The sequence below is a fragment of the Chenopodium album genome, chromosome 14 (genome assembly GCF_948465745.1).
Source record: "Chenopodium album chromosome 14, dcCheAlbu1.1, whole genome shotgun sequence".
In the NCBI taxonomy this organism is placed as follows: Eukaryota; Viridiplantae; Streptophyta; class Magnoliopsida; order Caryophyllales; family Amaranthaceae; genus Chenopodium; species Chenopodium album.
In genome coordinates this window covers 46741692-46813780 of record NC_137847.1, presented here as the reverse complement: position 1 = coordinate 46813780, position 72089 = coordinate 46741692, and the positions used below count along the sequence as shown (strand labels likewise).

Here is a 72089-nt window from a genome sequence, read left to right as displayed (position 1 = left end):
ATATGAGTGACAGTACAGAAGTGTGAAAAAATTATCATTGTCAATTGCTAAACGTACACTTCAATTTCGCCTTACAGGTATAAGTCAAATTCTCAATGCTCAAATTGATGATGTATATTTTATATACTTCCTCCGTTTTTCTTTTAGTGCACCATAAGGACTTTTACACTATTTACTTAATCTTCTTTGACCATCTTTTGTGATTTATCTATTAGGAAAAACATAGTCAATCATGTAGGATCTAATTAGATTCGTCTTGAAATCTACTTTTCAAATATCAATTTTTTATAATTTTTACAAAAGTATAATTAAAGATATTAATAGCCAAAGTAATGCATTGACAAGCGTGAAACGCCGTAGGTGCAATAAAAAAAGAACGGAGGAAGTATATTAAAAAAATAATAAAAAAAAAATCTTGTCTTCATGGTAAAGTGCGTGGTTGTAGAAAAAATTATGTCTTCAAAGCTTCTTATTCTCATGGCAAAATGTGGGGTTGGAGAAGAAATAGTTGTGCTTCAAGATATTTTATTTTATTTTATTTTATTTTTTTTTAGGAAGAAGAATATTATCATTAATAAATAGCCCTATGACATCTACAGTAATAATAAAGATTTGTATGTAAACCATAGATCTAGTGAAAATAACATAACTTTTACAATCAAAATCATTACTAATTTGCATATCGGACATAGCTCACACTCCACCACTTCAAATTGACACGAGCAGTGATTTTCGATGTCTTTGCATCTTTTGAAGTAGAGATTTTCGCAATCTGCGCTGATGTGTTGATTGTAGAGTTGATGACGAATCCTAAAACAATATGAATCCAAATCACCTTCTCAATTATTATTAAAACTCTAAAAATAAAATTCTCATCTATAAATAAAATTCTCATCCATAAATAAGAACAAAATCTCAAAAAATTGAGAAAAACCAAAAAAAAAATTGGAACAGACTCTCACAAACGAAGAGAATAAAACAAAGCAAAACAAATCAAATAACAAAAAAGTGAATTAAAGCAAAGAAATTAGACTATTTCCGGCCTAAACGACCAAGAAAATTAAAACCCTAAAGAGAGAGGAGGGAGAAGAGAGAGGAAGGAGAAGAGAGAAGAGGGAAGCTCTATATGATACGCCTTCAAGTTTAAAGTGTTGTAATTGCTACGATGAATCAGTCTTGGAGAAACTTTTCTTACGTTGGGTATCTTTCTTTTTAAAAAAAAATGCTACATTGAATGAAGTTTAACCAAAGTTAAATATATGTGCGAAGATGTTTCATTAAATTACCTTAGGTTGTTTCCTCTCAAAAAAAGATTTAAAAAAATTACCTTAGGTTGTTAGGAATTGCATGGTTCATTTCTTGATCAAATTTACAAACACTGCTACAAACACGGCCTTAAGAATTGTGCAACTTTCACTCATGTACATAGAGGTGCCAAAATTGAACCGACTCGAAAAAAACTATTCGTTTCGAAGTGTAACCGATCCGATTTAATGCGAGAAATTCAAGACCCAAACACAATCTGTAACCGAACTAAACTCTACCCAAACCCGAACATGACCCGATCTGAACTTAACCCGGCACCGATTTGATCCGACCTGAACTCAACCCGAACCCGATTTGACCCGACCTGAACTCAAGTCGAACCGATTTGATCCGACCCGAGCCCTACCCGATCCGAAATTAACCCGGCAAATAACCGATCTAATCCAATCTGTTTTGACCCGAACTGAATTTAACCCGACCATAATTAATTATTGACCTTCTTATTCAAGTTCTTATACTGTACAATATTTACTAATTATTAATAAATTAACGATTTTTACTACAAAGAAATAATGCGGAGTAACAAGTTTACTTCAAGTATATACCAATTATATAAAATTACTTTCTAAGCTTTATATTCATCTCATCTAATATTTGCTACAAATAATTTGTGATACTTGAACATTAAAACCTCTTCTTTCAACTCGATAAAAAATATGATACATGAATGACTTGATATTGACCCAATAATAAGGTAAAAACTCAATTGTAACTATACTTTAAAAATAACCTTTTTTGGATATGAATTGGGTCAACTCGATTAAAATCCAGCCAAACACGGAAAGGAATTGAATTAAAATTGACCAATTAATGAACCAACGGATAAACCTTATCTTAATCAAACCGAACTTGAACGAACCGAAATCATCTGAACCGAAATCAATTCGACCCGAAATTAACCCGGTTAAACCCGTTTTGAACCCATTCCGAATTTATCCGAACCGAACATGAAGCGATATAGAGTTGACCCGACCCATATCCGACCCGGACTCGATAGACCATGATCCGAATTTAATCCGACTCAAATTTGACCCGCCTCGACCCGATCTGAATTAAAACAATAATTTTGACAACCCGAACAGAACCGACCCGAATAGACTCGACCCAAACTCCATCTAGTTATTCGTATGGATACCTCTACATGTACATCGATGAATTTAATTTTCCTTTCCTTAGTACACTACATGGCTACATGTCGTCCCTTATTTCAATGTGTTGGTAAATTGATAAAATTAGATTGATATACCTAGCTAAGAGAATGATGATACAACTCTTTATATATCTCTACTTGTCTCAAAATAAACACATTTCCGTACCATTGAAGGTTACACATAGATGAAAGTCATGTTAGTTTGGTGTAGGGAAAATATCATTTAAAGTGGAGTCATAGTTATGTAGTTTCTGTTATAGCTCAAATTCAACAGCCCGTATCCGAAATTCGTGATGACCCTATCATCCAGTTAAGCACCTACACAGGTGTAGGCGTTGTTCGAAGTGAGCCTACGTTAAGCATGTTGTGAATATGCTTGGCACTCATAGGAAGTGAGAATTGACATATACGATTAGGGACAAGGAAATTAGGGAGCCGCCAACAAGTTTTTAAGGAACTTGTAAACCGTTCACGGATCATAAATGGCAACCATGATAAGGGACAACGATTGACCCGTGAATGTTACACCCCATTCATAATCCATGAGATTACTAACTCCATATGGTTCAGAACCATGAAAGGAGGATCGGGGATGATGATACGAAGTGAGTCATGGGGTCATATTCGCCCGTATTGGCCTCTACTCGATTCTTATTGAGAAAAGTGATTCATGCGATCTCAAAGGCATATAAACAAAGATTCAATTCGTTCCAAACTATTATTATGCTAAATTGGTTGAATATTAATGCAACATATAATTCTAAAAAATTTGTGATCACTTAATTAAACAACAAGATTAAAAAGGAACCTAAATCGGTTGTCCAAATTATCTTATTAGGCATGATTTTCAATTACATATTCCTTTTAAACATGAAACATAGTGATCATAAAATATAATAGAACCAACATTAATATTGGAAGCAATTCAACAATAAATTGTTAGTCAAATCAAATAATAACAAACCTAATCATGATACTAGCAATATTAAAATAAAATAAGTAATTAAATGAATAATTACTCACTTTCCGCGTTTCCTTGAATTTCTACAACATGAATAAATTGTTAGTAACTTCAATAAAAATATAAATAAAATTGAAACAATTAAATTAAATAAAAAGTGGAATTAAATTGGTCCGAATTCTCAGTTAATTCTACCTTTCACGCCTTGATTTAAGGACATAATCTCGGGTCAAGTATGGACTCCTTAGAGTGCTTAAGGGATTTATGGTGGAAGAATAGGGAGACTAGAAATTAGGTTTTAGCAAGAGAGAGAAGAGAAAAGGTTTTTGGTGTAAGGAGTGAGAGAGAATATTTTTGGTGCCCCAAAACTGCAGAAATCAGGTTTGTATTTATAGAGGAGCAAGCAAAGGGATGCACGGAACCCTAGAAGAGATAAGAGCTGCTAAAAAAACACTAATTGGGCACCGTTTTATGGCATTGTCCACCGTGGTGCGGCACATAGCGTCGTGTCGCAGTGCACAATTCGGCCCAAAAAAACGTCCAGATTCAAAGCGCGTAAAGAAAACACGGAGAAGACACGTGAAAGCACTGTGTCAAGGTATGTGTACCGTGACACGACACTAGTCCACCATGGCACGGTATAGCACACCGTGTCGCAGTGTACAGTTTGTCTAAAAATGCGTCCAAGTTCATAAGCGCATGAGAAAAAATGCAGAATAGACACGGTGATGGTGCGTGTACCGCGAAACGGTGCAGAATACCTGTCACGGTACCAGGCACCGTGACACGTCAGCAATTGTCGTGACGTGGTAATCTAGTTGTTGCGCGGTAATTCCGGGTTTTTACGCGTTTTTAAAAATATGATAAATTTTGATCCGTAACTCGGAATAAGGCATATAATATATCATTGGAAAACTTATCAAGTCTAATTTCTAACCCAATTATAATCGGGGAAAAATCGTTTGTAAATTTTATGATATGGCCGTTTTAGTGAAAAGGTGTCGGTTTTGGGCGAGTTTAGTATTTTGTTCATATCTTCTTCATTTTAAATCGGAATTGGGCTTATGATATACCGTTGGAAAGATTATTTCAAGTCCTATCCAACTAAATAATAATTGGATCAAAATTATTGGGACACAAAATCAGTTTCTCTCGATTTTGTGATGTGGACACGAAAAATAGAAAGGAAGTTATGGTTTAGGGAAATGAGCTAGGTATTGGATTGGTTTATGAAATGTATTGGGAATTAATATGGATTTAAGCACTCCAAAGGTTAAATATACCCGGCCAATAATGGCGATGAAAGGTTGTTCACAATCAGGTTTGGTTTTGGGGAGACATTTTTAGGTGTCTACTAAAGCCCCCACTTTGACTGAGTTTGTAGAAACGTCAGTTATGAAAACGATAGTTAAAGTAGTCGATAGGAATGGAGAATGATTTAAGACGTTTTGCGATCCTAAATCACTCTTTATACGCCGATACCGGTAGAAAAATGTTAGTTCCACAGATAAAAGAGTAAAGGGATAGAATGCATATCTGACACCAGTGTATTGGTGATGAATATGTTCAATAGTATCTAAACCAGTGTATCGGTGGCAAAAAAAATTGGTAGTTTTATATGCCTGAAGAAATCCACCGGATAAAGATTGTTGTGGTATTTTTCATACTTGAGGAATGTTGATATAATCGCTGACTTTCTTCGCCTTGAGAGGTGGAAACGACCGACAATTTTCCATGCTTGAGGAAAAACTTATCTGATGATGAGATTACAAGTCTCTGTTTATCGAGAACCTTGCGCCGTGAACCGTCTTCGCTTGGGAGATGACTAATAAAAAAGTGATGATGGTTCGATTGTCCCCGAACGTGGGCTATAGATGGTTTTATTGTCCCCAAACTTGGGGTTTAGATGGTTTGCTTGTCCCCAAATGTGAGCTGTAAATGGTTCCCTTGTCCCCGAACGTGGGCTGTAGATGGTTCGCTTGTCCCCGAACGTGGGTTGTAGGTGGTTCGCTTGTCTCCGAACGTGGGTTGTAGATGGTTCGCTTGTCCCCGAAAGTGGGCTGTAAATGGTTCGTTAATCCTTAAACGTGGGCTGTAAATGAGACTTGCAAAATGAAATTTGCTAAGGGAATCGTATATACTGTGATTGACTTGACCAACTAACTTGACTAAGCTTAACTTGTCATGACATGACATGTGTATGACTTGTGATTATGTGTATATAGTTTGTGTTTGTGTATGCAGACACAAGCAACCGAAAATGCAAAAACAAAAATTTTCCCTCATTTTTATCATGAGATGAATGGAGGTCATTTTTGTCATGAGATGAGTGGAGGCCGGTACCGACTTTCTCCCGAAAAAGGAAGACGTGAAAAATGAAGTTTTGTTTTTGAACTTCCCTTGACGAAAAATTTTGAAAAAGTTTTTGAACTTCCCCAAAAGAAAAGACATGAAGAAGGGAAGAAGTTTTAAACTTCCTTGTCGAGCAAATAGAGAAAAGCAAGGTAAATCGCATGAATATTTGTCGTATTGAATTGCTTTTCTTGAAGATAATGTATTCATGATGCATGTTCTTAGGCCATGAGGCTAAGGACAATTACATCATGTGACACGATAGATGAATGAACTTAGATCATGGAGCTAAGCATCATCTGTGGTGTAAAGAAACGATCTTGAACGTCACTTAGGTTTGGAAGCTAAGCACGTATATAGATGAAGTGATTATTGCATAATGAACGTTGCTTAGGTCAAGGAGCTAAGCACGATATGCTTTGTATGATTACAAATAATTGATATATAAATGTTGTTAAGCACATTATACGATGCCGTGAAACAATGAACATTGCTCAGGTCAGGAAACTAAGCAAGTATACAATGTTTCTTCTAATGAATGTTGTCTTGAAAGATGATGAAGCATGTGTGGTAGGGAAACAAGATTTCATGATAAAGGGTTCCTAAGGGAAAGATGCTATGGCTATGTATATGTGAAAGTGATACTAAGGTGAGGCTGCGGTGATGGAAAGAGATGTGAAAAGAGTCGAGATGGTGACTCTTTAGGCTGGGTAGGCTAAATGATGTGGGTTCAAGCCCCCAATTCTAGCTCTAGATGGATAGGGTCATAGGGATAAGCATTGGATATTCTTGACTCGATCATGCATATGAATGTGGCCGCACCTCAATGTGAGGTTGCCTATGTATCCGTTAGGAATTAGGCCGAACGTAGCTCTAACTGAACTTTGCACAAGTGTATGCACACCTCAAAGAGGTCTTTCAAAGGTTGCAAAGTGGTTAAGCTAATAGGTGAAAAAGAAAAGGTAGGTAAAAAGTCTCAAGGCCCGAGGTAAGCCCCCCCAAGGTGTGTAATTGCGGATTTGAAGCAAGTTTATTTTCAACATTTTTTTTTTGCTTTGATTTGTTGTTATTATTGTTTTTTATTATTATTATTTTTTTATTTGAATCAATGTGGGCAATCCCGGATCATGCGGTCCATCACTCACTTAGCATTCATATTTCTCAAACACGGTACCAAGCACTCGATGAGAGACGTAATTCGAGACGTGTTCATATCAAAGACATTGGGACACTTGCCCTTAGACATTGTTTTATTTTTACTTTGCTTTTTTTTCATTTGAACTTGCTTTTTGAATGTTACACAAATTACACACCTTCCCATCCCAGGGTTAGGTGAATGTGGGTTGAAGAAATGAAGGCCAAACTTTAGACGAGGCTCAAAGTGGTTGTTGAAGAAATGGAATGCTTGTTCGAATGGTTAATGGGAATAATGGGTTGAAAAGGTGTCTCAAGTCATTGGTATACCTTGTGTTTAGTTCAGCAATTGATTTTTTTTTTATAATGAATGAAACATGCTATGATCGAGATCTTGAATAGCGTCCTTCAAATTGCAGCATTGTTCAGTAGAGTGACCCCTTCCTAGATGGTACTTGCAATCGGCATTGGGATTCCATTTGGCGCTCCTTTCTTCAAGTTTTGGCTCTAGAAATGGTTCCATAGGTGTGATCAATCCTTAACCGTAGAGGCGATCAAAGGCCGCATCATAAGTCATTCCTAAAGGAGTGTAAGTTCTCCTTTTCTTGGGCAATGGAGCATCAAGAGCTAACACTTTATTGAGATAAACTTGGCTTATATTGTTAGTAGTATTTTCGTGCTTAGAAGAGGAAGAAGAAGGAAGGTCGTTCTTCTTGTTTTTCCAAGTGTTGTTATTGTTACTACCAGCAATCTTTATTAGCTCGTCCTCGATGTTGATGTCGATATCATATACCGCTTTGAAAGTGTTTAATGGCAGAAATTTGAGATGTTTCCTGTACTTGTAAGTTAGGTTCTGGATGAAGAGGCGAATCATCTTTTTTTCTTTGAGGGGATCTACTTAGGGTGCAGCTGTTTCCCTCCTCCTGTTCAAATAAGCAGTAAAGCCTTCATTCTCTTTCTGTTTGAGAATGGAGAGTTCACACTCAGAAGTTCTGGCTTGAATGTTACATTTGTAGCGATTCATGAAACTTTCGGTGACATCTTGGTAAGTTGCAATGTTCTTGGCATCGAGAGAATAAAACCATTGCTTACAAGCTTGCTCTAAGGAGAGAGGGAACACCGTAGAGAAGAGTGTTACGTCCAATCTCTTGAGAGCCATGGTCGTAGAGAAGACCTTCAAGTGGAACATTGGGTTGTCAGTAAGCTTAAACTTAGGAATGTCAGTGGTGAAGTGGTTGGTTACTCCACATAGGTGAAGTCCTCAGAAATCTTACTCACTTGTTCCTTGACTTTGTCCATCGCGGCCATAGTGACATTATTTTGCTCCATGGTGGTGACCTTTGTAGTGAGGGTTTGCATCATGGCAGACAGTTTGTTGATAGTTTGTTGATGTTCTCAATATCTTCCTTAGTGGCCATTGGAACGAACTGAAAGTAGTTTGAAGGTGATAAGTGGTGTGGAGATGGCGAAGTTTTCTTTGAACGCCTCTTAGATCCGAGGGATTGTTGCTGTAATTACTTGAACCGTATTAATCTACCCCTCCTCCTTGACCAAGTACTGTGAAATAAAACAATTCACTTAATTGTTTGATTCATTGCTCAAGATAGGAAAGGAAGAGGAAAAAATAGACATTTGAAAACGTGTGAGAAAAAACTCCACTTATTTTTTATTATGACAAAAAATGGGTGCATGAACCTAGTATACGATCATAAACGACATGATGCACGACTCGAATCGGAAAATAAAGTAAGTGTGTGGACTATACTTGACTCGTGAGTGATTAAGTGATGATATTAGACTCGTGGTATGATCGCATGGCTTGACATGTAAACAGTAACCAAAATGATTGACACAAGGACCAAATTAACCCGGAAAACTAAAAAAAGCTGACTGAACTTATTCCCTGGGCACCGTAACACGACGAATTGTACCGTGTCACGGTACAGGTTACCGTGACACGACACTGATTGCCTTGATGCGACATTTCCGCCGTGGCGCGGTGATCAGTTCCAGGTGTTTTTGTGTTTTTTTTTTCCAACTTTTGTCAATTTTAGAGTTTGCGCTAATTACTAAGTGAGTACGGTCCATTGGCATTCGTTAGTCATAAAATAAACCACCATAGACAAAGAAAACTCGTTAAGGTTAAGATCAAAACGATCACACATAGGGCACGTAGGCACAACGATGCTAAGAAAAGTTCGCAACCTAAGGTTAAGTTCTATTTTCCACTATGGTCAAGTTTATTTGGTGTCAAAAGGGTACCATGGTTAAGAGTTTGGACGCGTTAGCAAGGTAGCCTCCCTAAAGGGTGTATGCCAACGAGTGGCTACGCAAGTTCGTGATTAAATCGAACTTGACTCCATGGTTTGGGTGAATTTAATAACTCGGATGAACCCTTATTGCCATGAGCATTTTTGGGTCGATAGAGCTTAAATTCCCCAAGGCTAAGATGTATGTAGAACACACACGTTTTTTCAGAAAAATCAAAGGAAGATGACTGTGATAAAAAAAAATAAAGTCACTGGAAAGATTTGAGGACTGCCGCAACACGGCAGAAAGCACCGTGTCACAGTACAGAACGCCGCGTCACGGCATTCTGCACCATGACACGGCAGTCATGCCGTGATGTGGCAGTCAGGAAATCTAATTGGTGCCTCTGTTTTTTTCATTCGCAACCAGGTTATTCAATTTTTCCTAAGGGCGAACCTAAAAACGACATTAAAACGTCTATGAAAATGAAAAAATGCCAATTTAATCACAGGAATACGATTCAAGAATCTTTCAAGTCTCACCCAATCATCTTAATTATATACCGGTCACTCAAATCAATAAATAACCAAGAATCCTCCCCAATGAAGTCGCCAAATTTTAGGCGTCGTTCAAAGTGCGCCTACGTTAAGCATGTTGTAATATGTTTGGCACTCGTAGGAAGTGGGAATTGACATATACGATTAGGGAAAAGGAAAGTAGGAAGCCGCCAAAATTTTTTTAAGGAACTTGTAAACCGTTCACAGATCATAAAAGGCAACCACGATAACGGACAACGATTGACCCGTGAATGTTACACCCCATTCATAATCCATGAGATTACTAACTCTATATGGTTCGGAACCACGAAAGAAGGATCGGGGATGATGGTACGAAGTGAGTCATGGAGTCACATTCACCTGTATTGGCCTCTACACGATTCTAATTGTGAAAAGTGATTCCTGCGATCTCAAAGGCATATAAACAAATATTCAATTCGCTCCAAACTATTATTATGCTAAATTGGTTGAATATTAATGCAACATATAATTTTAAAATATTTGTGATCACTTAATTAAATAACAAGATTAAAAGGAACCTAAATCGGTTGTCCAAATTATCTTATTAGGCGTGATTTTCAATTGGTCCGAATTCTCAGTTAATTCTACCTTTCACGCCTTGATTTAAGGACATAATCTCGGGTCAAGTATGGACTCCTTAGAGTGCTTAAGGGATGTATGGTGGAAGAATAGGGAGGCTAGAAATTAGGTTTAAGCAAGAGAGAGAAGAGAAAAGGTTTTTGGTATAAGGAGAGAGAGAATATTTTTAGTGCCCCGAAACTGCAGAAATCAGGTTTGTATTTATAGAGGAGACGAGCAGAGGGATGCACGGAACCCTAGAAGAGATAAGAGCTGCAGAAAAAACCCTAATTGGGCATCGCGACATGGTGTTAGGCACCGCAACATGATACGGGGTATCCTGTCACGTCACGGCACATAGCGCCGTGTCGCGGTGCACAATTCGGCCTAAAAAACGTCCAGATTCATAAAGCATGTAAAGAAAACACGGAGAACACACGTGAAAGCACCGTGTCACGGTATGTGTACCGTGCCACGACACTAGTCCACCGTGGCACGGTATAACACACTGTGTCGCAGTGTACAGTTTGCCTAAAAATGCGTCCAAGTTCATAAGCGCGTGAGAAAAAACACGGAATAGACACGGGAAAGCATCGAGTCACGGTATGTGTACCGTGACACAGTGAAGAATACCGTGTAATGGTACCAGGCACCGTGACACGTCAGCAATTGTCGTGATGCGGCAATTTAGTTGTTGCGTGGTAGTTCCTGTTTTTTTACGCATTTTTAAAACTATGATAACTTTTGATGCGTAACTCAGAATAAGGCATATAATATATCATTGGAAATATTATCAAGTCTAATTTTAAACCCAATTATAATCAGGTCAAAATAGTTTGTAGTTTTTAAGATATGGCTGTTTTAGTGAAAGGGTGTCGGTTTTGGCTGAGTTTAGTAGTTTTCTTATATCATGTTTGTTTTAAATCGGAATTGTGCTTATGATATACCGTTTGAAAGCTTAGTTCAAGAGCTATCCAAAAAAATAATAATTGGATCAAAATTATAGGGCCATAAAATCAGTTTTTCTCGGTTTTGTGATGTGGACAGGAAAAGTGGAAAGTAAGTTATGGTTTAGGGAAATGAGCTAGGAAGTGGATTGGTGTATGAAATGTATTGGGAATGAATATGGATTTATGCACTCCAAAGGTTAAATACTCAACCCGACCAATAATGGCGGTGAAAGGGTGTTCATCATCGGGTTTAGTTTTGGGAGACATTTTTAGGTGTCTACAACAGGAAATGAGGATTAGCTAACCCCGGGGTGAATTCAGGGATAACTACTCTGATGACAAAGTCAGAAAGTGTTTAAGAGAAAGAAGAGACGCTATGAAGAGAGAGAAAGAGAAAGAGAGAGAGAGATAGAGTAATAAATGTTACCTTTTATTTAAGATAATCTCACCTATTTATAGCGACCTCCATTTCTAGGTGGTTGCATGCCATGCAAACCACTTTTGTGCCAAGTGTTGGTTGATCCATGCCACGTATTGTTTGGTGACCAGCCATTATCTATGCGTTATGCATAAATGCCGATATGATTACAATTATATTATTTAACTTAGACCCATGCAATCTGATACAACTTGGTGATATTGGTATCTTCCCATACAACTAGCCCCCCAAGTGAGGATGTCGGTGGAAACGGTGTTCTCACTTAGTGCATCAGCTATTATTTTGCTTTAATCATTTCAACTTTCGGAGTGTAACAAGCAACTCAGTACCGTATGTTTCTTGCACTCTGTCCATCACTTTTATGTAAACTTTATGTGTTTTTACAGTTAGGTTTGTTGAAGTGAAGAATTTTTTGTTATCGTTTTGTATGTAGGATGAAAGCAAACATGGTGTATTTTAAAAGATGAGTTTGGAGCAAAACTCCATATTCCTCCCCAAGGAACCTTATTTAATAGTAGATAAGGTCTACTTCAAATATAGGGTGGGAGCAAAAAAAACTCTGATTTCCCGCACAAGTGACCTTATTTGCCGATAATATAGGGTGGGAGCAAAAAAACTCCATTCCCCCCCCCCCCCCAAGCGACCTTATCTGCCACCAGCCCAAATAAAAACCACCGCCTTCGACAAATTTAATAATAATAAGGAACGAAGTATATAAAAACTCCTTGATTGACCGACTTAATTAACAAGAAAGATTCTTGATTGATTCAATCATCATTCGATCAAAAATACTGCACCCAAAATTGATCTTGAAAATCACTAATTTGAAATCAAATATCGTCGTTGACCAAAAGGGTTCGTACGACCAAAATACAATTTCTTGCAGCAAACAAAATCCCATATTTTCACAAGAATGATTTCAATTCATGGCAAACAACAGTATATATAAATTGATATATTTCGCTTCTAAATTATTGGAAAAATACCTGTTGATTCCATAAATATAAATAGACAAATCAAGAACTTCCCTGGAACAAATTCGATCGCCATACTCGAATCAAAGACCTATTCTCCTTCGGTTGTGCCGTGGTTTGGTATCCACTGCCTTAGAAGCGAAATATGCCACCATCGGTACAGGTTTCCCGTTGACGCACGCCCCCCAAGTTTTACACAACAACCTTTGCAATTCGTGTACCCGAATCAAAGGTTGGAATTGCTCAAGAATTGTTCAGATCTCAAAAGGGTAGATTTATGTTTTAAATGTGTTTAGGGTTTTTCGAAAGTTGTTTCTATTGAAGAGGCTCTTGTTTGTATTTATAAAGTTCCAATACATGGAAACCAATAAATCCAAACAACCTATCAGTTTATGATGTGCCCAACAAGACCCAACTAATAGCCACTCCTAATAATATGTTACACACACGGTCATGTAGAAGAGAGTACACGACCGTGTTGATAGGTTCGTCTGCATAACCACTCAACCGTGTAGAGTAAGGTACATGACCATGTATGTCACACGGTCATGTAGTACAAGGTACACGACCATGTAGCGGATAGTTGTACAATAATGAGTTTTCAACCAAGGAGTTACTCTCACCTGCTCGGTCGAATAAACTAACCCAATTCAGCCTGAGACAAAGCCTTTCCGGTTGCATTACTAACTCCAACATCTTAAACAAATGTGGGACACTTACATGTGGTGATAACTTGAGATGTCTATTCTTCAATAGTATATATTTTGTTTTTGTTTTGTTTTGTGTATTGGTTATGGATCCGCCATAGGGTCCATAGCACCATGCCAACAACTAATGATGTATATGACATGTTGAGAGGTGACAATAAACGGTCCAAGTTGAAAATTTACGTGAAGTTTTATTTAACCTTGTGGTTAATAGTTCAATTCTTGTTTTAGTCTTATTTACGAGTATATGTTTTCTAATTTAGAGTGTAGTGTGTAGACTTGATTATAACACACTTTAATAAAAAATATTGTGGAAACAACACAAGAAAGCATTACTTGCGTGCTCACGGGATCATTAAAAGAAAATTGAAGAATCAGAGGTGGAAAAAATGAACACGTTAAACCACTTAATTTGTTAAATACTACTTCGTACTCGCGATTACTTATGTTAGGTTGAGTGTGAGTTGTTGTCCCACATGAAATAATTAAATAAAAATTCTCTAGGTTATAACCTAAGTGAGCTACTCTTTCTATTGCCATATAGTTTTAGAATGGAACCTCACTTGGGTTTATGTATGGGTTTTCCTTTCCTCATTAACTCTCCCCCATTTTCTGACAATGGTTCGGCGGGCCTCTCGCACCTATTTCTTAGACGCTGTTGTGTTAGGTTTATTAGGTCAACACTTGTTTACTGGCGATCTCCCTAGGTGTGCTCTGAGGGTTCGGGTGCATTGTTTCCGCTCAAGAGGGAGGTTGTTAAATTAAGTTGCAAGTGTGAGTTGTTGTCCCACATAGAAAAATTAAATTAAAAACCCACTAGGTTATAACCTAAGTGAGTTACACCTACTGACATATGGTTTTATTAAAATGAAACCTCACTTAGGCTTATGTGTGGGCTTTCCCCTCCTCCTTGACTAGCTCTAGTTTCCTAACAATAGTATTAGATTGAGCCGATGGTTCGGCTGGGCATCTAATGTGATATGGTTTTAAAATGGAACCTCACTTGGGCTTATGATTTTATAATGGAACCTCACTTGGGCTTAAGTGGGCTTTCCTCTCCTCCTTGACCCTCCCCCGTTTCCTAACAATGGTATCAGAGCTGATGGTTAGGTTGGGCCTCTCCCACCCATTTCTTAGATGCCGTTGTATAGGGTATATATGTGTGCATGGTGGTGCACGTGCATCACAAGCAATAAAAAAATTAATTCAATTTTTTTTTTTTAAAAAAAAAAAGATTCAAAGAGATTGGTTATTATAACAACTGGTCTCTTTGATATTGCTATTGAGCGTGAAGCTGGCGCAGAAAGTGTAGTAGCAATATCAAAGAGATCGGTCATCTATAACAATCGATCTCTTTGATCTTCTATAATTAAAGAGAACGCTTATCTTTATAACGGGTCTCTTAAGCTCTCTCCTTCTTCTTCATTTTTTTTTCTTTTTCTTTTTCTTGCTTATATTTATATCTTTTTATGTGTTGTGTTATTAATATTTAAATTTTTCCCTAAAGCTTCTCAATTAAGTTAAAAAAAATCATAAAGTTAAGTAATAGTTTTAAATTAACATTTGTTTGTAATATATTACTTGTACTACTTTCGGCTTATAAGTTGGAATTTTTATTTATTACTATTCGGTTGTAGTATGGATTTTTGTGTCCTATTTTTGAATTGAAATCAATTTGGTTATAATATAATTTTTGGCTTGAAATTAATATGAACTAGATCTGGGAAAAAAAATTGTAATTTCACAAGTGATCAATAATTGATGATGACTCACCATCTCAAAAATCCTGGATCCGCCCCTGGAGGCCAAAGTTATTTTTACTGGCGATCTCCTCAGATGTTCTTGAATACACCCCAGTTTCCTCCATACAAGCTTCTCATTGAGAGTGCTTTGAGGGTTTGGGTGCACAGTTTTCGCTCAAAGGGGAGTATTCCGAAATCACACTTAAGAGAGAGATTATTAAGTTGCAAGTGTGGGTTGTTGTTCCACATGGAAAAATTAAATAAAGAATCACTAGTTTATAACCTAAGTGAGTTACTCCTTCTTATGTCATATGGTTTAGAATGGAACCTCACTTGGGCTTATGTTTGAACTTCTCTTTGATTTTCCCCCGTTTTATAACAATGGTATTAAAGCCGATGGTTCGGCTAGGCTTTTCACACCCGTTTCTTAGATGTCATTGTGTAGGGTCTATGAGTCCAAGACTTGTTTATTGGCAATTTTCTCCATTCAAGCTTCTCACTAGGAGTGCTCTCAAGGTTAAGGCGCATGGTTTTCGGTCAAGGGGGAGTATTCTGAACTCATACTTGAGGGAGAGGTTGTTAGGTTGCAAGTGTGAGTTGTTGTCCCAAATGATAAAAATTAATAAAAACCCACTAGGTTATAACCTAAGTGAACTACTCCTTATATTTCCATATGATTTTAGAATGAAACCTCACTTGGGCTTATGTGTGGGCTTTCCTCTACTCCTTGAGTCTCCCATGTTTCCTAACATAGGGTCTATGAGGCCAAGACCTGTTTACTGGTGATTTCCTCAAAGGTTCTTGTATACACCCTATTTTCCTCCATACAAGCTTCTCACTGGGAGCACTGGAAAAAATCTTATTTGTAACAAGCTATTCGTAACGGGCATATGATTTCCCGTTACAATTACATCATTTGTAACGGGCAAATTCAATGTATGTTACAAAAAATCTGTGACTTGAGCAGGAAAAGATATATTTGTATCGGGCAGATTAGTGCCTATTACGAATGAGTAGTTATTTGTAACGAGCATTATTCCGCCCGTTACGAATAACCAACTAGTCGTAACCAACAAATCTTGCCCGTTACGAATAACCAACTAATCGTAACCAGCAAGTCTTGCCCGTTACGAATAGGTTTCAAAGTAAACCCTAACTTTTAATTTCCCCTTTCTCACTCTCTCTCTCAAAATATTATTTCCCCTTTCTCTCTCCAATATTGAAGTAACTCGGTCGTCATCCTTAGCTCCCTCAACTCCATTGAAGCAGCTCGGTTATCAGCTCAAGCTCTCTTGAAGCAGCTCGGTGGCCCTCAAGCTCGATGGTCCTCAAACTCCGGTGGTCCTCAGCTGCACTTTCTTGCGACTCCCTCTCTCACTCCCAACCTCTCTCCATTGAAGCAGCTCAAGCTCTCTCCATTGAAGCAGCACAAGCTCGCCCTTAGCTTCCTGCTCAAGAAGTTCCCATCAAATCTTCCTGTAAGCCCCAATTTCACAACCCTTGTTTCAATTTTCTTAATTGTAATTACTTAATTATAGGTTTAATTTTATTTTTTTTTCCAAATTAATTGATTGATTTTACATGTTTAATTTGATTTTTTGATTTTGTTGGGAAATGGGAGTGAATTGAAATTGATGTTTCAGGAGCAGCTCGGTCCTCAGCTCCATCAACTCCATTGAAGCAGCTCGGTCCTCTCCAATCTCTCTCCATTGAAGCAGCTCGGTCCTCATCGCGGCTTAAATCTGACAATTTGGTATGAGTAATTGTATTGATTTGTAGCTTGTTTTTTTTAATTAGTACATTGCATTGAGAGTTTCTTTCTTTTGATTTATGTTTAATTTTCTGCCAATTCAAAGTTGGTTTTTTTTCGTTTAATTTTCTGTCAATTTTTGTTGTTTTTGTTTAATTCAAAGGGTATTTCTTCCTCTGCTCTCCCCTACAAGCGCACACCACCTACTTGGCTCAAGATCTCCTCTCAAGATGTTAGTTTTTTTTTCTTTCTATCTTTTCATGTTTTTGCATTGTGGGTGTTTATGAAAATGACTGTAAATGAGTTTAATTTTATTAATTTATGCAATGTACATGTGTTTCCTGGTTGAATTTGGTTATGTTATTGGTATTTTGATAAAGGATTGAAGAAAATGTTTAAATTCATTAATTTTTGTATTACCCACCTTTTTTCTGGGTAAATTTGGTTAAATGATGGTTATTTTGGGAAATGATTGAAAATGTTGGTTATATTAATCAATTTTGCAGTACCCATGAATTTTATGTTGATCATTCTTCCCGTTCCATTGCTTATCATTCTTCTCGTTCCATTGTTTTTTTACAATGTTCATGTTATCTTTCTCTCTTATGTAGATCTATCAGCTTATCATTGCTTTGTTTTTTTATCTTTTGTTTTGATTTGATGAATTTATTCAGTTTGATTAGAAATTAGATCTGGTTTGTGATTTCTTTATATATGTTTTTGGATTGATTTCTATGTTGTTCTTCAATTTTTGATGTTTTCGGTTTAGATCGACGCTAGAATCCTGGTTCTGTTGTGTTTAGTTGCAAAATATTTGCGATATTCTCATTATTAAATCGTCATAAATGTTAGGTTATCAGATGTTTGTCACACCATTGTAGGGAATATTTCAAGCATTATGATAACCCCAAACTTGAACCCCACTGTGATCATACACTAAAGTACGGTGGCGTTCCAAAGGGAAAGACAAAGAGCAAAAAGAGTCGCCAACAAGTTTTAGGAACGTGTAAACCCAAAAGACAATCCAAAAGGACCATCAACTACTCCATAAGGTCTTGAACCAAACAGGGTCCGGGGATGAAGGTACGAATCCAATCTACAAAAGAAAGGACCCGCCCTATAAAATAGGCCTCTACTTTGTTCTGCTCGTATTCGTGTGCGCTTTTCGAATAACATACAAACATTATATTGAACCTACCCTGTTTATCTATGTTGGTTGAATATTAATGCACAAATAATACTATTATTGGCGATCACTTGAGTTAAAATCACATTAGCCTAAACCAAATTAATAATTAGCTTATTAAGAGTGATTTCAAGTACAAATTCCCTTTAAACCTGCATAAAAGGTGTGATCAAGCAATTATAATCAAGCAACATAAATAAACAATAAATAATAATAATAATGATAATAGCATGATAAGGCATAATAAAGCTTAATAACAGCAAGATCCTAGGCATGATACTAACAAGATTAATAACAAATCCTAGCATGTCACTAAACAATAAAGATCAAAGCTTTAAACCTAACATGGTACTAACATGATATTAGAAATAAGTAAAGGCACCCTAAACATGATACTAAAAAGCAATAAAATAACATCCTAACATGATACTAGGAAGCAATAAAATAACATCCTAACATGATACTAGGAAGCAGTAAAAGCATCCTAACATGATACTAGGAATTATAAACAATAATAAGCATGCAATCTACATTGTGAAAGAAATAGAGAGTAAGCTAATCTACTTACTTTGAAGCCTCGTACCTCTTTCTAATAACAAAATACACAAGTTAGTAAACTTCAATGAAAATAATAAACAATAATTAAAGAATTAAATTGAAATCAAATTAAATAAAGTTTAGACTAGTTTTGGACCAAACCCTCAGAAATTATCAACCTTGCACGTCTAGGGCGAAGGCAACTTCGAACTTGGCTAAGAGACTCTAAGTCTTGTGAATACGGAATATTGTATTTGAAAAAAGGTTGTTTAGAAAGAGAGAGAGAAAAGAAGAATATATTTTGCTTAGAGAGAAAATAGAGAATTAAGAAAGAGTTGATGATTGTGAATGATGATTGTAGATGAATGATGTTGGTAGATGATTTTAAAAACAGGGATTCGGACGCTATTTATAATGAAAATAATCCGGAAAAACATAGAATTTGATAAGGAATAAAACTCCACGCTGTCGCCAGGAATTAACTCTGTCGCGCCACGCTGTCGCCAGGAATTAACTCTGTCGCGCGGCGACAGACTTGTCGTTTGGCGACAGCCTGTATTAGCGCGTTTTTCTTCACGCGGAATCCGATCTTTAATCAACTTGATCTACGGAATCCGTACAGAAGATAAAATATATTTTTAAGATAATAAAACCATATTTTATTCCAAATAAAAAATCTTTTAAAAATAATTAATTATTAAATCTAACAATATTAGAATTAAAAGGAACTTTCTAGAAACTTCTAGAAAACTATAATTAATCCTAATAATTTTAGGAATAATAATTAATATTGGGCCCTCCTCTAGACCATTGGGCCGTATTAAAATAAATAACTGGGCCCAGTTTAGTATTTTGGCCATAACTTCCTCAATATTCATCGAAATCGGGCTTATAATATATCGTTGGAAAGGTCTTTTCAAGCCCCATCCATCTACACCATTATTGGACCCTTATCATGGACCAAAATAAACTGAAATGGACGTTTTCAAATAAATAAGGTCATTTTCAAAAACAGAGAGAAGAGAATTTAATTAAAACTAAACCGCAACACTTGACTTTCGAACCACTTTCACCTAATTCGATAATAACACAACGTGCAAGGCATTCATCACTGGGTTTGGTTTTGGGGAGACACAAATAGGTGTCTACAGAAGCCCCCACTTTGACTGAGTTTAAAGAAACTTATGTTTCGAAAAACGAGAGTCAAAGTATCGATAGGGACGGAGAACAATTCAGAACGTTCTGCGATTCCAAATCATTCTTATAACGCCGATACCTGCAAAACTAATCATTAGTTAAACATATAAGAGAGTTAAGAAACGCGTATCTTGCACCGCCGAGCACACGTCTCTGAGCGTATCCGTTTTGTTGTTGCTTCATTTGTTGTTTGTGACAACACCCACAGTACCTTGTGAACGCCATCTTTGAAGATAACCATATGTCGTCGCCTTCAATATCCTTGATGACAATCCTCCACAGTATTTCGGGAACATCGTCGAAAATAACTGTATGTCGTCATTTCCTGGGTGTGGCAATATGTCGCCACAGCAGTATGTCGCCGCTATAGACAATCTCTTCTTTACCTTGAGGGACCGCCGAAGGTGGCCTTGCTTCGCCATCTCCACCATTTGTGACACTACCTCGTCACGACCGTACTTCGCCGCTAAACAATCTCTCTCTATGTTGAGATATTGCCAAAGAATCACTTTACCTATTGACCCTTAATATCATTATTTGTCATTGTTTTTTTATATTTGTGCCAATACTTTGGCGCTTTTGTCTTTGTAAACCATTACTTTGGCGCATCTATTGAACCAATATTTCGGTGCCTTATTTGTTGAACCAATATTTCGATGCTTTGAACCATTATTTCGGTGCCTTGAACCATTATTTCGGTGCCTTGAACCATTATTTCGGTGCCTTGAACCATTACTTCGGTGCTTTATTATGAGCCAGTACTTAGGCGCTTTAGACTAAGGTGAGACGATCTTTCATCAAGTCGATCACTCAGTGCATTTTGATCAAGCTGACTAAATCATGTCAATTTGCTTAAAGGGGCTAACTGGCGTACCAAGGAACCCAAACTACCAAAATGGACCCACAAAACCATAAGGAAGAGCCCAGCACTCTGTCGCCGCTCCTGCGCTGACCAGAAGTTCCTGTCGCGAGCTTTTGCATCTGTCGCCGCGCGACAGAGTCTGTCGCCTCGCGACAATTCTGTCGTTTGGCGACAGAATCGGGGTTTTAAACCCGTCTTCTTCTTCTTTCTCATTTCGCTGCTCTGCTTCACAAATTTCGCGAAAAACTTCAAAATACTCGTTCTTGCTAATTTCTCAACCAAATTCACTCAAACTTGTTGCAAATCGAAGCTTTTCTCATCTATTTTCCCGATCTATGTAAGTTTTGCTCAAACTCTACTCGGTTTTTGATGAATTACGCGTTCTAATTCGCGAATTTTCCGAAAAATTCGAAACTCATTTTGCTTAATTTGCCTTGCTCGTTGAATTTTATGCCTTGAATTTGTTTAATTATGCTTGTATATTACTTTGGGAGTATTTTGAGACTTGTTTGACTCAATTTGGTGAAGAAATAAGCAATTCAGCATTGTAGGACCTCTTAAGGTCGTGAAGAACAATGTGAGTCGTTCTTTGCATTTTGACTGCTTTTACTTGTACAATTTGTCACAATATTCATCATATGTTTGCAAGAAATTATTTATTTGCTCAAAGAACACACTTCCATGCTTGTTTGTGATTTTGCTCTGTTTTAGTACTACGTACTCTGTTTTTTTTTTTTTTTGAACATAGTATCTTGCGGCTTAGGCGAACTTTAGATACTGTAGAGCCTTAAACTTAATTACTTTTACATACTTTAGCATGGCTAGACGACGTGGTTCCGGTTCTCGGTCGAGGGACACACGTCGAGAGGACGAGCCCACCAGCGAGGGCGAGGACGTGCCTTCTACTTCCGGGCTGGGTGTCATGCCTGATTGGGACGAGCGCACTCTATTTCACGCGCCAGTTCATCATCTGTCGGAGAGAATGCGACGAGGTCTAGCGAGTGGGAGGACCCGTAGCCATGGCTTCGGTAATTCCACCATCATCTCCCTGTACGACAACTTTATCTGTCGCGATGAGGGGCTTCGTCGTCTTTGGGAGTCATGTGGGTTGACTCCACTGCTGCAGGCCACTCGGGCCATGTTTTCATACGATGGGGGTAACCTCGTCGTCCGAGCTTTGGTGGAGTTCTTTTGGGACACCACTAACACTTTTCACTTTCCCTGGGGTGAGATGACAGTCACTCCAGCTGACTTTAGTCTCATTACGGGGCTAGAATTCCAGTCTACTCCTCTACCTTTCGATGCTGGTGTTACCGTTTACTCGCCGGAGGTTTTGGAGTTATTGGGGCCGATCGTTATTCGGGCCCAGGCTGAGGCTCAGTCGGGACAGCTGAGTTCCCGATGTATCCGTCGCGGCACGCTGGTTGCGGCTTTCGAGGACGATGCGACTACCCGAGAGCAGCGGGTGTGCATCTTTGTGCTGATTCTGGTATCAGGGACATTTTCCCCCGATCGAGGTAGTAGAGTACTTCTATACTACCTGTCCGCCGTTCGCGACCTCCAGTTGGTCGGGACATATGATTGGGCCAGCATGGCCTATGCTCATTTTTTACTGGGCTTGCGGCGCTCTTGTCGTCACAAGGCCTTGTCTGGAGAGATAGCCCTTTCCAGTTTCTGGAGGGTCGTAGAGGTATATCTCCTTTTCCCTATTTAGATTTTAACTCTAGCTTTAGAAGCACCATTTTTACTGATTCTCACTTTCTGTATAGATTTGGTTCTACGAGTACTTCTCTTCTCTTGCGCCTGTGAGGCCTTCTCCTCGCGTGCTCCCCATTGCTGCTAGTTGGGGAGGCCGCAGAAGTCCGCCGGAGGTGTTACGCCTTCGAGAGATGATCCTCACGGTAGGTTTTTCTTTAATTCTTACTTTCTCTTTTATCACCTTTTAGCGTTAGTATCTTACTTAGTGATGTTTCAGGAGCCTAGCCCGGTATATCGACCTTGGGTTGCTTTTCCTATCCCTGCGCTGGCAGCGCAGTATACGGCTGAGCGTCGTTACTTTCTGGGGACATATGGCGCGGTGGTCTACCTAGGGGAGAGGGTGGCCATCCAGCACTCCTCGGATACTTTCGTTGTTCCTGCTCCTCCACCTTGGCATATGTTCCATGATGCCTTGCAGCGGGATCGTGCTGGTGGGCCTTCGCGAGGTACTCCCTGGAGATCATACGTTCTCCTCGAGCAGAGTTATGAGGAGGACCTGCTACCGTTGCTAGCGCCGGCTCCTGTCCCTTCAGAGGAGGCAGCGGTATGCTTTTATTCGTTTAGTTTATCTTTCTTAGGTAGCCCCCAAGTATCTTTCTAACTTTTACTTTTAGCAGGCTGGTCCTATGGAGTTCATCCCTCCGAGGATGTCTATACGCTACCAGGGTACGTATGGACCGATCGAGGAGCTTATTCCGCCAGCTCCAGCGGGAGAGCAGTTTGTGGAGCGGTCTATTCCTCGTCACCAGACTCGAGTAAGTAGTTTTTTTTTGTTATATACCATCCCTATGTTGGCTTTATAATTGTTATTGACTTTGGCTATTTTGGCAGTTCTCTCGTGAGGTGGTGACGGCTATGGCCAGGTGCATTGACGCCTTTCGCAGCCAGCTTGTGAGGTTGCGGAACCGTGCTACCTGTCGTAGCAACGACGCTGAGGAGGTATTACTTTTACTTTTACTACTTTTGGCTTTATTTTCGTTGCATTTGCTAACTTTGATTTACTTTTGCAGGGGCAGCCTATTCCTTCTCCACGCACTCGATCGAGGCCCGAGCCTAGGAGGGAGACTACTAGGTCCGACTCGAGGCATCGCCGGACTACTTCTGGGGGTCGAGGTGGTCGTTCTGAGGCTGCCACTGTAGAGGATTCGGCGTCATCACCTGAGGACATTCCGACCGGGCCGACCGTTCGAGGTGGGATGGGTGGTGGGACATACGAGTTCGGCTTGTCGTCGCAGCAGCCTTTGCAGCCCCAGCCTCTTTCCGTCGGGTTTCAGGGTGAGGTTAGATGTGCTGGTCCTGAGCTGCAGTTCGCGCCGCCTAGTGGTTCAGGGGGCGATGATGGACATACTCCACGGAGTAAGACATTTTTCGATACATTCGGCATCCCTCGCGACTTGCGACCTCCAGCGCCATAGTTGTACCTGTGTTTGTTTTTGACTTTTGTAGGACTTTGTCTATTGTATTTATATGACTTATGTACCAGACACTTGTATATATATATGCATTTTATTATTTATTAACATTTTATTTGCCTGATTTATTATTGTATAACAAATGTGTCGTGCATGTAAGTGTGTGAGAAAGTGTAATTTTTGCGCAAAATTTTTCCGTCATTTTTAATATTAATGGAGGGTATCGACTCTCTCCCCCAAAAAAAGAAAAAAGAAAATGAAGGAAAGTGTAAGAATAAATTAAACTTTAATATAATAATAATAATAATAATAATAATAATAAGAGTAAAAATAATAATAAAAATAATAGAAATCATAATATTGAGGGTATGAGAAGAGGAATAGAACAATAAGCCAAGTCAAAGTCGAAATCAAATACGTAAAAACACGGTTTCCTACGCGCAATAGGTGACGTTGCAAAGAAAACAACTGGCGTCGCGTAAACCATCATGTCGCCACGCGATAGGCTCTGTCGCCACGCGACAATTTTGTCGCCTGGCGACAGACGCGCTTTCCTGTTTCCTACAGGAATTGAAGTCTGTCGTGCAGAAAAAGTTATAAATAGCCCCCGAATCATCCGTTTACTGCATAATTTAACCAGCTTATTAAATAGTTAATTAACTAGTAATCATGCCTTTAGCTAAAAGAACCTTTTGTGGGTACATGGATGAATGGTGTCGTCACTTGACTGCTAAAGATAAAAAAAGCATTAGATCTTTCTCATATGGGGGGTATGTTTGAAGTCAAAGGGATGAGCCTTGATATTGATTTTATTTATTCTGCCATAGACTATTGGAATATTGATACTCATTGTTTTAGATTTTTTCATGATGAAATATGTCCTTTACCAGAAGAGTTTGGGGCCATCATAGGTTATTATTCCACAGACCTTGCGGTAATGCCTAGAATCAATGAATATTACTATAAAGATTTCGAACACTTTTTTGATTTGAGGGGGACGGCTTTGAAACACATAGTGCATGGTAACATAGTTAATTTGACAGAATTTGCACATTATTTTTATGATAATCCCAATCCCGATTTCCGTGTCTATAAAAGAAGGGCTTTCCTTTATTGTTTATTTAACCAATTGCTCTTAGTGAGTGGCAAAGATAATGGGGGGCAATCGATAATTATATCTGTTATAGAACAAGTTGAATCTGGGAGAAATCCAATGCCATTAATTGTTGGAGAGACTATGCTGTGGTTAGATGCACTAAGAAAGGATTCAAGGGCACCTTTAAGAGGTTCTCCAATTTTATTACAGGTATAAAATAATATTATTATTAATTTATCAAGAACTAAAGAATATCATTTTTACACTGTAATGTTAATTTAAATACACATTTGCAGATATGGCTCATGGAGAGGCTAAAGCTTATTAATCCTCCCGATGATATTCACACATATGTTCCAAATTGCATAGTCCGCCGAAAGAAACGATTTTTGAAAATCGGTCGCCATGAGTGGAGCAAGGTGTTCGCTGCCGGTGACTTTACCATAAACTGGATTATTCCTTGGTGGAGGATTGAGGCGATGATTGGTTGTAGTAATCAAGCATATTGTCGTCTCCCGAGCTTGTCGAGACTAACCTTTTACTTTCCTTGTAGAGTCATGAGACAATATGGTCTCGCACAAACCATCCCTATAGGAGATCTTCGCCGTCCTTATGAATTTCCTGTGTCACAAGAGATTGAGCGTTTTGATGGATACTGGAGTGGTAGGCCCTTATGGGAGGTGATTACCCATAGGGAACCACCTTGCTTGTCAAATAAAGTGAAGCAATGGCTTGATGGAAGATTCCAAAAACCTCAAGTTACAATTGAAAAGACCAATGTGAAGTATCGTCTAGGTGACAAGAAGATCCCTGTTAAGGAACGCCTAGGGGAAAGAATTGAGTTCAAGACTCCTATTATGCCTAGAAAGAAGAGTGCCAAGAAGAATCAAGGAAAAAGAAAAGTCGACTCTACTAAGAAGGAAGCTTGGGTAGAGAAGAAACATGGAGTCCTAGCGGAAGGAGAAACTATCTATACTAAAATAGAGTGTAGATCTTCCAACGGTTGTCTCCTAGCGAAGGTTATGGATCAAGAGGAAGAGGATGAAGACACAAATTGGAAAAGAATGAAGAAGGAGAAAAAAGATTAGAACATTGCTTTTCTTTTGATTTATTAGACAAAGTTAATTTGTTTTAGTTAATTTTTCAGCTTTTATTTTATCAATAATGTCCTTTCTTTATTAATCAATAAAATTTCAGCTTTTATTTTAATTAACTTTCAATTAGAGCAATGAAAACAATTACAACATTTATTTTTCGGAGAATCGATTCGAGTGCGAAAGTCGAATAAATTTCCAGAACATGCGAAACTGGTCTAGACACTCGCAGAAGACTGGCGCTGCTATCTGATGCACTGTCGCTGACGATTGGGCTCTGTTTCCTGGCGACAAAATTGTCGTCTGGCGACAGAGACTATCGTCTGGCGCCAGTTTTGAAATTTTGCAGACATGAGTTTTTTGCTTCGGAGATACAGAATCTGAAGAGATTAAAGCGGCCGCACCCTGTCTGGGTTGCCTACGTATCCTTTGCGTAAGGAATCAGGCCAAACGTGGCTCTCTTGAGTATTTTACTTAAGCACTTATGGGTAGTATTTCTTAAGTTGGTCAAGGTTTGTCATGTTTGAAAATTCATTACCATCCATATCAGTTAATTTAGCCGCGCCTCCTGACAGGATTGTTTTGACAATATATGGTCCAGACCAATTAGGCCGGAATTTGCCTCTCGGATCTAAGACATTTTTCCTTAATGCTTTTAATACCAAGTCCCCAACCTTGATATTTCTGGTTTTGACCTTTTTGTTGAAATGTCTAGCCATGCGGGTTTGATAACATTGGGTATGATGTAGAGCTTCTAGTCGTTTTTCATCGAGTAGGATTAGCTCTTCATATCGTGCTCTAGCCCACTCAACTTCATCGAGTTTACTTTCTAACGCAATGCGTAAAGAAGGTATTTCTAACTCTACAGGTTGTACGGCATCCATTCCATATACCAAGTTGAATGGCGTATTTCTTGTTGATGTTCGGATTGACGTGCGATAACCCCACAATGCGAAGTGAAGTTTGTCAGGCCAATCTTTATAATTTTCCGCCATTTTCTCAATGATCGTTTTCAAATTCTTATTAGCGGCCTCAACTGCTCCATTTGCTTGAGGTCTATACGGGGAAGAATGGTGATGTTGAATACCATACTTTTGTAGCAATTCTTCACATTCTGCTTGAAAGTGAGTTCCATTGTCACTTATCATTTCATGTGGGACTCCGTATCGACAAATTATGTTTCTTTCGATAAAGAGTGCTACATTCTTTGCGGTGAGTTTAGCATATGATTGTGCTTCCACCCACTTTGTGAAGTAATCTATTGCAACCAAGATGTATTCATGGCCTCCTGTTCCGGGAGGTGTAATCTTTCCAATTATGTCTATTCCCCATGTAGAGAAAGGCCATAGTGAAGTGTAGGTGTAGAGAAGAGATGGTGGGATATGTTGCAAATTTGCATAAATTTGACATTTTGGGCATCTTTTTACATATTGATGACAATCTTTATTCATGGTAGTCCAGTAATATCCTTCTCGCATTATCTTTTGGACTAGCATTTTGCCGTTAACATGTGTTCCGCATATACCTTCATGGATTATTCTCATAGCCCTTTGAGCATCTTTTTTGTCTACACATAATAGAGCTCGTCCCTTAGGTATCCTTTTGTGTAGTTCATTTCCTATGAGTACAAACTGGGAAGCTAAGAGTCTTAATGCTCTTTTCGCTCTTTTGTCAGCATGAGGAGGACATTCTCCTTTGGTGACATAATTCAATATTTCTACGAACCATGGTTCCTCCTCTAGTTCTTCTTCTTGAATTACTTCGTCGTCTTCTATGGCCTGAATGTATGCTGGTTTATGCCTTTTTTCTATGGTTAAAGGCATTTGCTCAATTTCTTTAGGTATTCTGACCATTGAGGCTAGCCTCGCCAAGGCGTCGGCGAATTGGTTTTCCTCTCTAGGTAGGTAAGTGTATTCCACTTTTTCCAATTGATCGGTGAGAGTTTCCAGATATGTTTGGTAAGGAGCTAAACTTTCACTCCTAACCTTCCATCTTTTGGAGATTCGATTAATAATTAGGGATGAATCTCCGAATATCCGGAGTTTCTTTACACCTAGGGCTAAAGCGGTTTCGAGGCCTACCACGCATGCTTCATATTCAGCTACGTTGTTGGTGACGTCGAAATCTAATTTGATGGATATAGGGACATGTTCTTCCTTAGGTGATACCAATAAGACTCCTACGCCGCACCCCTTTTGGTTTGAGGCTCCATCAAAATATAGAGTCCATGTATCATCCTCTGTCATCATTAAATTTTCGTCCGGGAATTCATTCTCTTCTAAGGGTGTTGTATCTTCTATTGGGAAATCTGCTAGAAAATCCGAGACCACTGATCCTTTAATTGTTTTTTGAGGCATAAACCTTATGTCAAATTGGGCCAAATTTACTATCCATCTTGAGATTCGTCCATTAAGTGTAGATCTTTCGAATAGGTATTTTAGGGGATCCATTCGTGAGACTACGTAAACGGTATGCACAAGCATGTAATGTCTCAATTTAGTTGTGGCCCACACCAACGCGAGGCACAACTTTTCCAATGGGGTGTAGCGTGTTTCATATTCGAGCATTTTTTTACTTAAGTAGTAAATAGCATTTTCTTTGCTTTCTACCTCTTGTGCGAGCATAGCTCCCATTGTTTTTTTTGTGACGGTTAAGTATAGTCTTAAGGGTATTCCGGGGAGTGCTGGGGCTAATACGGGAGGATTCGCAAGATAGGCTTTGATCTTCTCAAAGGCTTTTTGACACTCATCGTCCCATATGATTGGTACATTTTTCTTAAGCTTTTTGAATATTGGTTCGCATATCGTGGTTAACTTGGATATGAACCTACTTATGTATTGCAACCGGCCAATAAATCCTCGAATTTGCTTTTCGGTTTTGGGCGGTGGCATGGACATGATTGCTTTAATTTTGGTGGGATCTATCTCTATTCCTCTAGAGCTTATGACATAACCCAAGAGTTTCCCTGAGGTAACTCCAAAAGCACATTTAGAGGGGTTTAACCTCATGTTGTATTTTCTCAATCTTTCAAAGAATTTCTTTAAGGATGTTGGATGTCCTTGGCGGTCTTTTGATTTTACAATCATGTCATCCACATAGACCTCCACTTCTTTATGCATCATATCATGAAGTAAGGCAGTTGCTGCTCGTTGGTAAGTAGCACCCGCGTTTTTTAACCCGAATGACATTACCGTATAGCAATAAGTACCCCAAGGTGTTATAAATGTTGTTTTCTCCATATCTTCTTCGGCCATGAGGATTTGATTGTATCCTGCGTATCCATCCATAAATGAGAGAAGTGCATGGTTTGATGTGTTATCTACCAAAATATCGATGTGTGGCAAAGGGAAGTCGTCCTTTGGACTTGCCTTATTTAAATCTCGATAGTCGACACACATTCGAACTCTACCATCTTTTTTCGGAACCGGGACAACATTGGCGACCGATTCAGGGTATTTGGATACCCGGATGAAACCTGCAGTTATTTGTTTTTGTACTTCTTCTTTTATTTTAAGGGCCACGTCGGGTTTCATTCGACGTAACTTTTGTTTTACAGGTTTCATTCCTGGAATTAATAGTATAGTGTGTTGAGCTATTTCTCTATTAATGCCTGGCATATCTTCGTATGACCAAGCAAATACATCGATAAATTCTTTAAGTAGATTAATTAAATCGGTTCTTTCTTCTTTGTTTAGCGTCAGTCCGATTTTAACTTCTCTTTTAATGGTTGAATCTTTTGAGATATCAACCGTTTCTGTATCCTCAATTATTGGTGTCTTATTTTCAAGTGTTTCCATTGCTTTAATTATTTCTTTGTCATTTTCATCATTAGTTAATCAATGCTCGTCATCTTTAGATAAAGAAAAATTAGAGGAATAAGGGGAAGAAGACATATTATTGAACTCAGAAATCATTACATCAAATAAAGAAATGTCCGTCGGGACTTGATTGCTAACTATCCTAGGAGTAGAAAGAGAAGGTGAGGGTGCTACAACTAAAGACTTAGAAGACTCGACGAGGGAAGACTCCAACTCAGACTCTGACTCAGACGATTCTTCGAATATTGGTCCTTGCCCTGTAGTTATTGCAATCTTCTTTCCATTTATAGTAACTATCTTCACTGTCTTACGCCATCCACGCTCTTGATCTGCTATTGGAGTGATAAGTTCTGAGGGATCGAAATTTTCGCTTTGGAGGACTGCTTGGATAAGTGAAGAATCATCTTCCGCATATCTTAATTCGTTCTTTTCCCTTCCAAAGAGGAGTCCCATGACATTAAAGTCGAAACAAGGGGGTGCTTTTTCCTTATATGTTGGGGCTGGGATCTCGTCTAGGAAACAACAATCCAAAAAGATTTCGAATCCAGGCTGCCTTATACCATTTACAACAAAAGATTCAGGAAATTCGTGACAAGGGTAATCCTCTCCTTTTCTTATAAATTGCCCGTTTAAAGTGAGAGGATATTGATCCATGGGTATTTCCTTTTTTTGTATGCGGACATTTCTTCGTGCTTTTGATTTTTCCTGGGCTCGTTTAAGGTCTTCGAGGGTTGGTTCAAAACCAAGTCCGAAAGTATCCAATTTAGGGAGGCCGGGTAAGCCCATGTGTTTAGCTACTTCTCTCTTCTTTCCTAGAGTCATTCCAGGAAAGTGTCCTTGCTTTCTTAGGATAGCATTTGTTATCATGTTTGAGTGGAGGTCATAATGAAGAGGGGTCCTTTCATCTTCCTGTATTAAGGAGACCTCTTCGCTAAAGCCCCACAAATCTTCATCGTTTTCGTCGTGTTCCACATTAATTAGTGGATTTTCTACTGTTTTAATCCTCATAGATGAAACATCAATGGTTATTGGAACGCCTCCAACTATAGCTTTTACTTGTTGATGGAGAGACGAAGGGACAACCTTTAAATCATGAAGCCAAGGGCGTCCTAATAACAAGTTAAAAGATGCCTTGATATCTACTACTTGAAATGTAGTAGCATGTTCAATTGCGCCTGCAGTTACATTCATAGTGATCGTCCCTAATGCTTGACGACGTGAATTGTCATAGGCTCTTATTCCTTGGGTTGACGGGGATAAATCCTCATCTCTTATTCCCAACATTTTTGCGGTTCTAAGTGGGCACACATTAATTGCTGAACCGTTATCCACAAGAGTCATAGGGACATTCATTCTTTTGCATATGACTGTGAGGTTTAGAGCTTTATTGTGTTTGTCACTTTCCGGTGGTAGATCTTTATCCGAAAAAGTGACCAAATTAATTGGACTTGGGAGATCGCTCGTGAGGAAGTTTGCAAGTCCCTCAGGAGTGGTGTCCGAATCTATGCCTACCTTAGCCAGTGCATCCATGACTGCGACTCTATGTTCTCGAGATGTGGCTAAAAGTTTCCATACATTCATTTCTACTTTAGTCTTTTTTAGCTGTTTGACAATATCGTTGTCTTCTATAATAGGCACGGGAATTTGCTGAATAGAAGGTATGGGTTGTGTTGAAATGGGAGGTTGTATTCTTCCGGACCTTGTGAGGACATCTATGGGTGAATCCTCCTCGTCCCAAATGTCACTTACTGGGTATATTGTCGATAGAGGAGTTTCTTCAATGTCTTTAAGGTACACATCCTCATCGTCACTGTCCCATACTCCATTAATCATGGCATCTTCTGGAAGTCGAACTAACTTTTTCTCATCAATCAAACGTTGAACCAAGTCCTTAAACTTGAAGCATTGCTCTATTGTATGTCCTCCTGATTGATGATATGCACAATAATATTTGTCTGTCCTTTTCAGTGATTCAAATGGTCTTGGTTCGAGAGGTTGAACTTTTCCGTTCTCGAAGAGCATTTTGAACATGTTTGTGTATGATGTCCCAATTGGAGTATATTTCCTATTGTTCTTTTTGGGAGTGTCAATTATTTGGAGGGAAAATGGTTTCTTTGGCTTAAGAGGAGGTTTATTTTTAAGAAACTCATTTTTCTCTTTTATGGCCTCGAAGGTTTGTGAGATTAATTCTTTTAATTCCGAAAGTATTAATGTCAATGCCAATACTTCTTGCTTAGTTGCGGGTTCCTGACCGGAGAATTCGAGAGCATCTTCGAAGATTTCTTCTTCAATGGTCTCGATAGGTTCTATGAGATTAGATGGATCCTCTTGGTTTTCTTCATCAGAAATAGCCAAAGAATCCAATAGCGGTGCAGTATTGATACTTGGCTTCTTACTTGCAGGAGGTAATGGGAGCTTGTTACTATCAATCAAATCTTGAATGGCTTCCTTTAATCTCCAACAGTTCTCTGTAGGATGACCCCTACCTTGGTGATATTTGCAATGTTCATTTGGGTTCCAGCTAGCCGTTCTCCTTTCGACAGGTGGGTCCCCAAATGGTCCAATAGGAGTTATAAGACCTTTTGCATGTAAACGATCAAATGCGGTGTCATAACTCATACCAATAGGAGTATAATTCTTCCTAAATGGTTTCTTTTGTCCTTGATTATTATTCATTGCCAATACTTCATTAAGAGGAAAAGTGCTAACATTATTTGAGTGGGTAGATTTGGATGAAGAAGGATTGTCGTTCTTCTTATTTTTCCAGCCACTACTTGAGCTATTATTAGCAGTTTTCTGTTTAGCAAGGTCATCTTCAATGTTAATTCCAATGTCATATACCGCTTTGAAAGTATTTAAGTTGCTTTGATATTTGAGATGCTTAGAATATTTTTCTTGGAGGTTTTTAATGAACATCCTGACGGATTCCTTTTCACTAGGCACTTCAACCATTTTTGCAGTGGTTTCCCTCCATTTATTAAAGAAGGAGGTAAAACCCTCGTTTTCTTTTTGTTTCAGCATTTCTAATTCTCTATGATCGGTTTCAACTTGTATATTGCATTTATATCTTTCAATGAAAGCGCTCACAATAGATTCTCAACTAGAAGTCTTTTCTTTATCAAGTGAAAAGTACCACTGTTGACATACAGCTTCTAAGGATAGTGAAAATACAGAATGAAATGCCTTTCTATCTATCCCCTTAATACTCATTACAGTTTCAAAAGCTCTTAAATGAAAATAGGGGTTATCCATGGCCTTGAACTTAGGGATGTCATTGGGATTGAACTTTTGTGGAAGAAGGTCCTTATCCACCGAGACCCCTTGGGAGCTAATCTCTTGAAATCTAAAGTCGCTGGACAGTTTGCCCAAGCTTTCCTGGATTAGGTCCATTTGTTTTTGTTTTTCAGGATTACTTATTTGCAGCGATAGGTTTTGCAGCATTTCAGCCAAGTTGGCTACCTGTCCCTTGACTTCATTAAGTTCTTCTTGACTAGCCATTGCCTTCTTAGCTTTCCTTTTCCTACCGACTGGTTTGTCGAAAAGTAAAACTTGAACAAAAGTGTTGTCTTTGATTAAACGCCCTTCCTTTCTTGACCACGCGCTGTAATTTAAACCATATTTGTTTTAATATTTGACTCTAATTGACTTGACTTTATGTTTAAAAGATTTAAAAGAAAAAGTGAAAAAATGGGGTATATATTTTAAGGGAAATTAAAAATTGGAGGATTAATATCCGACTTACCCCCCTAAAAAAAATGACGGAAAACACGCATTCAAGACTCTCTAGACATGGTCATAATGTGACAAACATGTTATGTGTGTGCTTTATGTGTATGTGAGTGACATGTTTTGACTACTAGTGTATGACCATGGGACATTAAGTGCCTAAACTCAATTAAAGACCTAAACATGATTTGAACCATTAACAAACTGATTGATCCGATTAGTAGACTGTTAATTAGACTCGTCGTGATGACTCGAGCAAAAGAACTGGACTGTCGCTAAAACAACAGGACTGTCGCCACAGTTTAGAGTCTGTCGCCAGACGACAAAATTGTCGCCAGGCGACAGACACTAGACTGCAGCGCCACAGTCCAAATTCCTGCGCCATTGCTGGAACATTAATCTGGACTGTTTCCAGCAATTTTACTCTAAATGGACATGCCTAAAGTCGTACTAAGTCGAATTGATTAAATTATTAGCCTTTAATTAATTCAAAATTAATTAATTAATTAGACAAAGTCCTTTTAGTCATTAGTCAGTTTATTTAGTCTTTAACACAAGTCAAACAAACGGTTAGCACATATAATAAATACAAGCAAGGGTGCACAAGTAGTTCACATAGTCACAAGATGAGTTTGCAACCTAACCATGGCTCTAGTTCTCTAAAGTTCGAGGATATGGGTTAAGTCAAAAAGGTCCATGGTTAAGAATCCATATGCATTGCACACAAGCCTACCGGGAGGGTTGGAGCGAATGGACAGGATTCCGCGAGTGCGAGATGAACTCGGACTCGACTCCATGGTTTGGTGGATTCACAAACATTACACGTACCCAAATCTGAACTTTGCACATGATCGTGGGATATTCCATTGGGCAGGTGAAGCAGGAACCCCCAGAGGGTTATTTCCATATGTAGAACACATATGGGTTCAGAAAAGTGAGAAAATGACTCAATCAATAAGCAAAATCGAGCCAACAACACTAGAAATGGTCAAAGCAAGAAGACAGACCCCTGGCTCGGTATTGGAAGAACTTGGCGCCAGACTACAGGGACTGTCGCCGCAAAAAAGCTTATGTCGCCTGGCGACAGAACTGTCGCCAGTCGACAGAAACTTTTTACGGGCGACAAGCCCTGTTTTCTAGACGCTAGTTCCTACATGCCTTAGCAAGTTTCTGTGTCCTTCGAATTTTCCAGATTTCGCATCATCTTTTCGATTCTAGTCATGAAAGATATTTCCCAAATTTCCTACGTGTAAAATTCCTATGGATTGACTCATGGGGTACTCCCATGAGGACCTTTTAATGCATATGACAATAATGTTAATCAAATTACGCACATGAAATACTTAGAATTTTTCAAGTCTCATCCGCTCATTCTAAATAATTGCCAAAATTAAATAAATTTCAGGAATATAAATAGAAATCCTCCCCAGCGGAGTCGCCAAAAACTGTAGGGAATATTTCAAGCATTATGATAACCCCAAACTTGAACCCCACTGTGATCATACACTAAAGTACGGTGGCGTTCCAAAGGGAAAGACAAAGAGCAAAAAGAGTCGCCAACAAGTTTTAGGAACTTGTAATCCCAAAAGACAATCCAAAAGGACCATCAACTACTCCATAAGGTCTTGAACCAAACAGGGTCCGGGGATGAAGGTACGAATCCAATCTACAAAAGAAAGGACCCGCCCAATAAAATAGGCCTCTACTTTGTTCTGCTCGTATTCATGTGCGCTTTTCGAATAACATACAAACATTATATTGAACCTACCCTGTTTATCTATGTTGGTTGAATATTAATGCACAAATAATACTATTATTGGCGATCACTTGAGTTAAAATCACATTAGCCTAAACCAAATTAATAATTAGCTTATTAAGCGTGATTTCAAGTACAAATTCCCTTTAAACCTGCATAAAAGGTGTGATCAAGCAATAACAATAAAATATAATCAAGCAACATAAATAAACAATAAATAATAATAATGATGATAATAGCATGATAAGGCATAATAAAGCTTAATAACAGCAAGATCCTAGGCATGATACTAACAAGATTAATAACAAATCCTAGCATGTCACTAAACAATAAAGATCAAAGCTTTAAACCTAACATGGTACTAACATGATATTAGAAATAAGTAAAGGCACCCTAAACATGATACTAAAAAGCAATAAAATAACATCCTAACATGATACTAGGAAGCAATAAAATAACATCCTAACATGATACTAGGAAGCAGTAAAAGCATCCTAACATGATACTAGGAATTATAAACAATAATAAGCATGCAATCTACATTGTGAAAGAAATAGAGAGTAAGCTAATCTACTTACTTTGAAGCCTCGTACCTCTTTCTAATAACAAAATACACAAGTTAGTAAACTTCAATGAAAATAATAAACAATAATTAAAGAATTAAATTGAAATCAAATTAAATAAAGTTTAGACTAGTTTTGGACCAAACCCTCAAAAATTATCAACCTTGCACGTCTAGGGCGAAGGCAACTTCGAACTTGGCTAAGAGACTCTAAGTCTTGTGAATACGGAATATTGTATTTGAAAAAAGGTTGTTTAGAAAGAGAGAGAGAAAAGAAGAATATATTTTGCTTAGAGAGAAAATAGAGAATTAAGAAAGAGTTGATGATTGTGAATGATGATTGTAGATGAATGATGTTGGTAGATGATTTTAAAAACAGGGATTCGGACGCTATTTATAATGAAAATAATCCGGAAAAACATAGAATTTGATAAGGAATAAAACTCCACGCTGTCGCCAGGAATTAACTCTGTCGCGACGCGACAATGTCTGTCGCCGCGCGACAGACTCTGTCGCGCCACACTGTCGCCAGGAATTAACTCTGTCGCGCGGCGACAGAGTCTGTCGCGCGGCGACAGACTTGTCGTTTGGCGACAGCCTGTATTAGCGCGTTTTTCTTCACGCGGAATCCGATCTTTAATCAACTTGATCTACGGAATCCGTACAGAAGATAAAATATATTTTTAAGATAATAAAACCATATTTTATTCCAAATAAAAAATCTTTTAAAAATAATTAATTATTAAATCTAACAATATTAGAATTAAAAGGAACTTTCTAGAAACTTCTAGAAAACTATAATTAATCCTAATAATTTTAGGAATAATAATTAATATTGGGCCCTCCTCTAGACCATTGGGCCGTATTAAAATAAATAACTGGGCCCAGTTTAGTATTTTGGCCATAACTTCCTCAATATTCATCGAAATCGGGCTTATAATATATCGTTGGAAAGGTCTTTTCAAGCCCCATCCATCTACACCATTATTGGACCCTTATCATGGACCAAAATAAACTGAAATGGACGTTTTCAAATAAATAAGGTCATTTTCAAAAACAGAGAGAAAAGAATTTAATTAAAACTAAACCGCAACACTTGACTTTCGAACCACTTTCACCTAATTCGATAATAACACAACGTGCAAGGCATTCATCACTGGGTTTGGTTTTGGGGAGACACAAATGGGTGTCTACAATCATAGACTGTGGAAGGAAGTATCGAGTTCTGTCAGAATTACTATGTCATTGGAGTTAATGAGAACACTAACTGTGCTACCAGCCTACCACTCCTTTCACTTTCTTGCTCATAGGTCTTTTAAAATAATTGGTCATATCACTCTCCACTCTCAAAGTATCCTATGAAAGTTTCCAATTCCTAAAATATATTTAGTCATTTTGTTGTTGTCTTATGGATGTTGCTATATGTGACAGGTTGCTTTATTTGCGGTTTTGGCTATGGTTTTAAGGCGTAAACCAGATGTTCTTGTGAGTATGTTGCCTACATTAAGAGAGAACCCCAAGTATCAAGGACAAGAGAAGCTTTCAGTTATCATATGGATGATATCTCAGGTAGTCTTTGGAGTAATGCCTCAAATTAAGGATTTTATGTGTTTTATTGTGTTAATTTGGACCAATACATGAAAGATGGGAAAGATAAAAGTCCCTTAGGCAATTTTGAAGCCTTTTTGGCTCTATACACTCCCAAAAGTGACTAAATGGTCACTTTTCATTGATTTCAATTCATAGAAACCAAAATATAAGTTAATTATGGATGTTATGTGTTTTATTTCTATAATTTGGACTAATACATTAAAGATGGGAAAGATAGAAGTCCCTTAGGAAATTTTGAAGCCTTTTTGGCTCTATACGCTCCCAAAAGTGAGTAAATGATCACTTTTCATTGATTTCAATTCATAGAAACCAAAATATAAGTTAATTATTGATGTTATGTATTTTATTTCTATATTTTGATTTTTATTTCTATAATTTGGACCATCACATTTATTCTAATGATTGTTTTTATTATGGATTGTTTTTATTTTGTAACCTCATTCATATGTTTTTTTTTTTATTTTTTTATAGGATTTTTGTCCAAGGAAAGCCCTGTATGATATTGATGAGTTGAATGTGGTTCGAGAACAGTGGGCGCAATACTTTAGAACTAAATATTTATTGAATGCATAAATATTAGCTTAGGTAGAACAAATTAATATTATTAGTGTTGTTGTATGTGTTGGATAAATTTATACAAGTTTTTATTTGTAATGTTTTACTACTTAAATTTTTATATTATGTCGTATTAATTTTTACGAAAGTTTATTCGGTATAATTATTTATTTACAGGACAGGTTTACTATAACAGGTTTTAATTAATATATATTAATTATATATAAATACATGCTGCCGAAATTTAATAAAAAAAAATTAATTTAATGACTATTTGTAACGGGCAGGAGAGTTGTCAGTTACAAATAAGCACTTATTCGTAACATGCATTTGAGGTGTCCGTTACGAATAATGGGTTATTCGTAACGGGCGTTTCAGGTGCCCGTTACGAATAAGGACTTATTTTAGTACAAAAAAGGCCTATTCGTAACGGGCACCTGAAACGCCCGTTACGAATAACCCATTATTCGTAACGGAAAGTGCCCGTTACGAATAATAATGGCCATCCGTAACGACCGCATACGTAACGGACGCTGCCCGTTACGGATGGGCCCTTTTTGCCCGTTACGGATGGCCTTTTTTCCACTGGTGGAGTGCTCTAAGGGTTTTGGTGCATGGTTTCCTCTCAAGGGGGAGTATTCCAAACTCACATTTGAGAAGGAGATTGTTAAGTTGCAAGTGTGAGTTATTATCCCACGTGGAAAAATTTAATAAAAAATCAATTATTGGGTATCAAGTGGCCCAAATCCTTAAGAAGCCCAAAAGCATTCTTATGCTTCTAAGGAATATATGTCGGTAGACACACTCGAACAATATTTTTTAAGTGCTCGTTGAGTGTTTATTTCTTAATACCTTTTTTCTTACCATTATAAGGTTGTCAATTTCTCGACTAAGTATAGTCCCGCTAGCGCTCTTACCCACAACTTAACACCACCATATTTGCTCTAGGTTGACTAAAAGCGTTGCTTTGTGCGGTTGTGAAAGTGGGCTGTCTTATTGGTAAGATCCAAGATATTTTGAAAGTATATTATTTGCTCTAGTATATTATTTTGATTTTTTTTTTCAGTTGGAAAGGAGAAGGACCCTACCGGATCAGAACCTCTCACGGGTCCTCTCGACCCGGGTTAGCGGGCTAGGAAAAGTGAGGAAAAGATATGGGAATCCCACTCCCCCAAATTGTCACCAGTGGGGATTGAACCCCCAACCTCGTAGTTGGAAGGTACTCTCCTTTCCACTATACCAAGCTTGGTTTGGTACTTTATTTTGATATATATACAAGTAGTATAAGAAGTATCTGGTTGGTAAAATATAATATGGAATACTTGGATTAAAAATATTAATTGATGTGTCTTTTTTGTGGAAAAAAAAATGGAAAAATGAAAAAGAATAATTCCACCTTTATGTGGTCTTCCTAAAACAATCCCACTTTTGATTATTACAGAAATAATATTACCTTTAATATGGATCTTCTTTTAACAGACTTTGACTAGTTAGTAACTTATTATTTTAGGTTATTTGCCATGTGTTAACTTTTGATTGGCCTATTTTATTTTTTCAATAAAAAAAACCCCAATCCCGGCATCTAGGGATGGCAATGGGGCGGGTCGGATGCGGATGATGGTACCTCCATACCCATACCTGTCTCAAAACTTTATACCCATCCCCGCCCCACCATCCGTGGCAGGTACAATATCCACATCCATACCCGCTCCACCGGGTACAAGATAGGATCCATCCCCGCCCCATCACCCACTTGGATATTCATACCTACCTCATACCCGCCCCAAAATTGTCCCAAACCCATTGCCATGATGCTCTATTGTATCACATTAATGACAATTATATCAAATTAGGTTAAGAAAATTGGGACTTTCACTATTCAAGCTTATTGGGTCTTAGGGGGTATCAAGTTTCATAAATTCTAAACTCTTCTAAAAGAAATATGGTGCGGGTATTAGGTAGGTACGGGACGGGCGCGGATATGGGACGGGTCTACTCTAAAATCCATCTCCGCCTCATCACCCATGACGGGTACACATTTTATACTCATCCCCGCCCCATCACCCGCCAAACCTCCCTCCATCTCCGCCCCACTTGGGTGGGGATAGGACGGGTCTTCCATGTAACCCTACCCACTGCCATCCCTACCGGCATCCCCACCTCACCTATTCAATTCCCTGCCCCACCTTTCTCATCCCCGGAGTCCACCTAGAAAATCTCCACCCACCTTGAGCAAATTGGCGTTCGAGATTTCATAAAACCCAAATCGTTACTTTCACCGTTTTTGGGTTCGCTTTAATTTTAGATTTTGGTTCCTTTTTTTTTATCTTTATCTTCTTGTTCTTCCATGTGATTTTCTGCAAATACATGCATGTGCAATCATGGAAGATAATGTATTGTGCTTTAGTGAGGCTCATTGATGCGATTTTGTCAATAGTTTCTCATCAATGGACTTGGTAAGATAGTTCCAAATTTGATATCAATTAAGGAAGCATACAAGTAGCTCACGTAGGAGGGGTTTTTGGGGGTGGGGGTGGGCAGTCCAGACGCCCGGGGGGGGGGGAGGTTCTGGTAGTTTAGGCGACAGGGGGTGGAGGTGGGGTTGCAATTTAGTTGGCAAGGGTTTTCGAGGTGGTGGTTTCCATGGGAGGGGGTGGAGAGGTGGGAGGAGAGAGAATTTAGAATAACTATTAAAAAAAAAAACCGGTTTAATAGGTTGTGGGTCAAATGGCCTGTTTAAAGAAGATGAATGTTAAAGGTGGGATTATTTTTGGAATAATGGGAGGTGAAATTGTTTTCAGAAGACCACACAAAGGTGGGATTAAACTTTTCTATTTTTCCGAAAAAAATTGGATCGTGTTATTTGCGGTAATGTCGTATCCTACCTAAATCCTAATCATATTGTATAATTATTGTTAGACCCAATTTTGCAATAGGTACAATAAATTTGTAATCAGATAACTATGATCATCATATATTGAGAATTAGAATAAAAATTGTATATTGCTTTTTTTGTTTCTATTTGTTGATTACATTTAGAATCTTATTGTGAGAATAAAATGGTCAAAATAGCCAACAAAAAGGAACAAAGTGAGTAGCATATTTTATCAATTAGAAGGTTGAAATTAAATAGCAAAAACTAGGGAATGGTGATTGGCGAGTAGGAATTATAATGTCGTATTGAATTTATCTATATATTTTTTATTTTTTAGAAAAAAATTGAAAAACTCTATGTCAACTTTGTTCCTACATTTTTTGTAATTACACAAAGTTTCATATGTGGCTGGCCACACCATGCGGCCAGCCACAATTTTTTTTTTTAATTTTCTCTCTCTCCTTTCTCTCTTCTCTCTTTCCTCTCCTCTTATTTTCTCGAGAAACAATCAGGCAAATTCCAATAATCAAACAAATTCCAATCGTCATTGTTGGAGATAATCGAAGCTTTAATTACCTTTTTCAATTGAACACGGAATTGCAGGATCTAGGGTACAATTACCGATTTCAATCGTTGGTAATCGTCGATAGTCGTCTTCGTGGGTGGTTCATTCATCGGTGGTGTTGGTTTTCGGTGATTTCGAGGGTGGTGTTTTCGTTCGTCTATCAGATCTAGTATGGTTTTTGTTGGTTTTGTGGGTGGTGGTTTTGGGTGGCGAGAGTTCCAAAAGGTGGTGGTTTCGCTGGGTGGGTAGTGGTGGTTTGATGGTGGTTTCATTCTGGGTAGAAGTGGTTCGTTGGTGGTGGTTCTAGGTGGTGGTTTTTCATTGGTGGTGGGTCAGGGGTTACTAGATCCGGTTAGGGGTTACTTGGTCAGCCCGAGGTTACTAAGGGTTATTAGGTCCGGTTAGGGGTTACTTGGTCAGGGGTTATTAGGTCGGTCAGGGGTTACAAGGTCGAAGGGGTTACAAAGGGGTACTAGGCCGGTCAGGGGTTACAAGGTCGGAGGGGGTTACTAGGCCAGAGGAGTTACTTTTATCATGTGTTAGCTGGCCACATCGTGTAGCCACCCACACACAAAACCTGCCCTTGTAATTATATTACATTTCTGTTTTTTAATTTTTTTATTTTTTGAATAGATTTCTATTTTTTTATAATATTATTAATATTGTACATTTTTTTAGCAATTTCGTCAATATATATTATTTCTCTTATTAGTTATGGGTGCTTTTTTTTTTCTTTAATTTTTTAGGAAAGCAATTAAAAAACTAATTTTGTTATCTTCACATGACTAATTACATTTATTCAAAAATTAATAAATATGCATGTGCTTAGAACTCTATGTCAATCAAACAATGCTAGGACAAAGGAAGTACATTTTATTGTTTGAATATTGTGATAATTGGGCTGCTTATTTGTGGGCCAAGGTAACTGCCTTTATTTTACTGGCCCAACTACGGGCATAGATACCTCTCGTTAACTAGTAAAAAGAGGTGTGACATAAGAGAAGTAGCATTGCTTGGCTAATGCAATGGCCTCCATAGTTACATTATAGTCTATACCTAAAGCATACGAAAACCCAAGCACAGGGCCTATCAAACTCAGGTAACTAAACATTGGCTACATTATGATAGGATCGATAAGAACAGCTATAACTTTTGATTTCATGTACTTGGGATGAGTGTAGCCATCTTCACCTATATGTAATAAATCTTGTGAGACCCTTGAAAGGTTAATTACTTGATTTATAAAAGGTTTTGGAACGATAATTGGTCCAAGAAGCTCTTCGTTTATGTCCTTCCACGCCTCCTCAATACGCACCTGATGAATCTCCTTGTAAGTTTCTTCCTCTAAGTTACCAAATTGTTTCATATAACATTCTACAGTGGAGGCAACATGTTCTCTTTGTCGCTCAAACTACAAAAGTTCAATAAATAATATGAGAATAAATGTAAAATTAGTATTACTAACATCATAATGATGATAATCAATTGAATACTAGTTTCATTATTAATTGATAAAAGACACGCACCTTATGGCCAGCAATGTCATCCAAGAGCCTAGTGAGTATGCATGAGGCTCTAGGAGCCTTAGAATTTTCATTGATCCATTCATAAGCATCCTTAGTCACAATCTTTCCCAAGCCGAGAAAATGTATACAATTGATGTACAAGTAACCTGAGCTAACAATGCCATTCTTAAAGCTGTCATCATATGTTGGAACAATTTTTTTAAAACGCCATTTTTCTTCTTGTAGGTAACTTTGGCATGTCGCTGTCAGCTAGAAAATAATTTAGATGCGTCTATTAACTGTTGTAGAAAAATGATACAACAACAAAAAGGCCACGATAGATTATCATCAAGCTTTTAATCATACCTATTGTCGTGCATATTTTACAGCATATGACTGTCCCTCTTTGGTTAAAACTTGCTCAATTTCATCAAATGTGTCAAGGGTCGCTTGATAAAACAACTTCATGTACTCAGGAATATTATTTACGCAGGTCTTGTCCCACCTGAATTTGCATCATTCTTTTGTTAGTTCTTTGTATAAAATGATTATTTACATAGATTACAAGAGATAGTAATCAATTATACGTAGAATATATATCATATATGTACGTTACACGAACCTTTGCATTGCAACTGTAAAGGGTTCTAGCTCCTCAGTTGTTCCATAGGCATCATACATGTCATCGATGATAGAAATTATCTTGAACAACTTGTTCGCCCACATTCTAACTCGTGAATATTTAGGCTCATAGTATGCGCCCAAGGTCCAGTAAAAGCCCTCCACTACTCTATCCCGTGCAAAATCAGGCAATTTTATGATCGAGTTTAGGTCTCTTGCCCACCTGCTCCCCATAACAAATACATGGTATGTATTAACGTTTCACTAAATCACTAATATTAGTCATACTAATTATATAGATGAAGAAATTATATACAAAGCAATACATCTTTGAATCCAAAATTTACATTGCACAATTACCTGGTATAATCTCTGAGCTCCATTTTGTGCAATTCTTGAAGCAAATTGAAATCTAACTTTGCGAATCTTAACAAAGTTTTGTCATGAGAAGACTTTGATTCATAGAATGAGATCTGATACCTAGATTCTAGCCTAATATTCCGCCTGTGGAGGGGTAATGTTAAGGCATGGGCAATTTGTTCGGCCATATGAGAGCTTAGTTGGGTATCGGTAGCAATGGAAGTTAAACAAGCAGTGCAAAACTCAAGCGCATTGTCAAGTAAGTTCTCCCCATGTAATCCAAGATATGACGCTTCATATAAGCACAATATACCTTGTACATCACTTGCTAAACAATCCTTGAAGCTTCCATCCTCATCTTTGAATTTTGAAAAGACATCTGATTTTATTCATTAAGCTATGATGTTAATTATCTCAACATAAAAGAAATACAATGTTGAAAATCACAAACGCAACAACTAGTAAATTTACTTTTGTTTGGGATAGAAGGTAATATGTGAAATTTGTCAAAAGCTAATATTTTGAAAGTTTTTATATCAAGTCACATCTTACAAAATCTCATATAAATTTTTTTTTTTTAATAATATATATAATAAACCATGGAATGTAGACATATATGTAGTCAAAGTTCCAGTTAGCTACATAAATAGTAAAGAGTCACAATTCTAGGAACGAATGTGATACTTGTAAGTAATGAGTTTTGAATTTGATTGTCATTATAAGCATATAATCATATCATAGTAGTATAGTACTAATTAATACAAAGTATAACAATTAATTGATGGACCATGTAATCATTTACTTGTAAAAAAGATTATGAAGAAGTTGACCAAAGTTGATGACGTACCACATGATACATAAAAGCCATGTTGTCGTAAGAGACGAAAGCGTAGAGAAACATAGTAGAGATCTTCTTCATAACAATCATCAGCATGCAACTTCTTGTAGAAATTAGTTAAGCTGTCTTCAATTTCACTATCAAAGTGGTATGCGACTCCAAGTCGATGTATAGCATCTAGATGCTCAAGTAGTTCCTTTGGGTCCTTAAGATCATACATAAACCTTTTCCGCACTAGTTCTTTGAGCTCTTTGGATTCTTCCTCCTTCTGCCTTTGAATAACCTATGACCAATTTGTTTGAATATGAAAAAGAATTATATAAAAAAAAAGGAATGACAGAAGGAAGAGTGCAGCCACAGACTTCAGGGTGAATCCTTGATCAATCACACAATCGGATGGACAGTACAAACATGGTCCAATTTGGTTGAAATTTGTTGAAAAATCATATAGCTACAATCTAAACGGTGTGATCATGCATATTCTCTCAAGTTAATCAGGAAATCAGGCTGGACAGTGGACATAATATTCATTTTGGAGTTGTACAGGCTTTGCGAGGCTCCAAGTAGGTTGTACGCAATTTATGGTTTTTAGATTATAGACGATTAATGGATCCTCTTTGATAGCGTCATAGTTCTGAGTACGTTTGTAGTATAGTTTAACGGTTTTTATTACGTAGTTTTGGAACATATAACTAATTTTATTTATATATGGTGTAGTTCATCGTGAGTAGAAATTATAGCAATGCCTAGTTCGTAAAGGCGGGTGTATCATGTGCATAGTACATATGTTGCAAAAAAAAAAACGGAAAGAACATATTACAGAAGTAAAGAACATAATGTTAAAATGTAATGGACACGATAATTTCGGAGCCTCTATTTAAACAAGTTAAAAATAATTACCATATCTGTCATAATAATAATAATAATAATAATAATAATAAATTCTCTCTAAACGGACGATTATGGGCGATTAGGGTAAGGGTTTACGTCGGTGTAGGTAAGTCAATTTTCTAGTGGGTTTCCCGGCCCTAGTAAGTCAGGCGGTTTCTCAGTGGCGTTGTAGAGTACAAGCGAATTTTTTGAGCGGTTTTCAGGCGGCTTAGGGTGCTGTTTTGGTGTTGTTTCAAGGGTAGTTTCTGGTTCGTTTTAGGGCGATTTTTGGGTGCAATTTTGGGCGACTTTCAGGCGCGAATCGGGTGTGTTTCAGGTGTATTTTCTGGTGTGTTTCAGGCGAGTATACTTTATTGGAGATATTCTAGTTATACTAAGATAATATTGTGATATATTTTAGGAAACATATCTTATGTAAAGATATGGTAGAATATTGTGGAAGATTAGGGGAGTTACCCTAGTATTATATATATACTCGTATTCAATGGCGTTGTAGGGTACAAACCACACAATCTGGCGCTGCTATGGTGAATGATGGGGCTGCCCTTACAGGTGTGACACCGGCTCAAATTCAGCAAATTCTCGATCATCTCTCTACTATGAAATCGAAACTTCATGGTAAGGATCAATCAGGTTGGATCGTTAACACCGGCGCATCCAATCATGTGACTTGTGACTGATGTGTTCATTATATATATATATTTATCCCCGTCCCTTGGTCGTAATTAGTAGTGTTTTTGGCTCCTACGAGCCACTTTTATTACTAATTTGTGTTTTCCAGTGCTTTGGTAGTTTTGCTTGAGTTTTGTAGGAATTTGCGTACTTGGAGCATTCTCCCGGGTTTTTTCGAGGAGCATCTACAAGTATTGGAAGACCGCGACCCAGTTCGATAGCCCAAGACCGATTGGAGGGATCAAATCGGTGATTAAGGGCTCGAGTATGAAGATCCAAGGAGGAAACTCGGATTGGGCCAAGGAAAAGAGGCCCAATCGAGGTTTTGGTGGCCCAAGAGAAGCGGCCCGGACCAGGTTCTCCGCCCGGAGGCGCGCCCGGCCGGGCGGGGCGAAGCATGAGTGCGCCCGGAGCTCGCGCCCGGCCGGGCGCGAGAAAGCCTCAGAGGAAGAAAAAGGCGGGCCCGGTCGGGCGGCCCCTTGCCCGACCGGGCGCGTGTAGTTTCGGGTGTTTAGTGTTTTCCGTTCAGTTTTGTTTTAGCCAATAATTCTTGCTTAGTATTAATGTAATTTTATTAGGCAAGATTAGGACTTCTTCATTATTACTTACTCTAGTTTTTATTCTCTTCCTTCTCTCTACTCAACTTTCTCTCTCTAGACTTTTATTTTTCTTTCTTGTTCCTCAACTCTATTGTAATTCCGCCGTCTTGGTACGATTTCTCTCTTAATTAATCTCAGTATTTTATTCATTCTATTTTTCTTTCATGTCTTGTTTAATTATTATGTTTTGCTTAGTTTTAATTATGTCTGAGTAGTTTTCCTTCTAGGGTTGATGGGGATCTAATAAATAATATGAAGGGGGTAATTTTATGATTGTTGATTATTAATGCTTAATTGATTTCCTATTGATTGTTTTAATGCTATGCAATTAGATTTGACCAGGTTTAATTGTATGAGTTTAGCAATATTGATTCGAGATTCGAGAGATGAGAATTGATGTTTAGGCTTAGTTTCAATAGGCAGATTAATTTATAAATGGTTAGGTCGAGATTCGAGAGATGAGATTTAATACCGGTAAATTAATTCTGTGATTGTAATACGTAGCGAAAGCCCTTTATGATCTGATTAATTAATGCATTGATGATTGATTATTGTGTTTTACCCTGGAATATTGTTTATTAGTGAACCTATGCCCTAGGCTTTATTATTATTGATTTCTTCCTTAATTATTCTCTTTACTCATAATCTTCGTAGTATAGCTAATTATCACAACAAATCGGTTACTTTAATAATTTAGGCTATTTTAATTAATTAGGAGTAGAAAGACTAGTTTCCCTGTGGATCCGACCCTACTTCCCTATCTGCATAAGTTAGTGGACTTAGGTAATTATTTTTTATTAGGTGATACGACTTTAGCCTGTCAAAATTTGGCGCCGTTGCCGGGGAAACGGTTATATTTTTTATTTCTAATTGTTTTTGTAGTCTAGATTATTTTCCTTCGTCCCGGAGAACATAAGTTCTTTGGGACAGTTCTCATATTTGTTGTTTAGTTCTTTGTTTATGCCCAGGTGTTCCAGATCAGGCTACATTCCATTCGATCCTGAGATCGAGCGCTCTTTCCTTAGGCAAAAGAATTTATACAAGCAAATACTGGCGAGTTCTGGTGGTGAAATTCCTAGAGACCCTTCATCTGATTCTAGTGATCCAGACACTTCTTCAGAATCAGAATTAGAGATGGGAGAAAATCCATCTAAAAAGCTCAGCGACTATTCTCAGCCATCTTTAGCGCATTTTCCCCACCTTTCTTCTACGCCAGATCTCGAGGGAGTTCAATTCGAGATCAAGCCCCAGTTCATCACGATGATAGAAAGGAAGCAATTTAGTGGAGCTAAGGGTTAAGACCCAAATCTACACATTGCTGACTACTGTCAATATTGTAACACTAAAAGGCAAGCTGGGGTCACGCAAGACCAAATAAGGGAGATTCTCTTCCCTTTCTCTTTATGTGGAAAAGCTAAACTGTGGTTTAATGGTTTAAATAGAACTGCACTTGGCATTACTAATTGGGAGACTCTTGTTTTGAATTTTTATAACAAGTATTACCCTGCAGAGAAAACAGCTCTATTGAGAAGCGCAATTCAAAATTTCGCCCAAGAGCCAGATGAGTCACTATATGAAGCTTGGGAGAGATTCAAAGACCTGCAGAGAGAGTGCCCTCATCATAACTTAGCACAGTGGCAGTTGATACAAGCTTTCTACAATGGGATCGGAAATTCTTCTATAGCAATTTTGGATTCTGCAGCTAATGGGAGGTTTATGAACCTCAATGTTGATGATGCAAGTCAGGTTATTGAAGATATGGCGATCCATAATTCCCAATACGGGAATCCTAGAGGTTTTGCAAACAAGGGAAAACACCACGTCGATTCTGTATCCTTTTTGCAATCTCAATTAACCTCTATTTGTCAGAAATTGGATAACCTTACTACTGCTAATTCTAAAATAACTAATGTTTCTGCAATTGATAATAATGCTAATGATGCTTTCTGTGAAAATTGTGGAATTGTAGGTCATTGGGAACATGAGTGTAGGAGTTCTATGGAGCAGGTTAACGCTTTTCAGTCCATCAAGCAAAATAACCCATACTCCAACACCTATAATCCCGGGTATCGGAACCATCCTTACCTTTCCTATAGGAGCAGTAATGTGCAAAATCCCACACCTCCACCTCCACAACAACCAGCACCACCACCTAAGCAGAAATATTACCATCCCAATGCTGGCCAGAAAAACCAACCGCAAACTCCTCCACCACCTTCTGACCCAGCTTTATCAGAAATTAGAGCGATGTTAACTAGTATGCAAAAGCATATGGAGAGTAGAGACTCACAAATTGACTCGATTGTAGCCCACAATAAAGTCATAGATACTCAAATTGCACGGTTAGCCGCTGCTCTTCAGGTTCGCCCACAAGGAGCCCTACCATCGCAACCAGTACAACCCAAAGATCAAGCGTTTGCAATTACCCTCAGGAGTGGTTCACACTATGATGGGCCTCCTATGCCCAAAGAAGATGAACCTGTTTCAACAGAAATTGCTAATCCTGATTCCTTTATACCAAGGGATATTAATCCTAGCCCTGCAGGGCTAAAGGGTAGTACTAATATTTCTGATGTTATATTGCAGGGTAAAACTCCAGGGAAGGTTGTAACTCAAGACAGGAGTAATGATGTGCAACAACCAATTATCAAACTACCATTCCCAAATCGAAATTTGAAAACCAAGGTGGATAAGCAGTTTGGTAAGTTCCTTGACATGGTGAAGGATTTGCAGGTAACAGTTCCCTTTACAGAATTAATCACGCAAATACCTTCATATGCAAAATTCATGAAAGAAATATTGACTAGGAAAAGGTCTATTAGTGAGGTAGAGACTATCGCTTTTACTGCTGAATGCAGTGCCGTACTACAAAATAAATCTCCACCCAAACTAAAAGATCCCGGTAGTTTTTCTATCCCTTGTCATATTGGCAATTTAATGATTGATAATGCATTGTGTGATTTGGGCGCTAGTGTTAGTGTCATGCCATTATCTGTGTGTTTAAAGCTAAAAATGGGTAAATTAAAGTCTACTAATATTACTCTGCAAATGGCTGATCGTTCTTCTAAATACCCCATAGGCATTCTAGAAGACGTCCCTGTTAGAGTAGGTAAATTTTATATACCTGTGGATTTTGTTGTTCTTGATATGGCTGAGGATTTGCATACCCCAATTATCTTGGGTAGACCCTTCCTTAATACTGCTGGAGCAATTATAGATGTAAAATGTGGTAAATTGACACTATCAGTAGGGGATGATAAAAATTGTTTTTAATTTGAATAATACCCCTAAAAGCCCCATGCTAGAGGAGAAGTGTTATAAAATTGATGTGGTTGGTAATTGTTCCAATAAGCCCCAAGCTTTTGTTAAAGATCCCTTGGAGGCGGTATCGTGTGTTGCATCTTCTACAGGTACAACTAACCGATGGAAAGAGGAAGTGGACGCAATAGAGAAAGCCAATGAGGATCCACCCAATAGGGTGAATTGGCGCCTTACAGGGCGTGTTAGGAAGCCGAGTCGTGGTTTAAAAATCGCTCAACCGGGTGAAGAACCACCCGACCAGGCGATAGGCCAAGGGGCTTAACTTCCCGACATGTAGTAAGAGGGTCGTGCGGGACCTAAATAAACCAGCGCTTTGCGGGAGGCAACCCGTATTTTTCTTGTTTTTTTAGTCTTCTTTCTATTTCTTGTGAGAGGAGAGAGGAGAGAGTTTAATGAGTATTGAGTCGTACAGGTTAGAAGAAAAGAGTTAGTCAAATTTGGAAAAAAGAGAAGGAGTCTCTCGTACCAAACATTGCCTCAGGCCCGACCGGGCGCGAGAGCAAGGGTGAAAAATTGACAATTTTTGCCCGACAGGGCGAAGGACCGCCCGACCGGGCGCGAGAGTTGACGAGTACGGACATTTCGACTGCCCGACCGGGTGGTATGGCGCCCGACCGGGCGCAAGAACAAAGAGAATTTAGAGGGTTTATACCACCCTACCGGGCGGTGTGGCGCCCGACCGGGCGCGAGAGCGGATCAGCAAAACTGCTCCACTTTGACAGGCCATAACTTTTGCGTTTCTTATCCGTTTTTGGCGTGTGACCTATCGTTGGAAAGCTCTTCAAGGCTACTTTCCAATGCAATTGGAATCATTGAATTATCAATTATACATCAAAAGTTATGATCAGAATAGTGCGCCTGACTCAATTTTTATCTTTTTTCCACTAACACTTTGTTTCTTTCTTGCCCAATTTTGTTCCAAAGAGATGCATTGCAATCTTAAGGCTTTGGTGACATTGATGTGGTGATGATGAAGAGTAGTCACCTTGAATACTTGCTTCCCCTTAAGACAATGAGGACATTGTCTGATTTAGCTTGGGGGGAGGTTCTCGTGTTCATATGGTATATCTTTCACTCTCTCTCTTGGTATGCTTAGTGTAGTTTTACTGCTTTCCTAGTGTAGTTTTATTGCTTTCCTATAAGAAAAATACAAAAAAATTGAAAAAAAAAATAAAAAAATACGAACCAATGAACTGTAAATCATGCTTCCCTGTGCCCCATACTTGAGAAAAATTGTTTTGATTCTTGGTAGTTGATTTTGAGCATTGTGGATTAGTTGATCATGATTTGAAGTTTAGTTACTTGGATTCCTAAACATGCGTCAATTTTGTCCAACTACTTGTGAATATAGTGCTTGACTAGTTGATTTGGTTAGGAATGTGTGATTAGTTCCTGGTATGTCAATGAATTTGAGTATTGATTTGCAACTATGAGTAGTATTTCATGACTCAATATTATGCACATGTGGAGGACGAAGGCATTTGTTCTTTTAGGTAGCCTTCAGATTTATTTGTATACATTTGTTCCCTTCTTGCTACCCATGTTGTTGCTTGTGCCCATTTATTGTTTTTAGCCACATTACAAGCCATGTTTGCCCCATTGGTTACTAGTCCCAAGCTTGGCTTGGGGGAGCTATTAGTGAGTGAGGTGAGGGAGTTTGTAGTGTGCACATTATTTGCACAGTTTGGGTGGGTTTGAGAAGTTATTTGTTCTTGATCATATTTTTGTTTTGATGAGTTTTATTGTGTATATATTTGAAAAAAAATAAAAGTGTGATGGAAAAAGAAAAAAAAGAGAAGTTCAAGAAAAATAAAGTGAAAAAAAAAGTGAACTTCTAGAAAAAAAAAATGAAAAAAAATGAAAAGAAAGAGCAAAAGAAAAAAAAAAGTGTTTAATGTTCAAATTGTCTAAGTGAAGGTTTATCAAAAGAAAATAAAGAAAGAAGTTGAGTTTCAGTGTAAATAATTGAGTTTTGAGTTCAAAGTCTGTTTATTCACTCTAGTTCCATATTATCATATTTTTATGAGTGAAATTGTGAGTGTTGGGATTGTTTATTTTGTTTGGAGTATATTTGGTGGATTTGTGTTGGAGTTAGTTTTGTTGGAGATGTGTATGATCATTATATTTGGTCATGGGTTTATTAGGATATGGCTCCCTTTTAGCAAGGCTTTTCTCTCACATATTCCCAAATTTATCCTACCCTTTACCCTAGCCTTACATTACAAGCTTTAAAAGACTTTTTGACCTTGTGCATAGAGTTGTGTGGATGTGAAAGTGTTGTTTATCAATGCAAGTTATGACTTGACATATTCCGAGTCGACTATTAGGTTGAGTTTATGTCTTTTTAAACACACGAGTGTTGTGAGTTTGGGAGGGCATTGTTCACATTAAAGGGGTTGGGATGGAGAGCGATCGAGTACATCTTTTACTCGCCACATAAATGAGAGTTGAGTGTGTGAGCACTAGTCTTGAATTCTATATGCTCTTGTGGTTTGCTCTACTTGACAATTGTGGGGGAGGAAAGGTGATTAGATGGATAGGATTGGTTGATTTTGAAGCATGTTCACTTGATTTGCCTTGAATCGTTTGTGCTTGATTTTTATATTGGGGTGAGGCATGTTTTTATTGTTCATTGAGGAGCTCTTTGCTTAGGGACAAGCAAAGGTTTGGCTTGGGGGAGTTTGATGTGTTCATTTTATATATATATTTATCCCCGTCCCTTGGTCGTAATTAGTAGTGTTTTTGGCTCCTACGAGCCACTTTTATTACTAATTTGTGTTTTCCAGTGCTTTGGTAGTTTTGCTTGAGTTTTGTAGGAATTTGCGTACTTGGAGCATTTTCCCGGGTTTTTTCGAGGAGCATCTACAAGTATTGGAAGACCGCGACCCAGTTCGATAGCCAAGACCGATTGGAGGGATCAAATCGGTGATTAAGGGCTCGAGTATGAAGATCCAAGGAGGAAACTCGGATTGGGCCAAGGAAAAGAGGCCCAATCGAGGTTTTGGTGGCCCAAGAGAAGCGGCCCGGACCAGGTTCTCCGCTCGGAGGCGCGCCCGGCCGGGCGGGGCGAAGCATGAGTGCGCCCGGAGCTCGCGCCCGGCCGGGCGCGAGAAAGCCTCAGAGGAAGAAAAAGGCGGGCCCGGTCGGGCGGCCCCTTGCCCGACCGGGCGCGTGTAGTTTCGGGTGTTTAGTGTTTTCCGTTCAGTTTTGTTTTAGCCAATAATTCTTGCTTAGTATTAATGTAATTTTATTAGGCAAGATTAGGACTTCTTCATTATTACTTACTCTAGTTTTTATTCTCTTCCTTCTCTCTACTCAACTTTCTCTCTCTAGACTTTTATTTTTCTTTCTTGTTCCTCAACTCTATTGTAATTCTGCCGTCTTGGTACGATTTCTCTCTTAATTAATCTCAGTATTTTATTCATTCTATTTTTCTTTCATGTCTTGTTTAATTATTATGTTTTGCTTAGTTTTAATTATGTCTGAGTAGTTTTCCTTCTAGGGTTGATGGGTATCTAATAAATAATATGAAGGGGGTAATTTTATGATTGTTGATTATTAATGCTTAATTGATTTCCTATTGATTGTTTTAATGCTATGCAATTAGATTTGGCCAGGTTTAATTGTATGAGTTTAGCAATATTGATTCGAGATTCGAGAGATGAGAATTGATGTTTAGGCTTAGTTTCAATAGGCAGATTAATTTATAAATGGTTAGGTCGAGATTCGAGAGATGAGATTTAATACCGGTAAATTAATTCTGTGATTGTAATACGTAGCGAAAGCCCTTTATGATCTGATTAATTAATGCATTGATGATTGATTATTGTGTTTTACCCTGGAATATTGTTTATTAGTGAACCTATGCCCTAGGCTTTATTATTATTGATTTCTTCCTTAATTATTCTCTTTACTCATAATCTTCGTAGTATAGCTAATTATCACAACAAATTGGTTACTTTAATAATTTAGGCTATTTTAATTAATTAGGAGTAGAAAGACTTGTTTCCCTGTGGATCCGACCCTACTTCCCTATCTGCATAAGTTAGTGGACTTAGGTAATTATTTTTGATTAGGTGATACGACTTTAGTCTGTCAGTGACTTGTCTCTTTTGACCAATGTTTCTAATGTGAAACATTGTCCAGTAGGACTACTAGATGGGAAAAGTGCTAATGCATCTAAGATTGGCTCCGTGATTTTACAAGTGCCTTAATTAAATTGCAATTTAATATCCGCTACTCAGTTATGTGATGAATCAAATTGCACTCTGCAATTTACTAACAAACTTTGTGTTATACAGGACCTAACGACGAGAAAGGTGATTGGAGCGGGTGAACGAGTGGATGGACTTTACTTTTTCCGTGGTGATCCTCAAGTTAAAGCTTTGAAGATAGATGGGGATCGATCGGCAGAGTTGTGGCATCAACGACTGGGGCACCCTTCCGCAAAAGTTTTACAGCATCTTCCAGTTGTGAGTAGCTCTCATAGGAGTCTTAAACATGTGACGTATGCCCTCGGGCTAAAAAACATAGAAATAGTTTTCCATTAAGCAAAAATAAAGCCACTAGTTTGTTTGAACTCATTCATGTTGATTTATGGGGTCCTTACAAGGTCGCGTCGACTTGTGGTTCTCATTATTTTTTAACAATAGTAGATGATTTCTCAACGGGAGTGTGGACGTATTTATTACGTAATAAAACATAAGTTGAATTGATGTTTCTTAATTTTGTTGCTTTAATTAAACGTCAATTTGGGTGTGAAATTAAAATAGTTCGTAGTGATGATGGCACGAATTTAATTCCTTGAAGGACTATTTTTTTGCTAATGGGATCATATTTGAAACCTCTTGTGTGGGAACGCCTCAACAAAATGGTCGTGTTGAGCGTAAGCATCAACATATTCTTAATGTAGCCCGAGCTTTGAGATTTCAAGCACATTTACCACTTAAATTTTGGGGGGAATGTGTGCAAGCGGCTTGTCATTTGATAAACCGTACTCCTTCTAGATTGCTTGATTTTAAGACCCCGTTTGAAGTGTTATTTGGTAAAGAACCAATGTATGATCATTTAAAGGTGTTTGGGTGCTTTTGTTATGCTCATAATCAACGTAGTAAAGGTGACAAGTTCGCAAGTAGGAGCCGGAAGTGTTTTTTTTGGGGTATCCTTTTGGGATGAAAGGATGGAAAGTATTTGACTTAGAAACTAAGGAGCATTTGGTGTCTTAGGATGTGCAATTTATGGAGCATGAATTCCCATTTAATTCTCCGTTTGTCGAAACAAACCGGCCTCCTACTCATGTGCTACCTTCGGATGTGGTTGAAAGTGATGATGTATGGAGCTATGAATTGGTGAGTGAGAGAGCTGACCGCCAGGCCGTCGTAGATACCGCAGGTACTCCGCGGCGTGCAGCCCCGGACCGCAGTACTCCTGCGGAGCGCTCAGCCAGCGAGCCATAGAAAACATTGAGGACATGGGTAAAGGCAAGCGTCAAAAATTTCCCTCCGTCAAATTTCGTGATTATGTGACACACACCATTCGGAATAAAAGTCCATCTACATCCTCAAGTTCATCCGCGCCTCCTTCCTCAGGTACTGTTTAGCCTATAACACATTTTGTTGGTTCTCACCGGTTTTCTGTGAAACATAGAACATATATTGTTGCAATCACAGGTAGCAATGAACCGAAAAATTTTAAGGAACCCATGAAGCATGAAGGATGGAGAAAAGCAATGGCCGATGAAATTCGGGCACTCGAAGAACAAGGCATGTGGGTCCTAGCACCTCTTTCGCCTGGAAAAAAGGCACTTGGGAGTAAATGGGTCTATAAAGAGAAGTACGATGAGCATGGAAACTTGCAACGATTGAAAGCTCGGCTAGTGATATTTGGCCATTATCAGGTTGAAGGTCTAGACTACAACGAGACATTTGCTCCCGTGGCAAAGATGGTAACGGTTAGAACATTTCTTCCAGTTGCAGCAGTGAAGAATTGGAAAGTTCATCAGATGGACGTTCATAATGCCTTTTTACATGGTGACTTGGAGGAAGAGGTATACATAAAAATTCCCCCTGTCTTTGACAAAAATAACTCTGGGAAAGTATGCAGGATGAAGAAGTCATTGTATGGTTTGAAGCAAGCTCCTCGTTGTTGGTTTGCCAAATTAGCAACGGCTTTGAAAAATTACGGCTTTAAACAGTCATACTATGATTATTCTCTTTTTACTCTAACGAAAGAGAAAATGCAACTTAATGTGCTAGTCTATGTTGATGATTTAATTGTTGCAGGGAATGATAAATCCGCAATGTTGTCTTTCAAGGCATATTTAGGGAATTGTTTCAAGATGAAAGACTTGGGAGTTCTGAAATATTTTTTAGGGCTTGAGATAGCCCGAAATAAGCAGGGGTTTTTCATGTGTCAGAGAAAGTATGCCTTGGATATTTTACAAAAACTGGAATGCTTGATGCAAAACCCGCAGAGTTTCCAATGGAGCAGAATCCAGGCTAGCTCTGGCGGATGGTGATTTCTTTTCTGACGTGGAGAGGTATAGACGGCTAATAGGACGTCTGATCTACTTATCTGTAACTAAGCCGGACTTGGCCTATTCTGTGCATATTTTATCTCACTTTATGCATAGTCCGAGGGTTGAGCATTGGGATACATCCTTGAGAGTTGTGAGATATCTGAGAAGAGTCCGGGCCAGGGAATACTTTTGCGATCTGATAGTGCTCTACAATTGGAGGGGTGGTGTGATTCGGATCGGGCAAGTTGTCCGTTATCCCGGCGTTCCTTGACAGGTTAGTTTGTGTTTCTTGGTCTATCTCCTGTGTCATGGAAGACCAAAAGCAACCTACAGTTGCTAAAAGCTCCGCAGAAGCAGAATATAGATCGATGTCTGCAGTGACCTGTGAGTTGAAGTGGCTAAAGAGGCTTTTGGGGGACTTAGGTGTGCGACATGACAGTGGCATGCACCTACATTGTGACAGTCAATCGACATTATACATTGCGCGGAACCCTGTTTTTCATGAGCGGACGAAGCATATTGAAGCTGACTATCACTTTGTGAGAGATGCTATTACAGACGGCCTCATTAAACCTTCTTATGTCCCTACAACGGTACAATTGGCTGATATTTTCACAAAGGCTTTGGGGAAAGTTAAGTTTGAGTTTTTACTCCGCAAATTGGGCATCTGTGACCCGTATGCTCCAACTTGAGGGAGGGGTATTGGAGATATTCTAGTTATACTAGGATAATATTGTGATATATTTTAGGAAACATATCATATGTAAAGATATGGTAGAATATTGTGGAAGATTAGGGAGTTACCCTAGTATTATATATATACTTGTATTCAACCGTGAAAATTAATGAGAAATACAGAGATTATTTGATAATTTGTGCTTAGTTTAACATACTTACTATTTTCTAGTCAGTTTTTTGGTCGGTTTTTGGGCAGTTTGGCAGCCGTTTCTTTTATCAGTTTCGGGAAGGTTTTTAGGCAGTTTTCTGGTGCTTTTAGGCGGAATTTCTGGCGTATTTCAGGCGGGTTCTACAATAAGTTCAGTGGTATTTGGGGCGTGCTTCAGCAGTTGTTCAGAGGTGGTTCCTCGTTGGTTTCTATTTTGGGTTTTGATGATCAATATTTCCAATAATTTTTCGAGTGAGTTTTCAGGCATTCTTCTGGTTTTTCCTCAACTTTTGGTGGCTATTTTAGACGTCATTGGAGGGCATTTTTCATGCAAGTTTTTCAGCCATTTGTCAAGGTTTTTTGGTGCAGTTTTGGGGGTTGTTTTGGAGCAGTTTTAGGTGTTGTTTTGCGGCAGTTTCTGGTGTAGTTTTGGCAGCTCTTGGGTGCAGTTTTGGTTTTGCAGCAGTTTCTGGTGCATTTATGGGCGTATTTCTGGTCAATTTTCAGGCATTTTATCTCTGGTTTAAGTCTGGTTGTGGCCTGGTTTTCTGGTAATTTTTGGCCGGTTGTTCTGGTGCGTTTTGGGTGGTGTTTTTGGTGTGTTTTAGGTGCAATTTTCAGGCAGCTTTATAGACGTTTCAGTGTTCCAAGTCGTTTTCTAGTCTCTTTGGAGGTTACTTGTAGCATTTGTTTGTTTGTTTGTTTGTTGTATTTGGTAGTTTTTGTCTAGTATCGGCTTTGTTGGTGTTTCTTGCGGCTTGGGTAGTTTTGGGTGGTGCATGTCAACTATGTCAGCTACCGTTGTGAAGTTTCATTGTCCCTTTGTGGGTCTTAGTGGTTGTCTAGATGGGAGTGGAAATGGCCTTACTCGACGTTCTCTAATCAGACATCTTAGTGATCGTCATTGTTGTATCGATGCGCGAGATATCACCCGACATTCTCTTACTTCTAACTTGGCTATTTATACTGAGGCAGAAGTTACTTTTAGGCGTATGGGGATTTGGTTATGTGGAGTTTGCTTCAAAATGCACACGGTATGTTCTAAGTGTCGTTATGGTAGGGGTGAGGATGTGTCACCCCCTGATGAAGGAGATGGTATTGTTCGTTTTGTGTTTCATAATTTCACCAAGCCGCAAGCTTCTTCTTCTCCTGCTTAAGTTGGACTTGTGGTTGGTTTGACACGAGATCATAGCGGTGGTTTTGATGTGGCTTTCCTTGATTGTTTATTCTCTAAGGGGTTTCGCTCTGTTAAGTATATCCCTCCCAAGTGTTGTTTGGGGTTTTCTCGGGTTCTGAAAGGTGCTCTTGATATGGTGATCTCTAAACCTGATGATGACATTTCTAATTGGGTCTCTTTGTTGGTGTTACCTCTTTGCATCCTAAAAACCTTTCGCCCACGGAGCAGTCGTGAGTCTCGGTCTTTAGTAAAACGTCTGCATCAGGAAGAGAGTATTTCCCGCGCTATTTGTTCTTGGAGCGTAGTGGGTGGTAATTTGCAGCTTGTGAGGGAAATTTTGGCAGAGGATTCTCATACTTTGTCGGTGGTTGATGATGAGGACCTTGATTTGGAAGAACGTAATATTAAGCAGTGTTGTAGGAAGATTTGCAATGGCCATTACACCGCTGCAGTTCAGGTTCTTTCTTCTTCAAGCGTTGCTCCATATAATGACGCCACTCATGCGGATTTACAGTCAAAGCACCCTTCATCTCTAGCTCCATCATTGCCTGATATTCATGTTGATCACCTTCATCTCGTTACGACTTCTACTGTTGTTTTGGATCGGATTAAGAGTTTCCCTCGTGGAACATCATGTGGTAGGGATTGTTTGCGTTCTCAACATCATATGGATTACTTGAGTGGTGCAGTTGTGGCAGTCTCAGATGAGTTGGTTAACTCTATTACCGAGGTGGTTAATCTCTTTCTAGCTGGAAGATGTCCTATGAAATTAGGAAAGTGTATTGCTAGTGCTCTTCTTACACCACTTGTCAAGCCCGGTGGTGGTATTCGTCCTATTGTTGTGGGTAGGTTTGGCGGCGTCTAATTTCAAAGGTGGGTGCTGTTATGGTCGGTCAGTCTTTAGGGAGTTACTTTGATGGTCTTCAATTTGGTGTTGGGGTCTCTTCAGGTGGTGAGGCAATTCTTCATGCAGTGAATCGGTTGATTGAGGACCATAGTTCTTATGTTGGTCTTTCTATGTTGTTGGTGGATTTCCAAAACGCCTTCAATCTATTTAATCGTTCGGTCATGTTACGTGAAGTACGCCGCTGTTGTCCAGGCATTTCACTATTCTAATCCAGCCAAATTATATTATAGGGGACCTAACCTTATGGTTATCTCAAGGGGTGCAGCAGGGTGATCCCCTTGGTCCTTTGCTTTTTGCTTTGGTTTTACAACCCCTGGTGTGTAAAATCAGAGAGACTTTTGATGTATGTCTTCAGGCTTGGTATTTAGATAATGGCACTATTATTGGTGACATGTTAGCGGTGGAGAAGGTTTTACAATTGATTATAGAGGAAGGGCCTCGTTCTGGGTTACGTCTTAACGTGGAAAAAATTGAAGTTTTTTGGCCTATAGAAGACCCTCGAAGTAGGCTTGAGGGTGTCTTTCCATCTATTATTGCTCGACCTTTGTGTGGTGTTAAGTTGCTTGGTGGTCCCGCTAGTTCCGATTCTGGTTTTAGTGGTGAGCTTGTGATGCAGAGGGTGACCAAGACCATTGCCCTTATGAATAAGGTCGCTATGCTGGATGATCCTCAGTGTGAGCTGTTATTACTTAGGGCATGTACTAGAGTTTCTAAACTCTACTTTACATTGCGTACTTGTCCTCCTAGTACTTTTGAGGCGGCTCAGCGCACTTTCGATGGGGCTCTTTGATCTTCCTTAGAGCGTATTGTCACATCTTCGGGGCCTGGGTTTGGCGACTAGCAATGGCAGCTTGCCACCTTACCATTTGCGTTTGGAGGGCTTGGTGTTTATTCCGCAGTTGATGTTTGTCACTATGCTTTTCTTGCTTCTCGGTTGCAGTCTGCTAGGTTGTAGACACAACTTCTACTGCATGCTGGTGTTGTTGGTCCTAGACAAGCCTTTGAGGATGCGCTGGGTCTGTTTAATTGAACAGTGGAGTCTGACATTTTGAGTAATCCTAGTGAGGTCGTTGTCCCTAAACTCATGAAGAAATTGGCAGATATATATTTCACAAAGGTTACCGCTTCTGCAGAATCTGCTTATTCTTTAACTCCTTGACAATCAGCATTATGGAAATCACAGCAAGGAGATCACACCTCTTCTTGGCTTAGGGCGATCCCTATTTCAGGACAAGGTCGGACGATGAACGTCAAGACTTATCACTGTGTATTGTGCTACCGGTTGGGTGTTCCATTGTTCTCTATCACGACACCGTGCTCTACTTGTTCAAGGGCTTTTGCTGAGGATATTTCAGGTGATCACGTGGTGTCTTGTCCTGGTATTGTGGGCATTAAATATCGGCATAATGTTGTTCGGGATACCCTTGTTGATGTTTGCTATCGGTGAGGGATTTCAACTAGAAAGGAGTTGGACATTGGGTTATCTGAAGGGAACTACGGGGCTCTCAGACGTACAGATGTGTTACTTTATTCATGGGATCGTGGTCGCGATGTCTGTATTGACTTGAGAGGATCTTCTCCATTGACACAGTTTGGGCTTTCTAACTTTGTTCCTTGACGGGTAGTGACTGATGCGGCCAATCGGAAGCGGGTCAAGTATCAATCCAATTGTCGAGCAATTGGATATGGCTTCCTTCCTTTCTCTTTCTCTTCTCTTAGGGAGTTAGAAAAGGAGGTTGTTTCACTGCTGAAGCAGATCAAGAAGTTCTCGAAAACTCAGGACATTGGGGCGCGTGCTGCAGCTCATATTTTTACTAGGATTGGCTTTTCTATAGCTAGAGGAGTGGGGGCCCAGATTGTATCTCGGCTTCCCACTAATTTTCTATAGGTTTTATAATTTTGTATGTTTTTGAGATATAATAATAATAATAATAATAATAATAATAATAATAATAATAATAATAATAATTAGGAAAAGTTGCCAAAAATAATCCCAACTTTGCTCCATCCGCCCAAAATAATCCCAATTTTTGATTATTTTTTTAATAATCCCAAATTTATACTCCGTTCACCCAAAACAGCCACAACTGGTCATCCAACTTGTTATTACAACTTACCGGACACGTGTCATCCTAGGATTGGTTTACAAAAATTTTAAAAAAAATAAAAATAAATTAAGAAAACCACTGGCTCTTCAACCCAGCCACCTCCACTGCCAAACAACGCCCAGCCCAACCCTTGCCTCCCGGGCACTGTCCGCCGTGCAGACACCCTCCTTACCCCGACACCAGCGCCAACCCCTACCACGCTCTCCCTTCTGAGTTTGTTTAATCACTTTCCCGACTTCTCCGACTTCGCCTTTTGAGTTTGTTTCTCACCCAAAACCCATCCCCAAGAAACTAGCCGGACGAGAAGACCCATTAGGGTCGGGTCCATCGTCGTCAGCCCCTATAACTGAAACTACTACATCTTCCTCGTTAAATGTAAGAGTACGGCTAGGGTTTCGAGGGAGGGTGGAGGGGCAGTTGGCGTGGGGAGGGTTTTTTAGGTTGTTTTGTGGGGTTTTGGGTTAGGGTCAGAGATGGTAGTTTAAAGGAAGGGGGAGGGCTGACGTCCGAGAAAAAGGAAGAGGTGGCGCCTTCCATGGGTATATGAATGGGGAGGGGGGCACCGGCCGGAGGGCCTGGGGCGGTGCTAGGCGATGTGGTGGTTTTTTAAAATTAATTATCTTTATTTTAAATTAATCAGTTATTAATAATAATACTAATATTAAATTAATATTAATATTAATATTTTTTAAATTTTTTACCAATTACGTGATGACACGTGTTTACATTAAACCTTAACAAAAAAATAACTTTTTTATCAAGTCATCGATCACTTGAGACTGTTTTGGGCGGATGGAGTTAAAAGCTAGGAGTATTAAAAAATAATCGAAAGTTGAGATTATTTTAATCGGATGGAGCAAAGTTGGGATTATTTTTGGCAATTTTTCGTAATAATAATTACTATATCTTTTTACACTGTATTTAACAGTAAATCTTTTTCTAAAAAATTTACTTTGCCAGAATAATATCTTCTCTCTAAAATTATCTTCTTTTTAAAAAAAAAATTAAAGATTTCATTTTCAAAATTAAAATTTTCATTTTTTAAAATTTGTGTTTGGGTCATGTTAGTTAAAGTTAACTAATGTTCATTACAGAACATTATAACGGTGGTTGATAATATATTAATTTTTTCATATTTATATATAAAATATTTCTTACGTCTTAGTGATTGTCATGTGTATTCCTTGTATTGTTCTTTATATGTATGGTTAAATAATGTTCTTTATTAGAAAATACGATGTAATTTATTATTTTATGTAATGTATAATTAATTATTAACACTATGTTCTTTCCATATATCCATTATTATATCAGATAATGATGGTTATTACTAGTAGATCTTTTAATTTGATACACTATTTTAAATGTTTATGTTCTTTTACTATAAAAAAAAAAATGTTTATGATCTTTGATTGTAAGTGTAATGATTTTTTTGCTAAAATGTTTAAAGGCTGATTGATTGAAAGATTTATTAGTTGATAATATCATTACACTTACAATCAAAGATCATAAATATAAGTTGATAATTATCATTCAAAGTTTAATATTTTGGACACTATAAATTATTGAGACTAAATTATTGATTATAAAGTTAAATTTGATATTCTACCAATATTTTTCCAATCTATCTAAAACATTGGCATTATTTGCCAAAATAACAATGTTAGTAGATTTACATAAGATGCAAATAAAAACCATTGAAACTAAAATGTCAATAATTCTCTTCTTATCCTAAAACATTTAAAACACAATCCCACTTTTTACTTTGTATATATCTTTAATGTATGTTTATCAGTATATATGTAGTATATGTTTACATTAACCAATGATTATCATGTACATATTTGTATTGTAATAGTATATTAACCATTAATATTAGTTGTAATTGAATGACTACTAATTTCGTAAATAGTAATATTATTATAATAAAATTATGATCTAGTTGATTTGATGAGCACATTTTTAAGGAACATTAACTACGGGTCTGTTCTCTTCGGCTTATTTTCAGTTCAGTTCAGTTCTTTTCTTATCTTAATTTTCTTCTCTTATAAAATATTCAATTCAGCTCAGTTCAGTTAAGTTCAGCTCCAATAAGTTAAGTTAAGTTAAGTTCAGCTCATTTCATTCAATCAGAATAGACCCTACATGTCTGCTTATGCTATTGTCAATAAACTTGTTCGTTTGAACTAGAATAGAGATAATATAACATAGTAGTTTGATATATAATATTTATCAATGTTGATACTCATATCTCCAAATACATCGCATGCATATAAAAGCTAATATTAAGGAAATGAAAAAAAAGTATGTTTTACTAAGCTACACTTCAAAATCAAGGAAACATACATTTGTTTAAGAATCACAACTTCTTAAGAAAATGATACCTCATTCGAGGGAGTGTAGCTGAAAAAGAGATCACCCCAAATGTTAGGTTCAAAATTTGCAAGCGGACGACCAATGTCTGAAGCCTTAGTTTTGCACTGCATATTCCCTAATAATACTTCCAGCTTTATTTCAAAGATTTTTGTAGAGAGTTTTAGTTGTTATACCTAGTACATTTTACAATTTTGGTTTTTTAGTGCTTGCCCCCGTTTTTATAGACAGGTTTCCGGGGCGGGTTACGTTGACAACAATGAATATTAAATTTCTCATAGTTCTTTTTTAATTATAATATCTGTGTATTTTAATAAGTATTACACTTATTAAATGTGATCGTATTTTAATAAGTGTTGTACTTTTTTTGTAGCAAAAATCTACATTTTAATATTCTATATTTCTCCTCTTATGATTCCCACCTAAACCCAATACTACTTTTATCATTACTTTTTAATAAAATAATAACTCCACTATATCTCTTTTATAAATTTTAGAACACCAATTATCCCATTTAGCTCTTATTTTATTTAAGTCAATTAATTGTCTAAAATTATGTACAAGACTTTCTTTTTCGTAAATGGATAATTTTTTTATCTAAAACACTTATTAAAACATAGAAAGAGAGATTATATTTTCATTTTCCTACCATCTTTTTTTACTTTACATTTGGAAATAGAATTTTTTTTTTGATATATACAAGTAGGTACTTTTGCTTCACTCCATTTTTCTTTCCATGAGGAGAATGTTTTTGCTAAAATGCTGCTTGGCATCTTGTGGATAAAAATAGGATATTGCACCCAGTTAAACAAAAAAAGGCGGAAAGAACATGCAGGTGTTGGAAAAAGAACATACCAGTGTTGGAAAAATAATGTACTTATGTTTGACAAAGAATATACCTATATACGTTTGATAATACATTATTTAAATTTGATAATTGTGTTCTTTTGGGCATAAACTATATTTCCTTTACATTATAACTTATGTTCATTAACATATGTTGATTAAACATATTTTTTAGGTTTTGATAATACAAAATATGTTCTTTGAATTTGACTTGTAGGTTCTTTGAGATAATGAGTGACGCACTTTTTTTTTTTTTTTGCTATCATATATCCTATTTAAATTATTTTTATCATCGTATATCTTATTTAAATTATTTAATTTTTTTTTTAGTTATCATATTCCCATTTAATCAGTATGTTTTTTGGATATGAACTATATGTTCTTTACATTATAACTTATGTTCTTTTAACATATGTTATTTTGAAATTTAATTTGAAAATGAAATCTTGAATCATTACTCATCAAAAATAATTTTAAAGAAGAGAAAACTAAAATTATTATAGAAATTTGAATTTTGAGAGAGAGAAAACTATTTTTGGGAAATTGATATCTTTAGTATAGATTTTTTCCGTTAATGTGTAATCCCTTCGTCCCTTAATTATATGTCTGTTTCTTTCATATATTACTCACATAATAGAGAGAAATAGGCATATAATTAAGGGACGGAGGGAGTAATTTTTCATGAAATTTTAATAAAGTTTTCATCTCATTCTTTTTGTAATGTCTTTATGTTCTTTGGTAATTCTATGTTTTTTGTAAAACAGAAACATGTTCTTTTTCCAACGCCTGTATGTTCTTTTCCCAACAACTAACTGTATGCTCTTTCCGCCTTTTTTTTTTTTTTTAAACCGGGTACAACATTAGAAAAATTTTACATTATACTTGCCAAAAAAAAAAGTAATTTAGAACATTATCTTCATTGTATTTACCTAATCAATAAAGTTGTTCCCACTTCCCGTACTGACTTCAGCTACCAAACTATAGACTAGGCAATATAAACCATTTGTGAAAATAAATATATATATATATATATATATATATATATATATATATATATATATATATATATATATATATATATGTCCACAATGCCATTAGCTTTGCTTACATCTGCAAAACACTCGTGATCATATTTGCAACCCAACTAATCAGATTGCTTGAAATTGGAAAGAGAAAGAACATAAAATACAATTACAAATCATGAATTCATGATAACATTAACTAATCAACAGCCAACTAAGTATTTCCATTAGCTTGCGCACTTATTAGTTTTCAATTAGTATAATAGAATAACAAAAAACTAATTTATGTGAACACAAAAACATTTTATATCAAACAAAATGGTGGATAAGAAGAATAGAAGATCCTTGTGCACCTCACATTGTTTAGTAATTTTTCATTTGTTAAAAAATATTTTTCATACATGATTTTTTGTTGTTCTTTAGTTGTTATATACTCAGGCTAGATTGGAGAAAACGGCTTAATTTCTATTAATTTTCACAACGAGAGTGTGAGGGATAGCTCAAGTGGTTAGAGTTTTCTTTCCAATTTCAAGAGATCTTGAGATTGATTTTCACCCCGCCCTTGTGGCTCTCTAAACACTAAAAAAATATTCACAACGGCATATATAGTACACTCAATAGTCAACCTTAACTTACCTAAACTCCGTATAGTTACCAAAAGATAACTATATAATAGAAATATTAATTAACATAACCGAAAGTCTAATCCACCTAAATTTTCTAATATTAGTTAATTTAATTACTTCTTAATTCCTTCTTAGGTGATGGGCTTGTTTTCCACCATCTTTTACCGAAGGTGATCATTCTGGCATCATTAGCAGCACCCCTTTTTTTCTCCCAGGCCACCATTTTAAAACTTTAGTAAGAAAATATTTCATAAAAGACATTGAGTTATATTAGTTGAGACGAACACTACAAGATTGGTGTGAATTGTACTTGAGTTCTTATTAGCTATTTTCGCGGAATATTAAAACAGAATGTAAAGGAACTTGCACAGCACACAATATTTTACGAGGAAACCTTCCAGGGCCCAACTAGAAGTAAAACCTCGACCCTCCAAGAGATTTCAAACACCAAATCAATTCACTATAATAGGACAAACACACAAGTTACAACCTATTATAATCAGACCTAAACTCACAAGTTCTAGACTGAACTTGTTACACAGTAGAACCCTATTCTACTCAATCTAAGTTCCCAACTTAGATTTACGTCGTACTTCTTGAGTACACAAACTCTAGCCTCACAATAGAAGCCTACAATACTGTTATGCAAATATAATTCACTCACCCAAAACCCAACCAATACAAACCCTTGACTTCTAGTATATGAAAGGAAAGCTACACATGAAAATCGAAACTAATATGACAAAGTATGAATTTGGCAAACTTACACAATTAAGCACTCTTCGAATTCTTCACGCATAAACTCACCAGTTATGTGAAATGTGAATTCTACTTTTTATACAAGATTAACTCGTATAGAAAGTAGGGTTTCCAAAAGATAGATTTAATTAAGTTGCCGAATTTCACAAAACACGTTTTAAGTAAATCTTTTGTGAAGAAAATCTTTATAGAAAACTCATCAAAGATAAATTATGAAAAGAATAATATCTTTTAAGTAAACCGGATTTTATAAAATAAAATCTTTAGAAAATCTTTTCATAATTTAAAACTTATCTTTTTAAACTTTCCTATTTTATAAGCTTGTCAAGCTTTTCCACGCTTCTAATAAATTTTATGTATAATCTTACCAAACATATTTACAGCAATCTTAGAAAATATAAACTTAACAAAACTATTGACAACCCTAGGGGTTGCCATGTCCTCAATTGAAGCAGTTTTCTTTGCTTGATTTTCGTAGACGCGGTTGAAAATCGTGGAAATTGGGAAAAAATTATAAGGAAGAAGAAGGAAGAAGAATTTCTTCAATAGAGCAAACAGACGTTTACGTTGTAACTCTGTTTGGTAAGTAAGCATTAAGGCCCCATTCTTTAGAGCTGCTTTGCTCTGCTCTACTCTGCTGAGTCCTGCTCTGCTCTACTCTGCTGAGTCCTGCTCTGCCCTACTCTGCTTTGCTCTGTTTAAAAATAATACTTAATAATGAATTAATATAATAATAATTAATATTTAATAATAATAATAAATAATTAATATTTAATAATAGTAATAATAATTAATATTGAATTATTATTATAATAATTAATATTTAATAAAAATAATAATAAGATTAAAATTAATATATAATAATAATAATAATAAATAATTAATATTTAATAATTATAATAATAATTAATATTGAATCATAATAATAATAATAAATATTTAAGAATAATAATAAATAATTAATATTTAAGAATAATAATAAATAATTAATATTTAACAATAATAATAATAATAATTAATATTTAATAATAATAAAAGTAATAATAATAACAGTAATAGTAATAGTAATAATAATAATTATTAAGAATAATAATAATTGATTTTTTATAATAAAAATTAATATTTAAAGATAATAACTAATATATATTTAAAGATAATAATAATTATTAATTTTTAATAATAATAATAATAATAATTAAACAATATTTAATAATTATTATTATTATAATAATAATTAGTATTTAATAATAATATTTAATGATAATAATAATAATAATAGTAGTAGTAGTAGTAGTAGTAGTAGTAGTAGTAGTAGTAGTAGTAGTAGTAGTAATAATGATAATAATAATGATGATGATGATGATGATGATGATGATGATGATGATGATATCTGATCGGCTAGACTCGGCTTTGCTTTTCTTCAATTTGCTCTGTTCTGCTCTACTCTGCTGAAATCTGATCTGCTTTGCCCTGCCCTGCTCTACTCTGCTGACGCTGACTCTTGCTCTGCTCTACCTAGAAGCTCAAAAGAACAGGGCCTAAGTTAGTTTCATGACATGGCATTGTATATATCCATGTCAGTCATGGCAAAAGTACAATCTTACCCCCTTTAAAGTGGAAAAATCATTCAAAATACCTTTAATATGTTTTTTTTTGTTGATCAAATTGATCAACTTGTATTTTCTCAAGAAACAACCTATTGTGTTTTTAGCAAATTAAAAATTTGGTTTCCTAATTGAAATCACAAAAAATTCTCTTATAACATTTTTTTAAAATTTGCAAGTATAAAGTAAAGTTTTTTCACTCCAGTTACAGCGAGTATGGACGCTTTCCACAAGATGCTAAGAAGTATAGTACGAAGTATAACATATTGTTTTCCGTTCTTCTGCCGAAGTAGAGTATAGATCAATGGATGTCGTGACTTGTGAACAGAATTAATTGAAGCAGTTATAATTAGGGGATTTAGGTGTGCATCATCCGCAGAATGTGCATCATACAAATGATACAATCCGCAGCGTTACACATTGCTCAAATCCAGTTTTTCATGAGGGGACGAAACATATTGAGGTGGACATGGATTTTGGGCGAGATACGATTATAGATGGTTCATTTGATATCACCTTTGTATGTGCATATGAAGGTGCAACTAGTGGACATTTTTACGAAAGCATTGGGGAAAGCTAAGTTTGAGTTTAATTTTATTTGGCAATTAGGGCATTCGAGTAGATCTTCGTGCTCCAACTTGAGGGTCGTGAGGGGTATGTTACGATAGAATTCATCTTAATTATTATATAATATGATAATATTTAAGGAATATAGAATATATTGTGTGATATTATATATTTTGATAGATAAATTATTCCCCAAGCTATCCTCTGTATAAATACACGTTCAAGTAGTCTTACATCAATGAGAAGACTTGAGACTTTGTTATCAATTTAATCTGATATTAGAGCCCATGTTATTAAGGACAACTCACATATGAGGTGGAGTGAGAGTGTAAAAAGTAAAAGAGAATGTTGGGATGAGTATCCCACATTGAAGAAAAGTGAAAGTAGTTGTATTCATTTTATGAGACTAACTTCTAGAGTTTACAAAGTGGATACTTGTGACAGGCGCAGCTTAAGCCTGTTTAACAAAATTCCAAATAAGATGCATGTACGTACTTCTTTTGTTCTTATTTATTTCAACAGTTTTGAGTAATGGTAGTAGCCTGGTGGATCTTCTGCAGGGTAATAATGTTCAGGACTGAGAAGAACTTGTACTGGACTATTCATTTAATGAGATTAAGAGTATACACTATAACTTTGATTGGTGCTTTGTTCGCAAAGAACAACGATTAAAGGTGAAGGAAGCGCATAATCTGGCAAAGGAAGCAGATACAAACTTGATGACCTTTAGAATTTTTTTTTTTTTTTTTTGAGTGCTAGAGTAGATTAATTAGGTCCCATGAGAGGGGTTAAAAGCAGTAGCAGTCTCAGTGCAAACATAGTCTAGGGCCGGGGCACTATGATGCGTATTTTTGATGGTTTATTTGATGGAAGGATTCGACTGATTTTAATGGTGAAATATTGAAGGACAATCTTAAAAATTAACCACTTTAAGAGTAATATAAAATCAAGAGAATACCTAAATAAAGCAATAAAGATAGTTGTAAGTAAAGGACTACTTGATTCACATCACACTTACAGCCTATCAGAATTAAACATAAACTTAAAAGGTTCAAGATCGATAAAGTTTAATAAGTTGCCCACGCAGGTCGCAGGAGCTGTTATAACTAGGAAATGGGTTGGCACTTGTCTGCCATCACTTCCTCCGGGCACCAGTCCAATTTGGTGTGTCATTAGATGAGCTTGTTCCACCTTGTCTCTTTGGTGATCAAATCAGATTTTTCCTTACCAACACTTATGTAATTTTTTCTTTATCCTGTGTTAAAAATAAAAAAATAAAAAATCTAAATTCTATTCTATATTTATTCTATATTATGACATGTAACGTACTAACGTCTATTAAAAAAAAAACAAATTTTGACATGTAACGTTTTTAATTGCTAAGTTCTAATAAGAACATTCTTGGATCATAATATACAAGGCATTCCCACAAACAATGTTACTCCGTATTAAACAAAATTAATACTTGTAAAAAAAAAAAATAATGATGTAGCAAATAAGTCACTATAGTTTGCTTAGTTTTAATTTTTAAAAATATTCAAAATAGTTATCAAATAATTAAGGAAAAAGCTAAACTTCCTCTAATATTTTATATATTATAGTTAAAGTACATAGCAACCAAGGAAAAGTTCAATTGAATTATTTATACCTCCTCCATTTTTTAATACTAGCAACACTTTCCTGAAATAAAAATGTTATAGTACCTTTTTTTTTTTTAGGAAAAAATGTTATAATACTTACAACACATTATAATTGTATTTTTTTTTTTAAGAAAAAAGTTGTACTATTAACCTTATTTATAGTTCGTGGTCCACTAAATTCCACTTCTAACAATCTCTCACCTTCATTTTAACTGCATAAATCATGTGAGACCTATTTTTCTTAAATACCGTGAAAAAAAAATATGTATTACAAGTATTAAAAAAAAACAGAAAAAATATTAAATATATACTCCGTCGTATTGACTTTTTTTTTTAAAAAAAAAAAAAAAACTGACAAGTAATTTAGATCAGCCTAAAATAAAAATTTTGACAAAGGGAGTGAAGGGAATTATTTTCAATAAATTTTACTTCAAGTCTTCAATAATACAAGTACTTCAAAAGTGCATATAGACTATTTTCAAGAACCAATCATAAAATAACGGGTGTTACAAGCTAAGATACATAACTACTCCCTCCTCCTTTATTAGATTATTATTTCTAGCGTTTATTTCTTACTTTCGCTGTTCTTTTTTACTTGACCTGTTTCTTTTATCACGCTTGTCAATGCAAAACTTTAACGATCAATAACTTTAATTCTCCATAAGTAAAAATTACAAAAGTTATATATAATGATAGTACTTATTGAGACGAATTCAAAAAGATCTCACATGAATATGTTTTTCCTTAAATACTATTTACAAAATACGGT

General features: G+C 37.2%; 1 non-coding gene and 1 pseudogene across 1 annotated transcript; both read right to left on the bottom strand.

The window, feature by feature from the left end:
- Window positions 1–42595: 42595 nt before the first annotated feature.
- On the bottom strand, window positions 42596–64369 carry LOC145578180 (putative sesquiterpene synthase; annotated as a pseudogene).
- On the bottom strand, window positions 48489–48595 carry LOC145580430 (small nucleolar RNA R71). The gene has a single exon (XR_014099476.1). It is a non-coding gene; the product is annotated as a small nucleolar RNA R71 (small nucleolar RNA).
- Window positions 64370–72089: the final 7720 nt, after the last annotated feature.